Source organism: Numida meleagris, chromosome 11, assembly GCF_002078875.1.
Source record: "Numida meleagris isolate 19003 breed g44 Domestic line chromosome 11, NumMel1.0, whole genome shotgun sequence".
NCBI classification, from domain to species: domain Eukaryota; kingdom Metazoa; phylum Chordata; class Aves; order Galliformes; family Numididae; genus Numida; species Numida meleagris.
This window is the reverse complement of record NC_034419.1, coordinates 17,387,237-17,459,325: the sequence shown is the minus strand read 5'-3', so window position 1 is coordinate 17,459,325 and position 72,089 is coordinate 17,387,237. Positions and strand designations below refer to the sequence as shown.

The 72,089-nt window shown below is 40.7% G+C and overlaps 3 long non-coding RNA genes across 4 annotated transcripts; 2 read left to right on the top strand and 1 right to left on the bottom strand.

Moving 5' to 3' along the window:
* Positions 14,669-19,394, bottom strand: LOC110405058. 2 transcript variants are annotated; one of them, XR_002442656.1, is made up of 4 exons: positions 19,283-19,394; positions 19,097-19,159; positions 16,568-16,683; positions 14,669-15,186 (listed from the first exon to the last, which is right to left on the bottom strand). It is a non-coding gene; the product is annotated as an uncharacterized LOC110405058 (long non-coding RNA). The 2 variants fall into 2 exon arrangements; XR_002442657.1 differs by having other exon boundaries at positions 19,292-19,394.
* Positions 32,363-45,356, top strand: LOC110405002. Its single transcript, XR_002442641.1, has 5 exons — positions 32,363-32,513; positions 35,196-35,319; positions 36,902-37,146; positions 42,701-42,809; positions 45,013-45,356. It is a non-coding gene; the product is annotated as an uncharacterized LOC110405002 (long non-coding RNA).
* On the top strand, positions 47,243-54,218 carry LOC110405053. The gene is made up of 5 exons (XR_002442652.1): positions 47,243-47,533; positions 49,064-49,099; positions 51,234-51,310; positions 52,698-52,774; positions 53,570-54,218. It is a non-coding gene; the product is annotated as an uncharacterized LOC110405053 (long non-coding RNA).

Genomic DNA, 72,089 nt, shown 5'->3' with positions numbered 1-72,089 from the left:
TGTATGCTCATATTTTCCTCTAGGCTGTCTCTGGTCCCCATTGCAGTGAGAAAAGACTTGAGTGGGGTCATCCACTCTGGTCTCATTTCCCTCGTAGAAGCGTGTGGTTTGTAATGAAGTGCTTTGCTCAAGGAACCACCAAGCTGAAGAGGGAGGCAAATGGAAATCCAATCTTTAAGTTATGATTCCTTAAAGAGCAGTGGCTACAGAACGTGCAGTTTAGCTGAGGACGTGATATAGGCCGAATACTGCCTTTTTTTCCTGTGAAACAAAATTAACTACCAACTACCATCGTTTTAAGACTATAAAGCAGTGTAACCTATAAAACATTTACTGGGAGTCTAGCTCTTCTTTGGATATCTTAGTGAAAGGAATAAACATAAAACTGAAATCAGATGCTTTAGGATTTATGAAGTTGATACCATTTTTTTTCTAGCAACTGTTTTAACAGCCTATTAACATCTTCCCCACAGCAAATATATAACAAAATTGATATTACAGAATTGAGTTAGGATGGTTCCCATGAGTGTACTTAAATATACCGTAAACATCTAGCACTATTCATCTGTGTTATGGACTGTGCATATAAAGTACATCTCAATAAATTCTGCTAAAGCAAATTCTTCCAAGTTCTTCTTGCAGAATAAAAATTAAAGGTTTGATTTTGCAGAGGGTTGAGCACTCCTGCTAAATTCCCAGCTCTCACGTAAAAGGATGATTCTTGCTCAGTGCTTCCAGGGATGCTCACAAAAGACTAATATTCTTCCTTTCAAGTGAAAACAGCTGAAATCAGTTGTCAGTGCAGTAAAAGTCTTTTACAGATGATTTATGTCTTGTTAATTTCTTAAGTGTCAGACATGAGTGCAACTAATTCATTGCAAAAGTATAAAGGCCATTAAATGTTACTAATAAAAAGGAACTTGAGGGCTGTGCTGCCCAATGTGGCTTTAAGGTTTATCTGCATCCTGCAAGCCCTATTGTAATATCAGCATAGGCTTGCTGTAGCAGATTAGATTTTAATTGTGCATATTTTTCATGTCTCACACGTCAAAATTGAAGAAATACTTTTTAATTAAAGTAGCTGTTTGATAAGCCTGAACTTAGCAAATAGTGTCTCCTTTTAGTTCTTGCTTGGATTCTTTGTCGTGTTAAGGTTGGTGGGAGGAACAGCATGTAAAAAATAATGCAAAGCACTTGTTTGTTTCAGTGGACAAAGCAGCATCCATCTCAGCTGGCCTCTTTACCTTCTGTTTATTCTATGATGTTTTATGATCTAAAGAGAACAACCTGAGAACAGTAAGGTGCTTGGAATAAAATAGCAGTATTGCATCTGAAGTGGCGCAAATGAGCGTTTGCAGGTGACGATTTGTAGAAGAGATTTAGATTTGGCTTAGCTAACTTGGTAATTTCAAAAGAGAATGTTGATTTCTGTGCAGTTAAGACGGGGCTCCTTTTGAGCACATATGTTATACATCAGTTTCATTTTACAATTAGAAATGATCTGTGCCTAAAAATTTGAATATATGGATGTTTCTAAACAAAGTAGAAAAATTCCAGGTTCTTTTCTGGAAAGAAATTCTGAATGGAAATCTTTCCCAGCAGCCAAACAAATTCTGTTAATTTCAACTGTTTTTCTGCAATAAACTGTTTAATCTGAATATGGCCTTCCATTGAGTTACTTGCAGTTTATCTCTGATCCACTTAACATAACAATGTATTTTGAGACAAGATTAATTTGATTTGACAGAGTAAATTAGCAATCCAGTTGGCACTGAAGTCTATGAAGTACTCAATGAGGTGAACTCTTTTCTGAGTAGAATAAGTATAACTATTCTTGCAGTTTTGAACAGCAAGAGGAAGACACTACTATTTAAATAGAAATTGATTTACTCACTTAAGGCAAAGATTGGAGACAAAAAGTTCCGTATTCAAGAATAAACTGAGACTCATCCTGGGCTTTGAGGTGAAAATGCATGGTATTTAAAGTTTTGTGGCTTCAGGGAAGAGGTGGTATCAAACGCATGCAAATAGAGTAAGGTATATTGATGGCAAAAAAAGTGCATGAAATGTGGGAATGCTGGACTACCACTGCTTCAGGAGGTATCTCTCATCAGTTGCAACTTTTTGCTTTGTACAGTGTTCAGTTTTCTTTTAATGTTCAGCTAACTACCAAAATGTCAAGCCAATCAGAGAAGCGAAAGCTTCAAATTTTTGCCATCTCATTCTACTTGATTTTTAAGTAATTCTGGCATAGTGGTAGAGAAACTAGGCTGTCTTGGTGACAGTGAGAGTGGAATGGGTCTTCTTTGCATCCTTATGACTGTCCTTAAATTAAAACACATTAAGCAGTCAATGAATAATGAGCCTTGGCAAGTCAAGGGTACTATTGATGTACCAATGTTCAAGCACTCTCCTGCAAAATTATCAAGTCTTCACATTAGGCTTTACAAATTTAGTTTATGCAAGATGATCACTAAGGTTTGGGTTAAGTGTGGTACTTCGGGAAATTACTACCCTGGAGGGCCTTCATGAGAATACTCAGTATGAAAGAACTTGGAACCAGTCAGAACTAGCAAGATACTTGAAGTAGTTCAAGATATCGGTGTCATGAGTTTTTCTCCTTGCAGCTGATGCCTCAACTGCTTCTGTCCATTTGTCCTTGTACAAATATATATGCCACTGCATAAGAGTTGTGTTGTTTTTTAGAATGTTTAGACATATTATCCTGTCTGAATATCACTATGACACAAAATACCCAAAAGCGATGGCAGAAAAGTGGAGATGAGAGTTCAGATTTGCCTACTCTTATTGTTTGAGAACACCAGAGTGAATGACATATTAAGTGATAGTCACTATCTGTGATTGGGTTGAATCTCCTCTATCCAAAATACATGCTTTATTTTTGTAGTGATCATGTTCTACACACACTAGAGTTTCTGAATCTGTTGCACAGGGTTGATGCTTGTCAACCATTGCTACCTTATAGCTAACATGGAGTCAGCTTCAAAAGCACTGGAGTTTAACCTTTGCTTCTTCTTACGAATAACTTCTCCAAGGCCTGAGATGCTTCATTTAATAATACTGATTGGGACCAAAGTGGCATTAATATCACACTTCAACAGCATACACTGGTCATTTCATATTTCCCTTAATAATATTTTTGTAATTTCAGAACACAAGTTGGTAACCAAAAATAGATTGCTCTCAGGCAAACTAATCTGTTTGCAACATGTATTGCAATCTGTCTACCAGTGAAAGACAAGATGAATTGGAGCAGCTGGCTTTGAGTGTGGTCCTCATTTCACTCATGTTTCTGGCTCAGTGAGATTGTGAAATGAGGTTGTGTAACTGCCTCAAGGTCAGCAAATGACTTGCTCATGAAAGGTAACAAGGTAATGAAGGATTTGCTTGTTCCACCTTACGATACTTATTTACAGAAGGGGATGCTGAACTCGTCCTTGATGATTTGAGGCTGGAGGGGGAGATGGGGGGGGATTTAGAGTTGAGGAAGGCAAATGTCCAGAGGGATTATTCCTTCATAACCATTATTTCTGATAACCCTAATCTCTCACTCTCTCTCTCAAGATGAGACCTACAGCAGCTCTGTGGGGATTCAAGGTAATGCATTGACTTGTCCTCGTGCCAAAGACACTCAAGACAAAGCTGCTGCTTGAGCCACAGCCATATCACAACATAGTGTAGGAAGGACACAACTGTTGCAAGTATTTTACTTATATTTGAAGAACAAAGGACCTGATTGATTTTTTTAAATATATTTAGATATGAATATTTTACCTTTGAGTGTACCAGGCTTAGTGGGAAGAGTCAAAACATTCTCTTTCCACACAGAAATACTCTGAGTTCAGAAAACTGGGAAGAACTCGGTGATTCATTAGTTCTTAATTTCCTAAGAATATGTTAGATGTAACTGTATTGTAATCTATTTGCAGTGGCTTGTTTGTTTTCAGGTGCTACCACTCATTTTTCCTGGTGCTTGAGCACAGAAGTCTTTCAATATATAACGATTTTACAACTTTCAGGAATTCTCTATTTTGCAGGTAGTTCCATGGAAACACAAAAGTCTAAAAGCTGAATTCTCAGAATAGTTATACATCTAGATACAAAGATCTGTCAAGTGGAAGTTTCAAAGGAGTTTAGGTGCATAACACCAATGTGAAGCACCACAATGACATCTTAATCTGCATACATGCTTGCCTGTGTGTCTTTAATTTATTTAGTTCTTATTACTCACATGAAAGCAGTGATTCTAAAATGAGTTAATCAGGGGGTTGCTTTTGAAAGTCTTGAGTACCTTTCTGCATTTTAGTGCCACGGTGTCTTGGAAGATTAGGCTTTGATTACTTCCTTTGCATATACGTGACAGAATCAAGCTTGTTTTAACATGTAGGAGAAGTGTAACTTGAACTTCCATACAAAAACACATCTGAATGCGTGATGTGCTTTCTGTTAAAATCATGGTCCAGATTTTTTTTTCCAGGTTCTGAATTGTTTGAGATGAAAATAGCAGATGTACTAAGTATCAAGGCATATTAGTGTTTGTTACAGTTTCTGTATTGCAAACTAAGGGATTATTTATTGTTGATCTCTTGGAAAGATAACTGTTTTAGGAGCACGTTGATGTGACATTTCAAATATATTTATTAAATTCCTCTTAAATTCATAGTTGCTCTTGTTGGATTGTATGCTTTTACAGAAGAATAATTCTAATTCTTCAGAAGATCTACCACTGCTTTTGTGACAAAAGTCAGAACTTCACAGAACTTCAGCTTCTGTTGCTTTTAAGCAGATGCAGAATGTGCATCACGTTAATACTATTTCTACAGAAAAAGATGCAAGTCTTATATCTCTGGATTTCAGCCAGTGTTAAGCAAGCAGCCTGAATGACAAACATAGATGTCCACTTGGATCGTTTTCAGTGAATTTGTATCTGCTTCGCTTAGAATGTGACTTCATTTTCGTATGTGCTGATGTAAACAGAAGCTGTGACCCAAGCTCCCCTGAACAAGGGTTCGTCTGTTGCCTCTACCACTTCAGTCAGGGAGATGAGCGTGGACATGGCATTCCTTGGGCTGGGGATCATTTTGAAGACACTGACTTGAGTAACAGCTATGTGACCAGTAACAGCAACTAAACTTGGCTTTAAAAAGTCAATTCAAGACCAATGGATAATTTGTAGGTGTACCTGGAATGGCCGGAGAAAGCTTGTAATCACTCTTTAAAGGTATTTTCATACACATGCAAAATAAATACTGTAAGTGTAGCACGTGAGAACTGCAATACATATGCCTAAAAAGTCACAGTGATATTTTGCTCAGGCAGTGAGATAGGCTTACCTCATTAACCTGCCATAATCCCTTTGTGTCATTAATCACAATGTCTATCATTTTGTCAGGCCTCAGATTTTTGCAACAAGATAACTGTCCATCGTGTCCGTGATCTATAGGCAACTTACCCTTTTGAATGACAAAGATTGTTTTATCTTTGGTTTCTCATAAGACTTCAATTCCAGAAAGAGACTTGGGGCAGCATCCTCAGCGAGCCTAGTCCTCAGCACACCTCTTTGATATTTTGCCAGCTGTCAGTCACCTCTGGTGCTGATAGGCAAGCTTGTCCTTGCTGTGCCCTTCCCACACTTTGTGCTAGGGCTGGGAAGGGTGTGATGCTTGCGATAGTGGCCATGGTTGCAGCGATCTGCATGCAGAGCTACATCATGGCCAGCAAAGCAAGCTGAGCACTGACAGCTGCAGTGTGGCCTCTCTGATGGAGAGGGCTCCCTCTGGAAGCAAGCAACACAATAGCAAATGCATTGTCTGAACAGTGTATGGGCAGTAACGAGGAGTTTGGGATTGGTGTCCAAGACAGGCCAACAAGTCAGAGCTCCGGCTAGCGAAAATTAATGTATCTCAACTTGCAAGATTAGAGCTACTCTGGTTTATGTAAGCTGAGGATTTGGTAAGTAGTGAAAGCTGGGGGCTTGGGAGGAGCTGAAAAATACTCCCCTTCTTGCATCTGTTAGTGAAGAAATCACTAGAACAGGGAGTGAAGACATAATTGGCTTTTAATTCTTCAGATTTTTGTGTTGTTTTTGCTTGGTGCTTCTTTGGTGTTGTTCGGTCTTTTCTAATTATACCTTCCTCCTCCCCATTCTCTTGCAGCTCAGATAAAAAGACTTGGAGCACTTCTATAGAAAATTTGTTATAGCCCCTGTATCCCCAGTTGATTTTATGAAGAAGTGCGAGACTGAGCATGCATTCTCACATATTAATCGTTTTAGTTATGAATTAAGCTTTCCATCTAAACAACAAATCATGTTCAAGTCACATTTTGTGACTGAAATACAGAATCATTGTTACTGTTTGGAACATGCTTCCCCTTATCTGTTTCAAGAACGGAATTGATTACAAACCCTTGTGTTATCATGGCAGTAACTAGAAAAAATATGTGAAATGTTATTTACGTTTACCCAAGTGATTTGGGTGAATGGTTTTAACATTTTGATTCTGAACGTGTGTTCAGTTAGGTGGGAACCAACAAATCAAATCAGTTAATTTATCAGTTTTCTTTCTGTTCCTGCTCTGCTCTTATACCCTGCAGAATGCGTAAGAGGTTGGGATTTTGTATTGATAACTGTAGTCAGAAGCAGATCTGAGAGAATCTCAGTAAATGTGCTTTGTTTTCTTCTTTCTCTTGTAGATATTAATACCTAAAAAGAAGTGTGGTGTACTTGTTAGTTCCAGGTGTACCCAATTCGTTCTGAAAGCCATTGTAGAGTTGGGAAAGCATGCAGAGCTTCTGAATGTTCTTTTTCTCTGCGTCAGAGAGAAGTGCTGGCAAATACTGTAAGGATGTGTGGGAGGAGGTGGGCAATGCACCTGTCCAATGTTGACCTGGCAGCAGGGTCTGAGTGCTACCAGCTTCAAACTCAGTAATTAGTTCTTAATCTCTGAAACACCAAAACTTGGAAATACCTTCTTTTCTCTTTGCTGTGTTGGGGATGTTCTGTGTCATGGGGCCTGTTCAGAATCAGTGAATGAGTTGGGCTTTCTCTCTTGACTTCTAAACACAGAAATCAATGCCTTATTTTTATTTTTTAACCAAACTTAAAATAAAAGAAAATCTTAGTACAGTGTTTTTAGACAAAACAGCTTAGTAAATAACAAGCAACATAAACTTGCATTTCTCACTCAGTTATTATATTTTACTGTCAAAGTCCATAAAACTACTGGGGTTCGTAGCGGAGTTCCTAAACAGTTGCTACTTTTTTAGTTGGGGGGGAAGGTTTTTTCTTAAATAATCCACTAGGGAGGCATTTAACAAGAAAAATTAAAAGTTGTTCCATTTCACGTGTGGCTTGGAGATAGGCAGCTGAACTCCTCTGTGCTAAACAGAGCTGTCTAATTTAATTTATCTTTCATGGGGTTAAAAGAAATACTTATTTTTAGGCTGAAATGCCTAAATGCAAGGAGAACAGAAATCGGTAATCTGCAAAATGCATATGCAGTGGTTCTTATCTCTGCTATGGAGAATTGGCCAAATAAGCAGGTGGAAAATATAATTTCCTCAAGTAGATTTTGGGGAGTGGGGACAGCTCTCTGAGTATCCATAAAGGAAGGAGACGAGCAGTATTCCTGGAGTGGGTCCAAAGTTCCTGGATTGCTTTTTCTTTATACCCAATATGAAGGTGCTTTCTGGTGAAGAGCTCTCAGCTCTGCTCAAACCTATGTAATTAATCGCTTCCACCTTAGTGCACCAGTGTGGAGTTAAAGCACTGGGAAGGAAAGGCATTTAGAGGTGCCCTGATGGTGTGGGAAAAGGCAGGATGCTCAAACAGGCTTCTACAAACTCCCTGTGCTCTTACTGTGGGACAAAGGACAGTCAGGAACTCGTTTTCAAACTATTAAATGACAGCACCTAGCAGCACGTAATCCTGACAGTGGCTCTGTTATTTAATTTTACAGGGGTTAACTATGTCCTTCAAAGCATTCAGGATGATTTTCCCTCAGTCTATGTGTAGGCCCATACTTATTCAGCTCTGTTTTTAGGGCATTTACTGGATACTTGACAAAATACTTCAAATTTTGTATTTAAAAATGAGCAAAATAGAGCAGATAAAACTCTGGCAGGAGCGCCTCATGTTTTTCTGCCTAATGCATTATGGTTCTGGAGATTAATCTAAATATGGCAGATCTCAAGTAACTGTTATTTATATATGAATAAGTCTATTACTTTGCATTTCATAAGGTAAGGCCTCAAATCTAGGAGCGCTTAAGCATGTTTTCATGCAGTCCTGAACAGCAGAAAAGTTGAGAAATGATTCGTTCCTCTGGACCAAGGTCTAGGAATGAGATGCTCGAGGAAAGTGCAGGTAGCAGGGTGATGGTGGGGATGGGTCTGCAAGGCACCATCCAGGCAGAGGTCACCTGGGCACCGCAGTGGATGTGGTGTGCATGCCTCTTTGTCCAGTTTCTTTCTGCTGAGGAACTGAAATCTGATATAAAATATTAACACCAACAGTATTTCTGACGGGGAGCTCAGCTGCTCACACAAATCACAATTCTTGTGTTACATCCACTCCATTTAGCAAAGTTGCTGGATGTGTACTCCAGGAGCTTTATACTCCCTTGGAAGCTGAAAGCAAAATAAAGCCTCCTGAGGCAGCGATGAGCTTGGTTCCTCAGTTGGCTGTGGCCATATTGACAAATGCCTGTGAACTGTGGCAGAACTGGAAGCCTATGGCATGTCCCTCACTGCCTGTGGCTCCCCACATACATGCATTAGTTGTGGTTCCTCTTGTATGGTCTACGTTTTTCATGGTAAATAGATGTGATGTTCTTTGTGATTAAGGAGCTGCACGATGCCTATAAAATAATTGTGATACTTCTTTTGGCCCTAGGCTGCATCACATGTAGCTGGAATAGTAATAATGATGCTTTCAGGCTCAGAAATACTGCTTGTAAAACCTTTTGTGAAGCTTGCGACTGCCGTAGGGCAACTGCGTGATCAGCAGCATATAAATGTTATTCATTAAGAAAAATAATCATAATAATGATCATCAATATAATAAAAATTGGTCTGTTCCTCGCCTGTCTAAATACTGTGGTACCTGCAGACAACTCATCTTCAATAAGCTGGAGGTGGTACAATGGCTGGAGCTTTGTCTGGGCAACACAACTGATCAATAGTGTAAGCAGCAGCAATCACTTTCATTGACTTGAGCAGGCAATTTGTGTTCGTCTTGTAGTGCAGCTGCATGAGAACATGGCGAGCAGCAAGCAGATAAAAGTGGCAGCTCATCAATTGTTACTGGTAGTTGGGGCCAATTACTGGAATTAAAATAACCTTTTTTGGACTGCGGCAAGATTAGCTGTTGACCCTGTTGGCCTAATGCAGTTACTATTATACTTATTATCATCAGTCCCTTTTCCTGCCTTCCCTGGCTATTCTCTGTAAATGAAGGTACTCATACTTGTATGTATTATTTCTGCTGCAGCCGGATTGTGTGGATTAGAAAAGTGCCAAGATCTTTCTATTAACAGAGCTGGAGAATGCTAGTGTGTAAAGCAAGGGGGGATTCAATCCAATTTTTAGTGGATAAAAGAGAAAGGCCACTAAAACTATACTCATTGAATAGCTGCAGTGAATCTAAGTAATAGAAAGGCTTGAATGATCTCTGCATTACATGAGACTTGATTAATCTCTCATTATTCCTAATGGAGAAAAATTATATACGCTTTTCTCTCTGCCTAATGATGTGCAGGTAGCCACTGAATGACAAAATGTCTAAAACCCTCCAGAACTGGTGTTAATTCATAGATTGTCTAAAGGGGAAATGGATGCTGCTGAGACCCTCCTCAGGGAAGCAGGGCTCTGCCAGCCTGTGTTCAGAGCCCTGCCTCGCACCTGCTGTCTTCAGAATGATGTTGTGGAATGAATAGGGCCACCTAATAATGCCTAATGTCTGGAGTTTTTATTGTATTAACTGTTCATCGTTACTGTTTCTAAATTGTAAAAAAAAAAAAAAATTAGCCAAATTGTCGTGTGTGTGTCTATATATATTGTATAAATTAGATCTGGCACATGCTTGTAGTATGGTCATGATCACAGTAGCAAGCACAGCCAGAGCAATGCTAATCCTCAAACCTCTGAGCTGTCATAGTTATCTGTCGCGGTGGCATATTTGTTGTATAGTTCCAGTGAGGATGAAATATTTCAAATACTTTCCTGTAGAAAACACAAATGTGTAGTCTTGTGCCTGACTGGAAGCTTTACAAATGAACTGGAGATGATGCCTAACTTGTCAAATAGAACTCCTGTAACCACTGCATGCAAGGACTGTAGGACTGTTTCACTTGCTGATCTTGTTGCACTGAAACTGAGCTCATTCCAAGAGTCTGTTCTTCAAAGAATGAAGAGTGAACCTTACCACGATGTACTCTGAAATGTTCATTGCACCTTTCTCTTCCTTCAGAGGATTGTATGCTGCCTTTCTTAAGTTGCATTGCACAGTCTGTAACTAGAGGGCCAAGTGGCACTTTTCAGGTCTTAAGAGGTTTCATGATAACTTATCTTTGTACAAAGAAAAAAAAAATACGGGGAGAATAAACCCAAGTATCAAAAGGGTGCTTAGCTTCATTCTTACAGCAATATTTTTTATATTTTGTGTCTTTTTCCCTAAGTGAATTTATCTGATAACACAGGGCATTAACATTATTGTCAGAAGGGGACAGAAAAATAGTTAGACCAAACATCTTCTGGATTATCAGTTTTCTCTCGAGAGGGAATGATGCCAACTGAGAATGGAGCATATGTAGTGGAAATGAGAAACCACGAGCCATGCCTTTGCACCGACTGTGAAATGAACCACCACTGGGAAATCTGTGAATTCAAGTTCCAGCAATGCTGGAAGCATGAGTCTGGTCTGAAAACTCTTCCCCAAAGGGAGATCCTATTGAAACATCATGACATAATGTTGCAAGAGGAGTAAAATTGCTATGCAAACCACCAAGCTTAAGGGAATAACCAACTGCTGTGTCATTAAGCTTGACTGAAATGTCTAGTTAGCTCTTGGGGGATTGGAAGCAGAATGTCAGTGGCAGGAAATAGGAAATGTGTTTGTTTTCTTTCCCTCCAAGAATGTGTCTCAGCAGAGAGATGCTTTCACAGCAGGAGGGTAAAAACCTTTCAGGAAAAAAAGGTAATAGCAAACAATAGCTACTCTTTATAAACTTGCCTATAATTCTTGTTTTCTACCTGTTTAGATAAATAAAAATGAAGAGTAATAATAAAAACAACACAGTTGAACGTGGAAGCTGTAATTAATGTAAAAACTGGTACCACTGTGACTTCTGCAAGAGGGTCATGCACTTCTGCAGAATTTATCCTGAGGTATTATTTCTTCCATGTTTCTCTGAGAATAAGGAATTTGGCTCTTGGGGCCTGTATTAATGTACATCCTCTCTCTGAGGCAGATATGGGCTGGCATTACAGACTAAGATGCTATGCTTATGTAGACTGTTTGACAGAACAGTTATTGAAGGTGAATAAAGAAGATGAACTATTCAGAAAAAAGTACATGAGATTAAGAACACAAGGTCAAATCTCATGAAATAACTCAAGTCAGCTATAATAAAAATAAAAGGAAAGACATCGGGCATAAAAGTGATTTGAAGGGACAGGATGTTAAGAGGGGACTGGATGTGTGCGCTAAGCAGAAACCCAATAAACCCAATTACTCTGGTTATTACTTCCTTCACTACTGCTACAAGGGTAGTTCAGTTGCTCATTAGTCATTCCTTGCAGAATTATAATCTATCATCGCCTCATCTTTTCCTTACTCTTTTGAGAATATAGAAAGGAAAACAAATCTATAAGCTATCCCCTTCCCATATCCCCTAAAGACTATTAGAAAACTTCCTCATCCTTCAGAAAAGCAATCAATATTAAACATCTTTTACTTTGTCAATGATTGATACTTCCTCATTTCCCGTTACTCATAGAAAAAAGGACATTTGTGTTGTGTGTGTGTGTATTTTAAGAGATGATGGAGGCTGGGAATGGGTATCTGAAAAATTCATGAAAACTTCATGGCTGTTCCTTACCCAGCTTTGACAGTAGCCTCAAGGAAAGGGAACGCCCAAGAATGAAACTCAGTGACTCACAGAATTTTGAAGTTACTCTACCTGTAGAATTAGCTTTGTAACATCCAGGGTACTTTTAGTAGACTACTGGTTAAATAAGGAAACTTATTCAGAATTTTTTAAAATCAATATTTAAGGATCTCTTCATGTAGATCTAAACTGGTGGTCTGAGTGCTGGAATCAGTGGGATTTCCAGATGATGTCCATTCCGCCATAACAATCAACACCGCAGGTATGAAATAAATAGAAGCCCTTAAACTTTGTTAATCTGTGTTTGAAAGTCCTGTAACTGCTCTCTATCCATAGGTAGATACATATATAGATATCTAGATAGCTATCCACGTAGATCCATCTGTGATGCTTGGTGCGGTTCCTCTGTAATTTTAGGAGTTTTGCGACAGATGTTTCATTCAGAACGCGTCCAGAGTCAGCAGAATACTCCTCAGTGTTGTAAAGCGATTTCAAAGCCTTCAGCAAATGGTGAAAAATGCAATCATAATACATTATAGGAAGAGAACGGGACTGCAACAATATCTGAAATTCTCCCTATTGGAATAAAAATTCCCGGGAAGTTTCAGGAAGTAAGCTGTACCTTTTGCTCTTTGAAAGAAAGAAAAGACCTTTGTGTTGAACTCTGCTTTTCTGACTTGAGGGGAAAATCTCTTTCCATCTGAAGGTGGCAATAATAAAGATAATGAATTAGGATAAGCAGCCTGCTTTTATTGATCCACATCAAGAATGCTATTCAGTCCTTAGCAGCATTTTTCCTTCCACGCTGTTATTTTTTCTGACTATAATAAAGTTAAATCAGAAAGTGTAGAACATTGTGGTAGGGACATTCAATTAGTTCCACGGAGTGTCTGTGCAAGTTAATGCAACTTGACGAAAGCAGAACTTGAGTGCTCATCTCAGATTTGTGTTCAGTTTTGTTAATTCTTACAGATCCTAGCAGATGTCTGAAAAGACTAATTTAAAATTAAATGACATGAGGGAAAAAAAGTTTGCATCCACTTAAAATGGTTGAAGAAAAAATGAAACTATCTTTTTGTTTGCTCACTGTAGAGTATTTCTGTAATGCTCTAGCTTGGCTTCCTTGTGTCCCCTCTGCTCAATTCACCATAAAACATGCAGCCACTAGGCAGTATATTTTCATTGCAAAGATTGCTTTTAATTAAGCAACCATTCTAAGTTAAACATTTGAAGAACACGATGCTATCAAATAACCAGAGGAACTGAATAAAAGGAGTCACAGGCTACAGTGCTGGCCCTGCGCGGGCTTGATCGTGGCACTGGTTATTGGGTGCATCTGGTATTTTATGTTTGAAGGAAAATATCTGATATTGTTCCAACACTCGTGCTGCATCTTAAAAATCTATTTTTATGTGATGTATGATTGTCAAGAGCGGACTGTAACACACTAATGACAGCCCATATGCTTTCAAACGTACTACAAGGAAAATGTTGAAAGTTCCCTGTAGATGGGCCCAAACTTGCTGCCAGAAGGTTTGTGAAGGTTTAATACAACCTGAGTCTGGTCTCTTTAAAATACTGTTTGTGTGTTTTTCATCCAACAGTCAAAACTTCTGAATTGTTGAAATTTCCTTCCCTTTGTTATCTCTGGAGCATTCATCAAGCAGAATTAACAGAGAGGTTGGACTGAATGATCCCCAGAGGTCCCTTCCAACTTGTGCCATTCTGTGATTGCTCTGTGATCTCAATATATTGGAGGGAATATTAAAGGAATATCTGTAATACCTAAGGCTACAAACATAATATATGCAATTAAATCTTAGATAATAACTTCTTAAACTTGCCTTTAATTTAAAATGACTCTGAAATGGAAATGGAATTTTATCCAATATAGCACCATTTAACTTATTAAGAAAGTTCTGTTGCATTTCTTTACTATGATAGATGCACATCTGAGCTCTTGTTTTATACCATGCACACCAGCACGGTGCCATTTTCTCATTTCTTCATGGGCTGCTAAAGGGGTTAGGGATGCAGTGGGGCTCTGTTCCTCACATTAGCAGCTTCCTGTGCTAATGTAGAAGGGGCAGTGGCACTAAGCACTCACTGCTCTCAGCCCTTTGCTGTGCCTCTGGTTTGCTGCTTGTCTTGTCCAGAAAAGGGGAGATAACTGATGGCAGTATCCTATTCTCTGTGGAGCTCTGCTGGTGACTGGGGTCATCCCGCATAAAGGCACTGAAAGAAAACAGCAGCGTTGTCCTGGGAAGCACAAATCAATACAAAAGTTGTACTATTCAATATCGGTAGCTTTCTTGGAGACTTAGAGAAATGAAGCTCTAATTGCAACTAACTTCCAAGATATGTGAAAGGTCAGAACATGCATTTGTATTTTAAATAGGTTTGTTTCATTCTGGCTGATTCTGAGCCGTTGTGCTTGGGGCCGACTGAGGTGGCTGTGTTTGGTGTGTAGGAGCAAGCAGCAGCGTGGCTCAAACACCATGAGTTTAATAGGGTGAGCATACTTTCTGTAATAGAGAATAATGGAGCAGCTTAGATCTACTAATGCATTTGTTACTTTATCCAGCAGAGCATAGCATGCTCTGTGTGTGGCAACCAATTAGCCTTGGTTAATTTTAGCGTTTAATACAGATGGCATTTTCTTGGAAAGATAAAGTTATGCATCAACTCCGCAAACTTCTTGTCAGGCTTACAAAGAAATGGGCTTGTGGACCACGAGCAGCAGGCAAAGGCTGAATTCGGGGAGGATGAACGTGATGCTGATCAGAAAGGCAAAGTGCTCTTCTTTCAGATGGATTCTGCCACAACTGTCCACGAAATTGTCATCTTCAGTCTTGCGGGGCTGATGCTCCCAAGTTACCAGATATAATTTACTCCTGTCATGCTGCAGTGCCAGGCTCTGTGCATGGGACACACACGTGTGTCTGAGGAGAAATTTAGCTATTCAATTAGCCTTTTCATAATGCTTTGAAGTAATTTTCTATCACCAGTGGTGAGGGATGTAACACAATCTGGAAATCCCTCCTTGAGCTCAATGCATCTGAAACAATAATAAAATGGATGGGGGAACATCAACAGTGAAATACAGTTGATTGCAGTACATTTTAGGAGGAAACAAGAGCACTGCTGCTCCTACTCCTAGGAGAACCTGTAGTTATGCACTTAAGGGCTCCATCAGCTGGCTCCAGACAGGCCAGGAATAGGACTTTAAGTGTGAGTGGCTACATGGAAATATGGGGTCAATGTGCATTAAAAGAGGAGTTGTCAGCAGGGAGTGGGAGGTGGTGGTCCCCCTCTACTCGGCTCTTGTGAGGCCCCATCTGGAGTACTGTGTCCAGGCCTGGGGCCCCCAGCACAAGAAGGACGTGGAGCTCTTGGAACGAGTGCAGAGGAGGGCGACCAAGATGATCAGAGGGCTGGAGCACCTCTCCTATGAGGAAAGGTTGAGGGAACTGGGCTTGTTCAGTTTGGAGAAGAGAAGGCTCCGGGGAGATCTCATTGTGGCCTTCCAATACTTGAAGGAAGCGTATAAACAGGAGGGGGATCGATTGTTTGTGAGGGTGGATAGCGATAGGACAAGGGGGAATGGTTTTAAGCTGAGACAGGGGAGATTTAGGTTAGATATTGGAGGAAGTTTTTCACACAGAGGGTGGTGATGCACTGGAACCGGTTGCCCAGGGAGGCTGTGGATGCCCCGTCCCTGGAGGTGTTCAAGGCCAGACTGGACGTGGCTCTGGGCGGCCTGGTCTAGTGGTTGGCGACCCTGCACTTGCCAGGGGGGTTGAGACTCAATGATCTTTGAGGTCCTTTTCAACCCAAGTCATTCTATGATTCTAGGATTCTATGAATGTTCCTCCTGCCTGCTTTCCCTATACCCCCCCCTCCTCAAGGGGTAAGGCTTAGAAGCTGAAGTGGGCCCTGAAGTCCCCAATAAATATCAGTTTTTATGCTGTAGGACAACTCTTACCTATACGAGACAGATATATGACAGCAATAGTAATTATTTTTAATTTGCATTTCAGTAGTCAGGTTATTGCATGTATAAAACTTCAATTATAATTTTAAAAGGCTGTTTGGATGTGTTCCAGCATGCACATTACAATGTGCGCAGTAAAAGATGAAATATCCATTGCCCCCCAAACTATCAAACCTTCAGTGCTCTCAATAAGCAGTAGTAGATTAAGTTTGGTGCGGGTGGTATTTCAGTATCAGGTGTGGCTTACAGAAAAAAGGAGCACAGCCACCAGCAGGAGGAGATTTACACTTATCCAAAGCAGAGTTGTTTACTAGCAAGTTGACAGAAGGAGATGACTTTCTGGTGTGACCTCAGGATAGACTAAGTAGTTTTATTTATTCACCCAAGTCATTTATTACCAAGTGGTCTATTTCAGATATTATGGACACCCCCATTTATGGTTTACCTTTGTTAGAATTGGATTGTGGTTTCAGATGACCGGATAGGAGTAAGACCTTCTTCCTTGTAAAGCTGAGTGAATCTGTAAGCAGTTGCTATTTTCCAGCACGTGTTCCAATATACCTGATGGATAGCAGAACACAGGAAGGGTATTTGCCAGGGCAAATAGAAAGACACACGGATGTAGAGAGGTGGAACTGTCTTCCAGTGATTGTTCAGGCACTGAAGACTGGTACTCAATAAAAGAATGGGTTTTTTTGGTTGAAGCCCTTGTACCCCAGGGAGTAGTGTCACAAATTTTAACACTCAATATATCATTTCACAACCTGATAATAATAGTAAAAAAAGGTAGCTGCTGCTAATCAGAATCTCATTTTACATATTGCCATGTGTCTGTCGTGGTTTTCAGAAAACTTACGCTGCAGTTAAAAGAAAACCACACTTCAAGCATTCCTACACGGTTTCAAATACTGCTATTAATAAGCTTTTCGTGGAATAAATATTGGGCAATTTAACGCAATTAAGATTTTTTGTAAGATATCTTTGAGTAAGGATAGAGCTTCAACGTTAAAGGTCAAGAAATTTGAGATTGTGAAAGAAATAAGCAAACTTATAGAAGTTTGTTTTAAACCAAAGGCTGGAAAGAAGCTGTAAGCATAGACTTCCCATTTTTTGCCTCCAGCAGAAAACTGTACAAACGATGCATGAAGTAGCACGAGACGGAAGACGGACTGTCAAGTGTTGCTGTATTTCACTTTTAACAAAGTGCATAGAAATTGCTGTAGACAAAGGGCATAACATGTCGGTATCTGCAAAGTTACATATTCACTGAACCCAGTTCCCCTCCTTGCTCATACGGGAGCATCATCTCGTCCTTTAAGCCACCGCTGCACCGAGCTCCATCGCTTTCATCTCTTCCTCCATGTCCAGGGAGACCAGAGTTCTGCACACTGACTGTGGGAGGAGCCTGCTCACACCTGCAGTCTTTCAGTAGTTTTTCAGGAAGGAAAACTCCACTAATCATATCGTTCTTTAATAATTTCTTTGTTGCCTTGAAGCACGCGCTCCTTTCGCTATCAGCATCTCTGCAGGGGAAACGCTGCCAGCAGGTGTGTGTTCACTGTGTGTCTCTGACAGCTTTTGCCATAGCAGCCTTCTAGCTGCAAGAGCTCCCCCAGAGGGCTGCATCTCCCTCCGTGCCTTAATTCTGACAATTTAGGGGCTCTGGGGGCTGTCTCAGCTACTCATGGGTGTGAAAGGGAGAAAAGAAATATGTTTCTGCAATCTTAGACACGCTTGATTTCTGTTCCAGTAACTTGCAGACTGAGTAGAAACAGAAAATCCAGCCTTGCTTGATTGTTCTTTAATCTCAAACAGTAGAGTACGGATTATCTCAGTGAATCTTGTGATGTATAATCATATTTTGGAATGATTTTTGTTTAAAAGAGAGCTTAAGAACTGTCAAACTACCAAAATGTATGAAGTATAGGAAGGTAAATAACATCAACGTGGCAGTTTCATTTTTGTCTATGATTGCTAGCAAGTCCCACAAGGATCATATCCTGACATGAAACCCAGGTTGCTGTCTGCCCATTACAAGTTTGTACAGTTGTTTTGATCCTTATCTCTTAATCATGGCTGTTTTCAGTTGGGATTTCCCCCCTGTTGTAGAGAATGCTTTATTTTCCTTAACATTTTAAAATAGTCAGAAACTCAAAGAGAAAATCCACTAAGGGCAAGCACAAGTTTCGCTTAAAATTCAGTGTCGCATCTGTATCTACCACGTGCACTCCTACCCGAGTTAATCTCTTATAACTGCCAGCTCTAATCTTTGAGCTGGCTGTGTGATAGGTTCATCTGCAAAGCACATGCTAACTTAACCAGACACGGATCTGCAAGTTATACTGAAAGGCTTACAACTCTGTTATTGGCATCATCAGCACAAGTTTCCGGATCAGTGCCGATCCATGTAGACATTCATATATATATTTAAAAAACTTTCCAACATATCTGTATTTTCTAAATGAATTTTTGCGTAATGATAATGAAATATTTCTCCATCAGAAGATGTTTGTGTACTCAATTGCCTACAAGTTAAGAGTAATATGGCAATATGACTCATTCATCAACATTTACGTCTTCGTGTGTACAAATTTAGGCTTTTTTTCAGGCACCTATAAACTATCCATATGTACCTGGATGGGTACAAACTGTAGATGTCGCTTGAACTGCCTGAACCTCTAGCACCAAAATCACAAGCTTGGAAATTCCTCTTTTCAGCATTTAATGGGATTGTAGCAGATGGGAAACTTTTTCTAGTTGTGCTGTTTAAGACATCCCTGTGAGATGTACTTCTTTCGCTATACTGTTTTTTTTTCCTACAGATAATCAGCAAAATGGGCTTATAAAAACCCAAGCCACCATCACTTCTGTTTATAAATGTAGCAGCAAGTCTTAAAGTGAATGTAATCAGAGTTTTCACAGGTGTCTTTCCTGAAGGGCAATAATAATAGTCGATTTTGAGAAACTTTCGTACCTGGGAGCTTAAAACGTCCTTGCCGAAAACCTCCTCAGCTCTGCCACATGTTTTGCAGCACTTCTGCCAAAAGATAAGCATGAAAGAAAAAGATAGGAACACAAAGAGTTTTGCTCAGTACATTCAGAAATGCAGAGAATATTAGTTCATGTACATTTGTGGCCAAATCGAGCCCCTGCGGCTTACCCCACCTACCACCATACTGCAGCTCGTGGTCCTCAGCCCATGCTTGGGCTGTGCTGATAGCAGCAGGGAGCCTGGACCTTTTGAAGAAGGTTTCTTTATGCTGTGTTCTAAATCTTGCCCAAATTGCCACCTTCTGCTTAGGTTAATTGGGATCAGTTGAGATTTTTTTAGGGCCAGGGAGATAAGAAGGACCCGTTTCCTGTCTTCTCTCTCTTTAAAGGGTGCTCCTTCTCCAAACCACCAGAGGAGAAAATAAATGACACCCAGAGTGCTTTGAACATGCATGTGCTAGGGCTGATGCATTTGGCATGTATAATAATTGCCTTCTTTCCAGTTGCTATGAAGGAGCAAGCCAACAATATCCAGGTTTTTTTTCTAGGGAGTAGATTATCCACTGTTATTGTAATTTCAGAGGCAATCCAATTACTAATAAATACCCTCAACACAAAGCACAGCGATTTTGTGCTGGAGTGACTGCTCTCTCCTACCCCCGGGCTGAGTCACTGTGCTCTATGCTCTTCCAACAGTGAGGCCATTGGCAAGAAAGCTGTTTTTTGCTGGAATTAGACAAATGCAGGTGGTAATGGGAGTTAATTATATAACAGCATGAATGTTAGGTATCCTCAAGGATGTTGAGCGCTTTCCACTGATCCTAATCTGTTTGAGAACAAGCAGCACCTATGAAGAAACATCACCCATGGAAGTGGAAGTCTAGGGGAGCTCAGCACGCGGCCCTGTCCCAGAATTCCTTTTATGGTGTATTTGAACTTCAAAAGGAGGAGAGAAGTGCTCAAGTTAACAGCTCTACAAGGACCTACAAAGAGTGGTACTACAGAGGATACACAAACCTGTATGTCTACAGGAAAATAACCTTAAACGCGTACCAAAAGAAAGAAGAAATGATAACAAAAAATGGTAGCAAAGTTATATATATGTTAGAAAAATATCTGCTCCCTCCTTGTGTTGACTGTGACCTTCCTGTAGTGCTACTTCATAGAAGCTGAGTTTCTTTAGTGTCCTAGCCTTCAACATTCACTTCCCATAGTGTTTTACAGATACAAGAACTGCCTTGAAAATGACTGTATTTTAAGAATGTACAGTGCTCTGGAAAGTCAGTCTATTTTAGCAAGCGAATCTGCTTGAGTGTCAACAGGATCCTTTGTCGGCTCAGGGTTAACGTCTGCTGGAGGCAGCAGCTGAAGCAAGCTCTCCTTCAACAGCTTTAGGACATTTTGTTTCGCTCACAGTTCCTCCATCTGCCTGCACATCTTGGGCTGCCATCCTTGCTTCCTCCATGAAAGCACGTAGTGCTGGATGGGAGTTGATAAATCAAATTAATGTGGTGGGTTAGTGGATGCTCGGCTCGTGCACAGGACAGAAGTAGACCGTGGTTGGTCAGCTGTAGCACTGCAGCACACAGCTGGTAGCTTGTTGTGCCTGTCACCTGGCAACGTCGGGCTGGGGGGATGCTGATGTACTTTTTGTAGCATAATTGGCTGGTGTCTGCCTTGCCAACGCCTAATAATGAGGAAAAAGTTAAACTGTGTTTTTTCATATGGGAAAGGGTTGCTTCAATTCCCTTGGTCTCTAAATGAGCAATCAGGCATGTAAATTAGCTTTTCTTTTTAGGAAAAGAAACATTGGGGTGTAGAGATGAAAATTTACAATGAGGTGATTTTAAGTCTTTTGGAATAAAAAACGTACTCTTCTTTTCATGTGCCATTATGCTTAATGACAGTGCAATTAAAAGTTGAAATAATAGCACTGACATCTGGGTTACAGATCCCACAGCCACCCACAATGAGATGGGTGCTATTGCAGCAACTGTTGCTCCCAGCTCTGCTGTGCCAGCAGCACACCTGCTGATTACGGAGGGGTTCAGCCTATCGTTTATATTCCAAAGGTTGAGTGCTAAGGTATCGTAAAGGCCTGAGCCATTCCCATGTGGGGGAGGGGTTGAGAAAGGTCCTCAGCTTTCCTTGTGTGAAGAGCTCAGGGTGCTGGAGATGCAGAGTTGGGAGGTCTGTGCGGGAGGTGCCTCCGTGCATGGGACTGGGGCTGTCCTGAGCTGTTCAGGGAGGACTTCTCTCTTAGTGTGAGCTGATCTGCCCAGCCCCAGGCTGCTTGTGGCGTAGCTCATCTGTTCTACAGAGGAAAAGAGATTTGAGTGTTGAACGCCACGGGATCACGGTAAGTAACGCATGTGTAGGTGTGAGCAAATGTTACACGTTTCTGTCCGTGTTGGTAGGAAAGTAGAAGATATTTTATAGTGCTGGCCCTTGCCTGGAATCTCATCGCAATTCTTGGTGCGTTTTGCTTAGCTTTATAAATAGGGAGGCAAAGTGGCTGTTGAACCAGAAGGCAAAGTGGCTGTTGAACCACAGAGAAGCAGTCAAGCTTTGGGGTGATGGCTTTTCTAAAGCTATCCTCCTATTGGTGCCTACTTGTCATGCTGGGAGGAAGATGTGCTGCACCCAACCGGAGCATGAAGGTGCAGGTATTTCAGAGAGCTCTGTCTGTTCAAAGGAGCTGGATCTTCAGAAGCACTCAGTTCACGAGAGCTCACACTGTTGAAATCAACAGTGTTTTTTGCATTCACATGCTTGGATTTTGTGTCATAACCATCTGGGAGATGGAGCAAGCCCTTAATGGTATTAAATTTATTGCCGCAACTCAAAATGCATTAGTGATTCAAAGCACACGTAACTGTAGGGTGAGCGTTGTTGCAGATCAACTTTTACCTCTTCCAAGCTGTCATTTTTGAAGTGTGTGAAGTAAGGAGAGAGGTGGTCAGGACTTATAATCGCTGCCTATTGTCAATCTTATCATCTGGTACATCGCACTGCATCAAGTTACCTTAATGTGATATGGCTCATGTATGTATGTGTGCATTTAAGCACATTCTTACAGCAGACCTGAACCCATTAAGCAAGGGCAGGTAAGCACCCATGAAGAATACAGACCATAACCCACCTATCCAAATCGCTCAACACACACAAAACCCTTTGAAAATATCCTCACTTGTTAAGAACAGAGTACGTTTACATTTTCCTGTATGCTTTACCTTTTTTTTTTTAACACAACCTGAAATTTGTTTTCTGCTGGAAGGCTTCTACAGCCTGACTAAAGCAGCTGCTGGGAACAGAAACCATTTGAGCAGGGCTGTCCTTGCAGTCACTGGATTTTCTCCAATATCACAAGGCTCCTATTGCCATGGGGAAGACCCGGCTTCCTGAAGCTGCTTTCTTGTATTGCACTGAGGAAAGAGGAACTTTGTGTTGGTGTTTCTAGAAGTTTGAAACTGGGAGGTGCCCAGAATCTTATTGTTTAAAATGAACTTAGCTGGGGTAAAATAAACATTGGTTCACCACTGCTTAGTGGTGAAACACTCGGGACCCTAAAAAGTCAGATTGAGAAGTGGGGGTTATTCTCCTTGTATGTGAAGAGCCAAATGACATAGCAATAAATATTAAATGATCTTTCTAGGTAGAAGATCTGTATTCTGCAACTGTATTTCCTGTATTAAAGAAAGAGAAGTGAATTAGCGTTCCATGGAAATATTTTATGTATGCTTTCTTATTTCCAAACTTGATAAACAACAGAAATAAAATACTCAGACACGTAAAATTTCCTCTTCATGAATCCATCTTTTAATCTAATTTTGCAAGAATTTAATTATTTAAGAAAATGGAAAAAAAAAAATCCTTGAAATGAATGGCAGTTTTGGAATTAAAATGTGCCTTTTTTTTTTTTTTTTAATATCCTCTAAAAGAGTAGAAAACATGGCATGCCAGGAGAATCATAAGAAATTCATATTGCAGGGAGATGAAGACAGCCTCCATCAGGTGGGGGTCTGCTCTGGCCTCCCTGGATTGCTGCAGGCCACCTGCTGACCTCTGTGTGCTTAACCCTGCTTTAAATGCTGAAATGGAGTACAAAACAAACCCCACCGTGTGTAACAGAGAAAGCTACATAAATGGAAGGAGCTGGATTTTGCACTCCTCCCTGTACGTGGTCATGTTTCAAAGGACGTCGTGGTGTATATTGGTTTCGTGTGAATGTGCCAATGTTCATCCCTAATTTCAGGGAAGTCCTAGGAAATATTGCAGCATGGCTGAATGACAGCATCTGGCCCCGCCTTCACAGCACTTTGGCATTTGTGTTGCAGCTGGTGTTTTTGCAAACAGTTTTGCTCCCCTGTGCTTGAGGGGGTGATTTTAGTTGACTTGTTTGTGCTGTGTGAGCTGTGGGTACTAAAACCAGCTGTGCACAAATGGCCACGACAGGACATGGACATGTCACTGCTGCTTCTCTCTGGCAGCAGCCACAGCTTCACCTGTTGCACTAATTCTGTACGCTGGGGGTATACATGGAGAGTATTTGGGGGATTGTTTGCTGCAGGCATCCACAGAACAGGCTGTTTAACTCTGAGTGCAGCAGCCAGTCTGCTTGCAGGTAGCCTGGCAGGTGACTTTAGCACCTTTAGGTTGTGTGGGGTAGCTTGGAGGATTTCCTTGGCCTCAGCAGAGGCCTGGAGCTCAGCTGGCCCAATTATTTTCTGCAGGTGGCACATCTTCCAAGCTATCGTACAAGTGGGTGACTGCACACATCTGGCAGCCATTTCGGGACGGTTGGCAAGTTTCCCTTTCAGATGATGATGTTTGGCTTCATAGCCCCAGGTGAGGATGTGTGCAAGCTGCTGGGAAGCTGGCCTGGGACTGGTGGCATTGATTTGGGATTACTTGGGAAATGTTGATTGGTTTTGAACCACTGATCATCTGGAATCCATTTAATTCCTGCCGGAGAGAGGGAGAACAGAGTGCTCCAATTAGCTGATGCTCATTTTCAACCATGTCAGTTAATTAGTCCAAGACCGACCAGATGGGAAAAGATTGATCATAATGCTTTCAGAGGCCCAGGACTGGAGGCCACACAGCTCAAGCACTTGGGAATTAATTGTTTTTCCAGGAGGAGGAAGGCAGGCGGGGAAGGTGGACTCCCAGTTCTTTGTTCTCTTATGGGCAGGGTTAGGCGCTCATTAGGCTCAGTTTGCAGCACGCTAGCTGTAACCCAGCTGACTTTGCCACCTAGAAGTGTCTCTCATAAAAGAGACAGCTCTGTCTCTGTCTCATAATGGATGTGAGCAAGAAATGAATTCAGTCCTGCAGGTAGCGAGGTGTGTTTTTGCTGGAGAACTTGTGCCTTCCAGGCTGCTGCAGTGAACTCGGAGCCAGCAGGGGCAGGAGCAGGGAGCCAAGCCCTGCCTGGTGGGCTCATAAAGGGGAGCCAGCAGGGCTTTCTGAGGCACGTCTGTAAGAAAGGTGCTCACGGTGTGGTCAGCGCAGGGATGTGATTTGTGAGTTCAGACAGAGCCTTGGTTAAGGCGGGGAACTAACAGCCTTTTCTTTTCTATTCCAGCATAGCTTTCAGCTATCTTAGGGAGGGAGTTGTGGGTACACGATTGTGTTGTCCTGGACAGGGATCACATACAGATCAAAAGGTCTCACTTCGAAATGTCTGCTATTCAAACAGGAGCATCTGCCCCTGACAACACTGCTCATGTCTTGCCTGCTGTGACAGAGAGACTCATCACATTGTTTGCCCCATCCTTTAATTTTTAGAGAATTTTGTTTGCTATGAGCAGTTTCTGCCCTGCTTCTCCAGACACATCCCTGGGTCCTTCTGCCCAGGCTCTCTCAGGTTGCTCGCTTCCTCTGACGTTTCCTTTGTTGCTCTCTCGCATGCTACCTCACGCTAACACGTTAGAACAACAACATCTTTTAGCAGCACTAATTTTAATTAGTCTTTACCTTCCCTGGATCGCTATTTGCTCTTCAGCTTTGTGCAGATGCACGTTTCGCACTCTGTGGTTCCCCCCATTCCCTGTGTGTTAATGTAGCATCCACCCCAGCAGCTCGTGGGGTTTGTTTGCTGCTCAGGTCACCATCCACGTTTCCTCCTCAGCGTGTAGAATATTTTGATGTTGGCTGATGAAAATTACTGGCGATTCGTAAAGAACATTTTTAATGATGAGAGAAGGGAAAGATGAAGGTGGACACTTTCAAAGCTACTTCTGTGCCTTCAGTACTCAGAGCCCACTTCTTCAAAGGGAAATCTGCATCTGACTCCCATAGATGACTGTCGGGGAATCTTTCCTTCAAAACACACTAAGACCAGAAATGGAGAAAGTATTTTATAAGACAAATAAGGAAGAGGATGACACAGTGTAAGCAAGCTTGTTTTCTCTTGTTCTGCTGTACTTACAATGAGTAATTTGAGCACCAACTGGGAACAAAGTTGTACTAATTCTGCTCCAAAAGCCTGCAGATCCTCTCTCTGAATCTTTCACATTATTCTCCTCCTGTGCAGTGTCTTTGATAATTTCACAGTGTCCTGTGTTTAGCTGGTAGGGTCCATAAACCTTGACTAATTATTTTTTACATTCCACATCTTCTCATTACAGCATGTTTACCTGAAACCCCGTGCCATGCTGTTCACAGCAAGTTTGTGAAACGTATCAAACCATCAGCAGTTTTCCTTCTTGAATTTGTGGAAAATCTAAAACCTGGCAGTTCTTTCTCAGTTTGCTTTTTAACACCTGATACCTTGACTTTGCTTATGTGAGCTGCATCTTCGCCCACTTAATTAGCCTTTTGTTTGTATGCTGTATCTGACAAATTAATTGTAACCAAAGCATGTAGTAGAGCAGTGGTCATTTGCAGTTTTGTATGTGACCCGTGTGAACCCAGTGGTCAATGCAGGAGGTTCTGTTTCAGTGGGACAAAACCATGGAAGCATTTCAGATTTTCAGAGGGACCTCTGCCTGGAATGGATAAGAGAAAGGGCACTGCATGCTCTTTTCTGGCCTTGAAAAATCATGTCTTGTTCCACTCATGCACATTCAAAATATTTCAGTAATGAATATTCAGTTCCCTAATCCCAGCACTTCCCCCCCCTGCCGGTGCTCTCCCATTAGCTCCTCTTTGTGCCACAGCAAACATAAGCTACTTGTTCTCATTTTCATGACCTCTCCTTGCTTGATTCTCTCTCAATTCATTACTGGGATGTTGGCTTCATGGCCCAATAACACCAGGAGGCATTGCTCATCTATTCTACATCCAGGCTGCTGCATTCACCTCCAACTCTGCTGCTTTGCCACCGCTCCTGCAGAGAGCGGCAGCCCATCTTGGGGGGCAGTGCTGGGGATAACTATTAGAAAAAAAATACATTTTCTCCTATTCACATACATGTCTGCTAATACTCTGCGTGCAAAACTCCCTCCAGTTTTGCCTGCCTTTGTCTGGGCTTTGGTTGTATCTTTCTGCTGATGGGGAAACCCGTTCCCCCACAGCACAGGTCTGTCTCTGCTAACTGGCTCCCACCACATGCAGCTTGGTTGGTTTTATTCTTCCATTTACTCGTTTAATGAGCTGGGAAATCATTCCTGTGCTCTTCATGCAACCGGAGAAGAAAGTGATTCCTTTGTAATTAGCTAATGCATCTATTTACGTGTTTTTTTTTTAACGTGTTACCGTTAATCAATTAGCATTGTGGGAGTTAGTAAAGCTGCTCCATGGTGCTAAGCATTGTATATTGATATCAGCTTAAACCGCTGTTTCCCTCCACTCAGCCATTTATTGCAATGTTAGCCCGCCATGCTGCAACACGGTGATTACGGCGTGATTCATTGCAATATTTCCTAATGCCAAATTCCTGCTGATTTCAGAAGGATTTGGGAAGAAATGAGGTGAGGTTATAACTTACTTTCACGTGTGAATATCTACATGAGACCAGTTGGCCAGAAGGTGTGTGAGGAGGGCATAGCTTGAGACATTCCCTACGGATTAAAAAGAAAGCAGCAGTGGACCATACCTTATGCTCTATTGAATTATTTTCTTCATCAAGGTGAATAATGTTTTGAGGCTTTTAGCAATAAGGCAGTTTTGCTTTATTTCGGTTTGGATCATATTTTGCTGTTCTTTTCTTGCCTGGTGACGTCAAACATCCTGTTCTCTTCTTGCATTTCTTCCATGAAGAGCGGATGTGAAACCAGAACCTGAGATTGTAATTTTTCAGTCATTCACTGCTGCTCCTCTCAGCAGTATTCACCACTTCAATTATTATCCTTTCAAGAGTGAAGCCTGAAGAGGCACAACAGTGGTGGTAACAACAGCTGAAAGGCACAAATGCCTTCCTCTAGTGCTGGGCAAGAGACAGCGCTGGGTCAGCCCTGGGTTGGTCCTCCGCTCTTTATAGGAGGCAATGCAACCCTCATCCACGTGCAGGATAGACATACCATGGTCCAATGTGGAGCAAACTAAAAAGGCTTTTTGTTCTTCAGCATGGTTTTATTTCCTTGGGATTAACCATGCTGCATTTCTCTGTTCATGCCATACCTGACCAATGAATGTGGATCGAGTTGGTGCCTATGGAAGTGCTGTTTCTCCATGAGAAACTCAAAGACTCGCGAGGATCAGCACATACCCCTGCTCTTTAAGACACTGTGTTTTCTGAACCTACAGTTTTTTGGCAGGTTAATAGCTTCAGATATATTAATTGCCTTTTTAACTACTGATATACTATCAGAGGAAAGAATGTGCTTTGGGCTGGACTGGGGTGTACAGGAAGGTCATAAGATTTGTTAGAAAATACAATTCATACATCCTAATGCCTGAAACTTCATTATGCCAGAAACCCCCTCACTGATTTCAGCTGGATGACTTGGCTGGCTTGCATGAAGGCAGCTTTATCTTAAGCTGCATTGCCTGTACACTTTAATAGAGTTCAGAATAGAAAAGTCTGAAAGAAGACAAGGAATTAAACAGTCTCATTAAGCCTTCAACACTTGCAAATAGTGCTTTGGTACAGTTTGACTTCCCAGTGGTAACAACTCGGTATCGTTTTGGTCATTAAATTACGTACTAAACCTTTCACAAAGCTTTACTTTGCTATTTCTCCTTTTATCAACTGTTGTCACAGAAACTGGATGTAATGCTTTCTCATCATACTGTAGCCCTCCAACACTCAAATTAAGAAGTGGAAAGTGCAGTGGTTAGTTATGAACCTGGAAAAAATGTGTAGAACTTCCTTCTAACGCGCACACACAGTGATCTTTGGGGCATATGACGTACACAAACCGAATCGGTCATTAAATTTAGAGGGAGCTGAACCTTTTCAGCTTAGCTTAACAATCATTTTTGTTGGAGATAATCTATCATTTGAAAACCTTGTAGATGGAAATTAGTACACAATAGCCCGCCCACAGTCCAAAGCAGCTCTGTGGCTTTTATAAGTGCACTGAATAGGCTCCTCTGTGGAAATGAACGGGCTTTTAACCATTCCAGTGAGGAGAATCAATGGGTTTATCTTCACGACAGTGTCCACCCACCATTTTCTTTATTCAGACAATTAAACACCACGTTGCTGGGACCAAAGTGTAGAAAAAGGAATCAGCTCATGCTTCAGCAGCTCCTCATTAATAAGTGCAGCTGGAATTGGTCTGTGAGGACATGAGAGTGGTTGTTACTGCTGTACGGATGGTACACCATTGGTAAGGCTGGAGCATCCCAGCGAGGTGTGCCGTGCTGGGGGACGGGACCAAGCCACCGCTTCCCTCTGGGGACATGGTTAGTGCCAGCCCTGTTTGCATGGCCCTGGGTATGCTCAGCACACAGGAATCATGCTGCAGCACAGCTGTCGGGAAGGCGTGAGCCCATGAGGGACGTGCAAGGGGTGCAGCAGAGAGATGCCTCAGCAGGAGCCAGCGAAGCGTTCACTCTGGATGTACAGCCAGCTTCGTAACTGCTTTGAGAAAGTCACGACCCAGCTGTCTCAGTGTCAGATCTGAAAGAAGTAAGCACAGAAAATGTAACTGCCTGGTGTTTCCTTTCATATCTGAGACATACCTCTCGCATGGCCATTAAGTAGGCTGTGTGCGAGACAAGATAATTTCATCCAGGAATGACATGCACTTTCTTGGAGCATTTTGCTTTGCTGCAGCCCGTGTCTGTGTTCATCCCCTAATTCCAGAGGAGGGACCACGGCCACTGGCAGCAGCACCTCCTGCAGCTGCAGCTCTCTGCAGAACTTCCATTCCACGGGGAGAGGTGAGGGAAGGGCTTTGGAGCATCACCTGCTGCCTCCATGGAGGCATTTTAAGGGTTTTTATTCTGAGATCTACAGCAAGCAGAGAAGTAGTATACATAACAAGTAAAGAAATATTATATACTTGAAATTTTAATTAAGTTTTATTTATGATGTTATCGTCCACTTTGAAACATTGAGAACAGCTCTACCTTTAATGCAGGAAGAATTTCCTTTATCTACATATTTTACAATAAAAAAGGAAAAGGAATGTGGCTATTTTTACATTGTAAGTGCCTTTATGTCAAATATAAGCTAGATTTTATTTTTTAATGTGACTTAATTTAGCCTAGTTAGGAAACCAATAACCGTATTTCCTAATTCAGTTTATTAAAGTAATAAACACAGCTATTCCAGGAAATGAAAACATTTCTGAATATGAAATAGAGTTCTCTGCAGAAGATACTCAAGTGTGGATCCCCAGTGTTGAGCAGTAAAACTATATTTGGGTATAAAACAGGCTTCTATATATCCACGTGTCCTGGGCATCATGCAGTCTGACTGATGTCTGTGCACAATGCAGATTCTCAGCGCTTCTGAGAACTGGGTTTGTTTTATTTGGATGTTTGAGTTGGATTTAGATGTCTAATTTTAAGCAGAAAGATAATCACATGCTTGTACCTTGTTCTTGAATATGAAGATAGCTTCAGCTGCATTAAGGAGCCTGAAATGACAGGACTGGAATTGGTATTTAATAGTACACCAAACTGTAGTAACACTGAAGTACAGCACAGTTATTAAGAAATGCCATTAGTCAAAGGCAGCAGTGTTTGTTATTTACCACGGAATGCCTGAAGTTTCAATTTTAAAAAAGTGAAAGACACAAAAACGGATCCATTGCCATCAGAGGGACATGGGAGTGGCCGGGTTGGTTCTCGGCAGGCTCGTGTTGTTTTTATGTTGAAGATTTAGCTTCTTTTGTCTGTGGAGAAGTGCAGCCAGGTTTTGCCTTGTCTGGGGTCCCAATGCTGCGCTGCAGGAGGGCTCCAGGCCAGCCCAGGTGGTGGGTGCACTGCCTGACACAGGGGGAATTGCCCATGTACTCCATAAGAATCTTAGGTGAAGGACTGTAATTGAGCATGACCTTTTTGCTTGTTTAGAAACGTAGGAAGCTTTAACAAACTTTCTTGTACATCAACATATAGATAAAAGAGATGCATCTTAAAGCTGCAGAGATTTCAGGAGAGTATTTATGGATAAATAAAGGGTTTTGAGCAGTGATCCAAAATCAGCCAGTTCTTTGTTTCCACCTGTCTTTCCAGTATGCCAGTTTCCTTAGGCTATGAAGTTGCCCCTTCTCTGGTAGGCTCTTGTGAAAAAAATCAAGGATGTTAAATAGTAATAGCAGTGCCAGTGGTTTCTTATTTGTGCTCAGCAGAGACCCCGAGAGGTCACGCACCTCCAGTGCTGCAGGACAGAAGCTCCCTGGGCACCTGGGGACCCATCACTTCCACTGGGTACTAAGGACATTCTGATCTCTCTGGTTTTTCTGTGCGTTGGGTATCTCTATTGCCTCCTCTTGAGATTCTCTGAGAATGTTGGTTGGTTTCCCTTAAATAAGAGAAGAGGAAAAGGTGGTGAGGAGCTCTCTGTATGAGGCAGCCAATGGTGGGTAGCATCAGAAGCCTCTTCATCTGCACTGGGAAAAAAATATTCAGCAGAGCTAGGGCGTCTGCCAGGAGATACTGGTTATTTCCAGAGCCCGGTCAAAAACCAGTATGAATCTGGTGGCGATATTTAGAATTTCAGCAACTTTCTCTCACCCTCCAGGCAGAGCAGATCTGCTGAGTGTGCTTAGCAGGAGCGCTCAGAGCAAAATGGGAGCAGAGGCAGTCACGAGAAGCAGCCACTTGGAGAAATGCTTCTGAGATGGCTCCCATAAAAAATTATCACTTATCGGCAGCTGCTGAATGACACGGCACCGCTGCCAAAGCACCCATCTGGAGCACCTGCTCTCTGCAAAGTGCTGCTTTTGGCAGCGAGCTGGTGCTTGTCCCTGCGGCTCCTGGAGCAGCAGCTCCTGGTATCGATCCCTCGGTGTGGGGAAGGTGTGTGCTGCTTGCAGGGGCACTGCTTTGCCTTGGATTACACTAACCACAGAATATTGCCTGGCTCTGTCCGCAGTGGTCTGTGTGCGAGTTGTCTGTCTGCTGAGCTATGGCTTTTAACTCTGAAACTTTCCAGAACTGTACAGTAAGGTCACTCCTTGTTTGTATTTCACAGCGCTGTTTACTGCTGTTTATGTTCTAAGGAAAAAAAAAAAACAACATTAACACGCTGTAATACATTTGAATAAAAGTGTTTTATTTCCTGCTGGAATTTCACGCTGCTTGTGAATTTATGAGTTGGATTTCCAAGGGATAGTACTAAGCTCAAAGCAATTTTCAAAGGGGCAGGCAGAAAGTCATTAGCAACGCTTGGAAAATAAATTCTTCCTATTCTGCGTCAGTGAGATTTGCGATCCCCTTTACATATATTTTATTATGATTAGTCACTGGTTATCTTTTTGGTACTATTAAAGTAATCTGGAAAAAATATATTACATATTATGAGTACCACTTGTATTATACTAACCTGCTAAGTAGGAGCACAGGAGCACTGAAAGAGAAGTGGGAACAGATCTCCTGGGTTGGCATATCCTGTCTCCTGCTAGCACATCGCCTAATTCCTTTCATAAACAGAAGTAATCTGAACCTCTGTGTCCTGTTAGATTGGAAAGAAAAATGTTATTCTAGTATAGCTGGAGATGATTAAAGTAAGCCAATAATAAATGTAATTATAGTGAATTATAATAGATCACATGGAGATTTTATCCCTACTTATCTTGAGGTTTTGGGGAAGAGTTTGTTTTGTTCTGTTTAGCTATCATTTGCTTCCTTGAGTGTGTTTTGTTGAAGACATAGAAACAACTTTCATCGTTTTTTCTTCCATAGCCTCACAAGGAGCAAGGCCATGGCAGCAGAGTATCAGCGCGGGGTGTAGGTGCCCAGCATTGTGTGCCACCTGCTTCAGGCCCATTGCACGAAGCGTCAGCCGATTCTCCATCAGTCCCACTGGGAACTTGCAAAGCTACTGCAAAGTTTTCCATGTAAGTTTCACTTATTTTAGGCTATATGAAATTTAAAGTCTGTTTTACTTGAATATGAAGGCCTATTCAGCAGACCTATATCTAGTTCCATTGCTACAGCATCCCTGTCACATCTGAACAATAACTGAAGTACTTACCAGTGTTACTCTGCTCTCTTAAATGGAGTGCATCTGTCCTAGTGGCTTTGTTCATCCCAGGAGTGCCCTTCCTCAAACACACCTTGTGTGTGTCCCCTCACTGCACTTGGGTTGCCAACTTGAAGTACCCAAAGTAGGTGTCTCCTGGAAGATGAGCACGTTTGTGTGTTCCATCTGCACGCTGAGTGCACGGGTGATGGAAACAGCGTGGTCAGCAGGTAGTGAGCCACATGTCAGACAGGGCAAGGACACTGTGTCCACTTGCTCCAACAGCATCATCTTCAATTCTCATCTTACCATATAAATGAGTTCCTGATTTCTCCTGGAGCCTGAGAAATAGACTTCTCGCTACCGCACAGAGCAAATAAGATTTGCTGTTATGTATCTCAAGTATGGGATTTATTTTAGGATACAACAAGGATTTCATCTAAAAATATTTTCCACAATGTAGAGAGATGGAGAAAAAAAAAAAATTAATTCCTCATTGCCTCGCCTGCAGCATTTGTTTTCCTCCAGCAGAACCCAGTGGAATTTAACAGCACAGTGGCTGAAGAGCTCTTTCATATTATGGAGAGAGCAAAATAGCTCCTGTAGTGTTTTTTCCTGGCTTGTTTTAGCTGTTTCTCTCTTTCCGGTTGAAACTGCCTGAAGTGAGACTAATCAGCTATTCCTCCAGAGAGAAAGCAGGGCGACTGGAAATAAAAATAATAAATCATGGCATTTTACTATAAAGAAACAGTATCCGTCAAGGGAGTGACTTTTACAACATTATATTGCTATCTTCAACAAAAACAAACTAGTAGAATGAGAAGTTAATTCAAGTAGGATGTTTGTAGCAAATTTTCACATGAATACTGCCATGTCTATGCGCACATTTTCCACTTCAAATTGAAATCAGAAGTTCAGCTTTATCTTTCTTTTGTCCTGTTTTCTGAACCTTAATTAAGGGAGATTGTTTTTCTTATACAGAAGAGCACAATAAGTGGCTCAGCTTATTAACAAATGGGCATCTTTTGCTATGGATAATTAGAGATACCAGTCATGTTAATTCCCATTTTAGTTTGGTAAGTACCAAAGCCTACATTTCATTTTAGGACAAGTTTTTTTTATTTGGATTTCTCTAAACGCTGCTCGGATGATTGAATTCTCAATAATATGAATAATTTGGCTCCTCTTCCTGCTCTGCTATCAAAGTTTTAGATAAGTAATTTTCTTATGATTTACCCATATGACTTAAGCAAGAAAGCTACTGCCTTGAGCACCATTATTTCTCAGTCACTTGGTTCTAGGTCTTGGTATTCCCTAAGTCTGTGGATTCTGTATCACAGTGAAACCCAACGTCTAAATGCTGCAGCAACACTCAGCTTGGAATAGAAGGAGCACAGAGCTTCCTAAAGGCAACTGATGGTGTGAGGGACATGCAGTGCTGCACTGTGGGGTTGCACAAGCAGCACGAGGTCGTAAAACTGAAAGACTGGAGTACAGATGTTTGAAAGGTAACATGAATGCTAAATTCATTGCATCGCCGTGCAACGTATAGCATCATCTCGTGGCTTTTTGCAAACCAGATAAATTCTTCACAATCTGTCCCAAAATAGGAATAGCAGTAGGATTCAGTGAAGTTGCCAGCAAGGTTTCTTGAAGGAATATCAACACGTTTCTCTTGCAGGAAAATGTTTCTGTAAGAAATGTTTCTACGGCAAATTTCAACTTTCCACTGCTATTAAAAACAACAACAACAACAAAGTACATATATGTATATTTTTACATATCACTGTAGAAGAATCCACTTTTCTTTTTTCTCTTATGTCCCCAGAATAGCTTACCCTTAAAGCAGCCATTGTGGAATGATTCAAATCCAACTGCAGAAAGTATCAGGTGATTATGTTAACTGAAAATGTGAGTTGAATTAAAAAATTGTCATGCAACGTTAACTCCAGTTGTTGAATAGCGTTGTAAAAATAAGTTTCTAAACAGCAAAATGCTCAAACATATCAACACATGAATAATTCTGTTAGTTTCAGTAAGGAAACGAATTAGGGATCCCCAAGCCTACAGTTTAACAAGATGAAGCAGTAGCAATCATTACTGTGTTATCATTACTTCACTGGGTTACGAGTATTCCTCTGGTTACCCTCTGGAGGAGATGGGTGTAGGCACATTAGCCTAAAATGAGAGATACTGATCCACGCTGCTCCAAGAAGTGAGATTGGTTACCCATAGCTGCTAGGTGTGCTTGAGGCCACGAGTGTCTGAAAAAAAAAAACCCTCCTTGCTGAAGTTCCATCTCGAAAGAAGTCAAATGGAAGTCCAATTTCGCTTCTGTCACCTTCCTGTGGTGCTGGGATGCTCCGTCCTGGACGCTCCTTCCCTGCTGTGCCAAGCAGCCACCCGCTGAGCATCTCACAGCAGGACGGGTCCGTGCTGCGGTACGTGTCGCCTGGAGCCGTGCTCCTCTGCTACAATTATTCAGCTAGCGCTCTCCTGCGTGATGACACGCCTTCAAGTCAAACTCTAATGATGTGCGCGGTGTGTTTTGTTCCAGACTTTGTAGTACCCAGCTTCAGAGTTTGTCAGGACCAAAGCAGCTGTGCGAATGCATCGTCGTTCCTGATTAGGCACTTCTGATGTCGGAAGCACATTCAGACTCCTAATCTGAAGAAACTCAGGTAAAGCAAAGCGATGGAAGTTTGTTAATATATTTAAATGAAATGCAGGATAAATTTCCCAGCTGGAAAGAAGAATCAAACAACTTCTTTTTGATAGCATTATGAAAAATACTTTATGTTCCTTTTCCAGCAGCTACCTTTTAATTGCAAACAATTCAACACAGTTGTTCACATCAAAAACGATTTAGAATTGTTCTTGAATCTAATAAAATGAGTGAAAATGTTGCGTTTTTACTGCTAGAGCTCCAACTTTAAACTGTTTTAATCATTTGATTATTAACCTTGACATAAAAAGTGACAGGAGCTTTTAATTGCTTAATAGCTCAGAAGAGTCCTGGCTTTTGAATGGAGTTCATAAACGTGGCTTAAAATTGATATATGTTATCTTCAGACAAGTCGATGCCATATCCTTGAAGGATAAGGAAAAATAGCTTAAATGGGAGGATTCTCTGTGGAAATGAAATTTTGCCTAGGATTGTTTGTGTTATCACACCTCCAGATGTGTTGCTTTTTCCAGCTGATATATTCCAGAATGGTGCTTAATTATTTTGGCATTCTATTCTATCAGAGGACACAGGGCAGCCTTCTGCCATTTAGAAAAAAATGCATATATATGCATGTGTGTGTACATGTGTGTGTGCAGTCAGAACTCTAAGTCAAGAAGAAAGAACGTTTTTTTCTGAATTTGCATCTATATGCAGCTAAATTATGCATCCTCTGTATTTCGTTGTTTGTGGATGTTACTGCTGTCAGTCCCATGGAGCTGGCAGCACGCTCATCGGGGAGGCACTTCATTTTATGTGTCTCTCTCTTTGCTTTATGACACTAGTGATTTTATGCACGTACTCTTTGCAGCTTCTTCCCTTTGGCGCTTTCCACTGGTAAAATGGACCGCATTCCTTGTAGTCCAGCTGCTGCTTATACTGAATGCACAACATTCATCCCGTTTATCTCTTCTGCCTAAGTTCTAGAGAATACAACTTTCTGGGATGGCTTTTATTGTCCTCATGTTGATCATGTTGTTCTCTCCAGCCTTGCGCATTCATTTCACGTCTCATCTTTCAAGGCTCCTTCTGGTGTTGAACCAGTTGATGGTTGTAGGGTTTGAATAATAAATGTAATTTGTCAGTTCAGGTAAATAGCTCCATCTCTATTTTCTCATGTTGCTGTTCTTTTGCTCAGGCTAACGATCTTGATCTTTATAACTTTGTCAACAAATGGAGTGGCCAAACAGCCTCTCACTGTAATACATTTCTCCAAAGAGAGCTGTGCTTTGTGCGTGTTTGCTTCCCACTTGGTTCAATTTGTTACAGTGCACTCTCAGTCTTTTAAAGTTTCAGTGTCAGTTGCGGCACTATGACAAATAGTTCTGCTTCATCCCTTTTTTTTTAATACGTGATGTATCGAAAATGAGTCACAATGGTAAAGTACATACAGCCCTTTTATTTTCCTTTTGACATACTAGTAGTGGCCTGTTTTCTTTTTCACTGAAAACATCTTTAACCTTCATTTGCTAAAAACTTCTATTCCTTTTTGTAATTTACTGGGTTTGAGTCAATCTATATTTTCAATCTCTTTTTAGATACATATGCACACATATACACTTATTCCCATTCAGCTGTGTGTACACGCGGGGAATATCACCTTGTTGTGTCAGCAAGGTCCTGGACTTCTTCATCTGTCCAAGAAGAGAACAGCAAAGCTGAGCAAGGTCAGAGAACTGAACCGTCCAAGGAAGGTCCTTGCAGTTCTGCAGAGACACAGATGAAGCTGGACCAATGAGCAAGGCAGTCGCTCTGGAGATTCACATTGAAGACCCAGGAAGATGTAAGTCATAGGATGGGGACATTCGTGTCTCACATCACCGCTGGCTGTGTCTGTGTTGGTCTAGTAAAAAAGAATAAGTTGTAGAATTTGGTAGACAAATTCTTTGTTTCAAATTCTGTCGTTTCATTCTATTTTATCCTACCTAAGGGAGAAAAATTGTCAGCTTAGAGCTTGCAAATGAGTATGTGAAGTTATGGTGCTGCTTAATGGGGTGCCAGTAGAAAAAGCTGAGGCAGCCAATGGACATTTTAGAGAAGCAGGAACCTGAGGACAGTAGTGTTTGTTTTCCACCCCTAACAAAACACAAATGTGTTATTCTATGGGTTGTAAAGGTTGAATAATGCCACTTCCCCTCTCCAAAGTGTTCAGAAAACGAGCTTGTGGATGTCAGTGGATGTTTTGCCACTGCCTTCCATGATTGGGCCCCAGATAAATCGTGACTCATGGAGCCACTTGCATGGTAAATGTGAAAAATGAAAATGACCTATCCATTAACTTAATCATCATTCCATCCCTTCTCTAAGGCAAATAAAGTGCTAGATGGTGGCAGATGTTGTTGTAATTGAGGTCTTTTTTCTTATTTGAAGAGACCAATTTCTAAAGGTCATTGATGGAACTTGATGGAAATAAGCCTTTAAAGTGTGAATATTGATGGCTGAATAAAGTGAGTCTTCCAGGAGGAAGACTGCAAAAAACCATAACTATTTTTTAAAAAATTATGGGTCAAATGTTTCTTCCACTCAGGGCACTGTAAATCTGAAGTCATCTGAAGAAATCGTTGACTTCTGTGTAAATGAGGGCACAGCCTTCCTGAGTGGAATGAACTTAAGATTTTTATTCTCGTAGAGGAGAACAGAACAAAATTTACTATGATTTTGCCACAGCCTTGACAGAAGGGGAGAGAAGTGATTATGACTGTCAGACATCCTTTAAAAGTTCCTTTTTTCTCCCTTGGATGTGCCTTGCTTCAGTAACCCACGTTGTGCCTGGCAGCCACGTGCCCCTGCACGGGCACAGTTCAGAAGCACCTTTAGACACTATCTTTAATGTTCTTCTGGAAAAAGAATTAGGCAGAGGCAAGCTTTTGTTTTAATTTTGAGGAGAGATTGTGTCTTTAAAGGTATTGAAGAAGACGTATCCCAAAATAAGTGCATTGTCTGTCATTCCAATAGCATTTTTGTATAAGAGAAATTCTACCACGGAAATAATTGTAATCTGTAGCTATTATGCATTTATTTTATAGCTTCGTTGCTTCTATTAGGCATTTATAATATTTTGATCTATTTTATATACATATAATCGATAAGTATTTATGCAAATAGCATGTAGGTTTAAAAAGATAAAAACAGTATCTTAGCAAAATCTACAGATCTATAGGACAAATGTTTATGGCTGCTAGAAACTTTTGATAGATGTCATTTTTAATACTCTTCTGACAGTCTTAACTGTCATAGCACAAACAGCCCTACTAAAATTCATCTCCTCTGGACAGCTGCTCTGGTGTGATACTAAGCAGATAAAAGAAATCAAGAAGAAGATGCAGGATAGCCTGGAATACAGGAGTGAGATATAAAACATCACAAGTAACAGTTTCTCTTTCAGCCAAAAAAAAAAGAGGGGAGGTCAAACAAGTTCATGCTTCTGAGAATAACACATAGCTGAACAACGCAGCTCCTCTCCAGGCAAATGGAAGATAAACTTACAGATATCCTAGGAAAAAAAAGATGGATCGATGATGAGCTGCATGATAGCAAGCTCTAGTACCATGGAAATGGAAAGCAGAGCAATAGAGATGTTCTGAGTGGGAAAAACAGGGGGAAGCTGGCAGGAGAAGGGATTGTCACCACAACAAGGGGTGACAGCTGGAAGGATGCGAGCTGCAGCTTGGCCTGCCTGAGAAATGCAGAAGCAAAATTAGCTAGGCTGAGAGACATGCACCAAAGAACAAGATTGCATAGGACATGAAGTGTGTCAGGGATTAGAGATCATCCAGCAAGCAAAACAAATGCAGATGAAGTTTAAAAAAAAAAAAAAGCTAATAGAGTATTAAAGGTGTGCATGGCTTTCAAGGAGTTCCTATGGCAGAAAGAATGGAATTGGCTTTAACCAATTTACGGAAGTCCTCAAAGACAAACATAAGTAATGGTTGTTTTCAGTAACATTTACTACAGGACACTGCAGCCCGACTCTGGTTTGATTCCTAGAGGAGCTGCTTGTCTTTCAAGTAGCTGCAATCAACTCCCAAGCCTTTATATAATGCAGCAGTAAGTAGCAAAGACTACTTCTTTATTAGTGCTCCCGAGTCCCCCCATTACCATAATATCTACAATGCACCTAGCTTCCAATTCCACTTGTATTACTGCTATGCAAGAAGCTATGCAATACAAAAGCATTTGTGCTGGGTTTTTTGCAAGTTAAAAAGCTGCAAAGTAAAATCTTCCTTCATTTCTTGGGTAACAACCGCTTTGCAGAAATTCAGTTTTCCTAATCATAAATGCCATTTCAAAGGTAAATAGCCTCTTGTGTTAGATGACAAGAATAAGTACTGTTTACATAATTTATAGAATTAAGCAAAAATAATTTTACTAAATGATGTTTTGTAAGACTTCTACATCTACCTCCTGAAGGGTGGTGGCTTTTCAGCAGTCTGCACCCAGTGCAGACTTAGGTCTTTTTCCTTACAGTACTGTAAAAGCAAGATTCTGAAAAACAGGTAATGCCTTCCAGTAGCTGTAAGCAGTTCTGAATACAGGGCCATCAACAAATACTAAGGCACGTTAATGCAATCTGCCATGCTAACTTTTTATTATGAGATGTTTCATCCTAGCGAGGTGGGCACAGCGCAATTGCTGTGAGGATTGGAGGTCCCCATCTTGCTTTTAATTTTGTCTAGAATAATCCCTGAAATCATTCTCTCTAGCTTTAAAAATCTATTTGGTCAAATTTTCCCAAAGCTACATGGAAGATCATTTCATGAGGCTTTAAGTTTCTGTGTATTTTCTCAGTTGGGCGCCAGCCATTACTCTAAAATGAGGACGCCTATTTGGCTGTGCCTAAGGTTTTCATGGTTTCAGTTACCGTCTTCGGAATGAATACCCGCTGACAAAACTAACAGGCTCCTGCAAAAAGGTTCATAAATATCCCTCTTTACTACATCCATCAAGTTTTCACGCAGAATCTGTTCAATGAGCACTTTCAAAATCCCTCCATTTTTACAGTTCATAGGAAAGTTGATTCTTATTGTGAAAAGTGATCTTTTGCCCATTTAGGCGCACAAATTTCCTTATTTTGTAGCTGGAAGGTGTTTTTCAAGCTTGCCTGGAGTCCAAAGTATGGGAAAATCAAAACATAACAGAAAATTGGATTCAAGGGTAGATTTAGTAGTGTCATAATTTTAATCTGGTCGTAGCTTGAAACTCATCATTACTTAAAAAAATTAAAAAAATAAAAATAAAAAAGCATTATTTCATTTGCTCTTCCTGCCACTGGAAGGATTGCATTTTGCTCTTGATTTTGGCGTATGTAACGACCAAAACTTGAACAGAATTCGTGCAGTAGCACTACAGTTAGTAGAGGAGCAAGAAGCAGCAGCTGGCAAACATTTGTTAATTTATTAGGACATTACTAAAACAGTTTTTTAGGCACCTGTAAGTATTGGCAATATGGTTTTTCTACAATTCTGAATATATCTGTTTGAATTCAGACCCTTTAGTGAACGCATATGACTTGGTGTAGAAGTGCCTGGATTATAACTCGAATGGTATCTGCAGTTTGAACAGAATTTGTATCGTCTCCAAAGCCCGTGAAGCATGACTTGTCTTTATTATTATTATCAGCCTTTATTGCTGGACATTTTCCACTGACACGTTTATATAAATGCAAATACAAAAATGTGAAGTGTTTAACCTTCTATTCAAGGCCCATGATTCACTTAGTGTGTGCAAAAATCCAGAGAGTTGTCCATTATGTCCTCAACTCTTCCAAATTTCCCTTCCTGTCCTTCACACCTAAGCCATCTGTTTGTCATTTCTTGGCACTCTCCATACCTCTTTCACAAACAAACCATCTGCTCAATGCCTTTAAACTTCTATTTACCATACATACTCTTTTATCTATTTTACAATTCTTTGCATATGTCAAAATTTTAATTACATAGTCACAGATTAGGATGGCGTCAGCTTAGGGGCTTTTTCTAACAACAGTGTCTGTGATGGGCTAGAAGGCATTTAAAATGTGTTGCATTGCTCGCTGATATATGATATTTATGAAAAGTGCAACAAATTTTGAAGTGAAGAAGCAGATGATGCATGAAGGCAATAATTGTTCCAAGACACCCCCAAGTGATTGATGTCTACATAATTCCATAAATGCTATTGCTTTATTAAAATACAATAACAATATTAATTTATATGAAAATTCAGTTTGGCTAACAACTAATGCATTTAAATTTCATATAATCTAGTGCAGTCCGAACTCCTGTTAGATTGGAAAGAAAGAGAAGCTTCTTACTAAAAATTTACTACCTCAGGTCTTAGAAACTGTAAGAAGATGTGAGAGATTTTTATAAATGCTATAAATATGATTAAGATATCTTGAAGAAAGAGAGCAAAACTGATTTTCCTAAATGCAAAACAGCTAAGAAAATTAAAAAGTAACAGTCACAGTGCAAGTACTGTACGTACATAGTGCATACAGACACACAGCATTTGTTCATTACATTCAGATGGGGTTCATTCAGCCAGAGGAAACACTTTTCATCCAAACTGCTGCAGAGTGCTACCTGCTCTTTCAGGATGAGTTTGCTTTGTTATACCAGTTTAGGACAATGCATGGTTTGTGTGATGATCAGGACGAGATGAAGTTTTAGAAGAGAAAAAAGTGGCAGATCTCTTGCCACATGATCTGCAATATAAAAGAAAGATAAATTAATGAGTATTAACAGAGTGAGATTCCCTTTTGCTGGACTTTTCAAGGGCTTTGCCTGAATCTATCCTGTCTGCCCCCTAAGTTGTGAGGATTGATCAACTTGCCTGTAAACAAGAAGCATATAGAGCACTGCAAAGTACACTAGTAGGGAAATGTTTGGGGAAAAAAAACAGACAACCATCTTGAGATAGATGAACAGGTTTAACACTAGTAGGAGAGTAAGGGCTCACACTGAAGCATGTGTGAGATGAGTCTGGCTGCACTGGGGCTTATCCCAGTTGAAGGGGTGACTGGAGAGTCACCCTGGCTCGCTTACAGTGACTGCAATTGGCTTTTTACATGACCAAGATATGCCACAGAGACCTCTGCTTTCCCATCTGTTTGCAGGGAGGACTAAGAGCTACATAGACATCCTATAGCGTAGATCCTAATCAAAACAACATTGATTAAGTACAGAAACACTTCCCTGTATCTAAATGAAAAACCTTTGAAATGGCCTAATTTACTGTAAGTACAATCCTAGGAAACAGTTGTTGAAATTCAGCTGCTTATGGCAACTACATCTCTAACTGAGCACAGAACCACTCCAAACCACTTGACAGTAAATTGATCTGTGAATGTATTGCAGGTGGCTTCTCCAGGGCAGACATGCATACAAGCATGTCTGAAAACCAATAGAAGACCAGAGGGATCATAAAGATGACTTTTCCAACGGCGTTACAGACGCAATACTGGAGGTAGGTCAGTACCCAAATAAACCCAATTCAGTCTTAAATCATCCCATCCTTAGGACTCCATGGCCGCTTGGCAGATATACACATGCCCCCATAGAGCATTTTGTATATCACTTCCTTCAGGACAGCTGGGAGATGGGATCCTGTAGAGAATGTCAATGACAACTAAATCCTGACAGAGCAATTGCATCTCTTACCTTTTGTTTTATCCTGTGGCACTTCACTATGCTCAAAAGGCATTGTGTGGTACCAAACACTCCAGTATTTCTGAGAGCAGGGGTGGCTTTTGTTGTGTGAGATAAATCACGCATTTTGATACTTCCTTGCCTCTTAGTTCTGTGCGCTAAGTGATGTGTTCCTTTGTGAGATTTTATTAGCTTGACTAGAGCGAGCAGCTGTCCTAAGTCTGAAATTACACACAGTGTTGGAATGATACCAAAAGAGCTATTCTAAGCATGCAAATGGGGGAGACAATCCCACCTTCTTTTTTAATTGATTAAGGTAAATAACTAAAGCCTGGAAGAGCTCTAAAGGAGCCACTATACTTCATATCTGAATTATCCCCCTTGCCTTTTAATTATGCCTCTCTTTTTAATAATGTAGCTTTTGATATCATAGATATAACTTGGTAGAAATTTGAATATCTCCATCTAATACTGTTGTATGCATACCCACAATGACGGGCTCTTTACAGAAATTAAAGAATCTCAGTTCCTCATTATACTTTTAAAAATTCTTTAAAAGATTGGCTGTCATGATCCCTCAATTTACCATCTGATGTTCTGCTTCCTAACCAGGGCTGCACAAATTAATGGTAACGGATTTCAGTCATCTTCAGGCAATGCAATTTCTCTCATCCACCTATTCAAACAGTAGGGATTATACTCATAAAGCAGATCGATCAATACTACCTGACTTAATACCCTATTTTCCGTTGCTTTCAAATCCTCAAATTTAATCGTGCAGCCTGAAGATTCAGCTGCTTTGTTTTGGAGAAATTTCAATTTAAAAAAAAAAAAAGAAAAAAAAGCCATTCATTTTGGAAATGGAATTAAGGAGAAAAGATATTCTTTACATAAAAGTTCTTATAAATTTTCAGCTGAAATGCTTTAATGTTTCTTTGACTTAAATGAGTGGCTTGAAATGCCTTTTTATGTTCCTCAGAAGTTGATAAAGGATACTAGACAACAAAATGTATTTCTTTCAATATGGAATTGTCTAAGTTACAGATCTGAATAGAGAAAACTCATTAGATAATAACTCTTTCTGGGATGTCTACATTGGTTAAATCAATGCTTTCTGTACTGTTCCTGTACCAGTGAAACAAGAGTTTAGAATCGATTGATCTATATTTTCTCACCAAATATGACATAAAAATATGAACTTCTCTGATATATCTGTTCTTTTCTTATTGCATATATACAATGGATTCATACATATTTTACGAAAACCTTTCACCGAAACCTCTTGCAATCCTATAAAAATGCCTTCTTGTTGTGATTTTTGAGACACAGGAAGATTGATATTTGGAAAGATGATGGACTTCAAAAATAACTTCGGGTTTTCTGACCTGGCTTACTACTGCACACTGCTGTAAAATCAGGGTGGGTGGGAAGTACATCAGATGAATGTCTCAGAGACATTTGAAGTCCAGCTGTTTGATTAGCTGCCAAAAATTGTTGGAAGAACAATTCCCAGGTCCAAACAGGGACCCAACCAGCCAAGCCTGGTCAGGGATGGTGTCAGCCTCCTCAGCCTAAAAACAAAGGATAAATCTGTGCTCTAAAAGTGGCTGTTTCTTGCTTTCTGATGGTTCCTATAATAATTAAATCATTTTCTTGCTTTCCAGCACTCTGTCATCAGAGGGAGGCGCTTGCATCATTTGTTATTAATGTTTTTTCCATCCATTCTAGTTGCTACAGTAGCTGCATCATTAAGAGGTTTGAAGTATGAACAATTAGATCGTGATTTTCTTTAAGCATGCACAAGACATCACAAAAATCCAGCTGTGTGAACAAAGTAAAGAATCATCTTTGAGAGCAAATGCTGTTTGCAATCTTAAAATTTGCAGACTAAAAATTAAATGACTATTTTTATCCTCCCTTTTCTGCCAGACACTAACTAAATTTGTCACAGTAAGCATGCTTAGGATTAAAATTTTATTGATTTTTTTTTTTAAGGCAAACTTAAAATATGGTACATAAAGTTTTCATAGGTGCATTAGACTGTGGAAGACTTCCTGGCCCAGATTCCAGCTCCCGCCACCTCCAGTTCTGCTGCTGAGAGCTCCCAACCTCGGTCCCAGTGACAGGTTTAGATCCACTGTGGCTACCTTGCTCGTGGTCTGGGCCACCAAACTCAGGTACGTAGGGGTTCTTAAAGGATGGAAAAGTGTGAGAGGGAGGCTGGGAGAAACCTCTATGGGAAGGAAGTCACCCAATGGTAGGCACCACCCACTGGTTAGTGGGGATGGTCGTCAGCCTGGGAGCAGGTTATAGTCTTGACAGGAATGGGTTAATTGAGTGTTTGATGTTAAAGGCTTCTGTTGGTGTATTTTGTGCTGCAGTATCACTTTTATTCCTATGTTTGATAGGATAACTTAAGGTCTTTTTTTTTTTTTTTTTAATTTCCATTGGATTTGTCTTTCCTTTCTGTGGATTGTCTTCTATTCCCTTCTTAGCATGCCCCATATACAAACTGGGATTTTTAAGGTAAGAGGAAAACCAGGAAGATTTTAAGAACTACTGTTTTCTAGGTCCCTTGATAAGGTACTTTCCAAGGAGGTTACCCACCAACTTTCTGTGAGATTCTAATCTTGTTCTCTTGAATTGAAGAGAGTCCAGTTGTCTTCAGTAGACTAGACAATATCGAACACAAATTTTTAACTAGTTTGTCAAATGTCTCATTGCTGTTCGCTATCTGAGATGTTCCATGGGTTACCATGAAAGGCCTGGACACCTAGTTTTGTATTACAAATTCAACAGAATTATGGTATTTTTGTGTACTTTCAAGAACATAGAGAAGTAATTGAGTTTGCACCGTCACATTTGGCTGTGACTAAAAAAGATTAAGCAAAATGGAGTCTTGTATTGTGTGCACACAATACAAGTCCCTGAAAACTTCTATATGTCAGTGCAATTAATTCTGTGGGATCTATAACTGTAACTGCTAAGAGTTGCAACTGTACAACAGTAGTAAGAGGAAAAGTAATTAGTTTATGATGTCATTTCTTAGAGATAAGAGTGAGACATTTTAATGCACTCCAGAAAGATACACCAACCTACAGCAGCTGGTGAGACATCAGCTCCACCTACAGCAAAGGCTGCTCTATAGCTCTCATAGAAACACATTGAATAGATCCAAAACATTGGCACTTGTGGTAGTTCCTCTAGCTCAGGAAGGTTACCTAACTACAAGGAGGTACAAACAGGCAGCGGATTAAAGAGGCCTGCAGGGAGCTACTGAGTCCTGTGCAACTTCATACGGAGGAATTTTTAAGAACAGAGGCAAATAACTATTAGAAGGTACGTTATTATGTAAAGTATGAAAACAAAATTGATGCGTCTTCTTCCTGAAGGAATCAGGATTTTTCATATTTCTGTTGTGAAATGAAAACAAGGCGTGCAGTCTGTCCAGCAGCATCCTGAGCCTCAGATACCTTAATCTCTCAAGCGCTGAGTGCGATCTGTGGTGCCAGCTATGCTGGGGAGGGTAAGAAATTTCCCATAAAAGATTTCCAATGTCAATTAAAAATTCTGCATTTGCTTCTTAGTTTATCTGAAACTGAAGAAGGCGGCTCTCTCTTGCAGTCAAAACATGTCATATGCATATTCTCACACAGAAAGCTGTGGAGGTTCTAAAGCCTATCTTAGAGTGTTTGATTTCCTGGCTGCCTTATTTGTTTACAACAATGCTCTTAAAATTGTCTCTACCATCTGTGTGGTTTCTAGTTGTTTGAATGAGAATGAGATATTAAAATGCCATCCAGATGTCTCGTTGCATATCAGCATTAACATATTATGCAAATTGTCACTAGGATAGGTTTTTTTTCTTCTTAAACAAAACAATATTTTTCGATGGAATGGAGAGAAATAAATCTGTGAAGGATGACAAGGGAAAAAATGCGCTGAGCATATTCAGCTGAACTTTTCAATCATTTTTTATGAAAGGGTTAGGTACAAAGTGTCCTTAGTTTTTTTTTTTTTACTATAAATCTGTAGAAGAACTATTGGGTGAAAACACAATAATAAACCAACGAAGTACCACTAAACCCAAATATCTCATAAAATGAGTGCAACAAAGTGAAATACAAAATTTGCCTTTGTGTATTTATTTCACAAAAGCAGGACTTTGTGAAGAATGATAACAAATATCTGCTGGCTACTAAGCATCCAATTTAAAGAAACCTTTGGCTCTTATTCTGCAGATATTTACATGTGGAGACAAGTCCACAGAATCAACAGTGCAAGGCCGGACCTATGTACTCATTGTTCTCAGAAATAAGAAGTGTTGTCTGGAAATTAAAACGGGTGTCTGAGGTTATACTTTTTTCTTGCATCTTGATTCTTACAGTTAAGAACAAACATGATGTTGTTGCCTGTGTTTTCCTTAGAACCACAGAATGGCTTGGGTTGGAAGGGACCTCAGTGATCATCCAGTTCCACCCCGTGCCGTGGGCAGGTTTGACAGCTTATTTGGGCACCTTTATGGGCACAGAGCTGTGGATGGTTAGTCTATAATTCCTCATCATTTTTTAAACAAATTGCCTTTTTATTGTTCTTTTTGGTTCTTATTGTTTTTATTTTGTCTGCTACCAGTGGCATATAATCTTCTTAAAGAGAGTGTATCGTGTGTATGCTGGGGACTTAATCCACTGAGAGATGGAGAAGAAAAGATTGAATTTGAGCTGCTACTGCTGTGCAAGGACAGCAGTCCCAGTATGCAGCAGATCAATGATAACACAAAAATTGGTTATTGATAAATACGTTGAGAGTCCTGAGCACTAAATGCTATATACATTATAGCAGAATGTATGCACTGTATGCACTATCCCACCCTGAGGGTGAGGAAGAGACTTGTAATGATCATTTTCAAATGTCAATCTAATGTCAAAAGAGTGTTAAGAAAAGAAAGAAAGAAACGTAACTGTATATTTTAGTTCCTTCATTCATTAAGGCAGGAATCCCAGCCTGGTTGGAAAAGCTATTGCTGTTCAGAGGATAGCTAACTACTCAGGGAATAAATCTGTTTGCAGATTATTAACTGCAAAGTAAAAGCCTATTTGCTGTGTATGAACAATAGCTGCTTTTTATACTGGTGTGTTTGGACTTTCTGCAGCTAGAAATACAAACATCTGTAAACAATCCATGCATACATCTTCATTCAGAGTTCCTGAGAGTTACGAACTAATGCCAGGAGGATAATTAATCAGCCACCATTTTTTAAAGCTGCTTTTTGCTTGTCATGCAGGGAGTTTTAGTGATGCTTCTTAAAGCAACAAGGTTTTGTCTGTTGCGCTGCAGGAGCTGAAAAACATGAGCTCGTTCCTGGTTTCCAGGCGTATGCCTGGAAGTTTTAATTCATGCTCTCGCCAAGTGGAAAGAATGAATGACACTTATGATATATTGTCATCACTCTTCCACTTTTCTATTCCTGTCCCACCTGCTGGTCAGCCTGAGTTTATGTGGGCATGAGCACTGGCTGTCCTCTCAAACACATATGTGAGAGTGTTTTAGCGTGAAGTATTTTGACACTTCCAAGAATGGCTAATTATGCACATGAGAGGTCTATTTCAAGGCTTTACGCAGAACGTATTGATCTTCCATTGACTCTCGTTGCCCTTAATAGACTGGTGGGCAGTCGGGCTCTTTCTGCCTCATTTGATCTCTGCTACTTACCAGAAAGGCAATTTCTTTTCAGGTGGGGATCTAGACACATTTTCATTCTGTGTCTTCTCACATTACCTCGATGGTTGTTGTTTTTCCCTCTGTTTGAACCTCCTACACAGAGTGCTTCGAGGGAAATAACAGAATTGCATTGATGGAAATAAAAGATTTGATGTAATCCTGAGACATGTTTTAGTTAAACACAGGCAATTTGTTTGAGAGCAGCTCGATATTGGGATGAAAGTATATGGCCTTTGTATACATGAGATGGTATCATCTATCCTAAAAAGCTACAGAACTGTTAATTAGGGCAGATCAAGTGATAACATTAATTTTACTGGCATGCTAAGAAATAATTAATTTTTATTTCAGCCTCTGCCCTTCACGATGACTTTCCTCAAGTACTTGGTAAGTGAGCTTCAGTTGCACAAACTACTCTTAACACAGTCATTTTAACTATAAAAATTTTTTTTGAAGTAACTTCTTACGTGCTTTTCAATTAGCATATGCTGAGGTAATATGAGTCTTTCTTAATTTACAGTATGACTTGGTTTTTGTAACTATTATTTGCGGATACAATATCTGTTACTGTGTTCTCGAGCACCAATAGTCTTTGAAAGAAATACTTTTCTATCTATTCAGAAACATTTCACAGAGCAAAAGTGCTGAAATTAGATTAATGCATTATTAATGATGGGTGATTTGCTCAGCCCCATGAACAATAACGGAACGTTTTTAACCCATTCAGTCAAAGCCCTGTGAAGGGAGGTGAAAGCTCATTGTGTTTCTCATCATCGTGGCATTGCGAAAGAATGTCTTAATTAGTTCTGAGGCCTTAACTTCACAATTTGTCGCATGCCAGCTGTCAATGAAGAGCTGGACCTGGATGGATGAGGAAGCCACCGTAGTATGCCATCGAGCTCAGGAGGGATGTGGGCTGTAAAACTGCATTTCTCTTCTGAAGTGCAGCTGGGCGCTGATGCAGCTGTGCTCTGTGAGGGGCCTTGATGGGATCAGAGTCCCTGGACCAGGCTGACCTGTCTGAACCTCTCTCCTTTCTTAGCCGTAACGCCTATGTTCGCTGCTTCAGGTTTTGCACAGCATGGCTTCTTACACAGCATTCTTCTTCCCCCTTTAGCTGTCTTTTATATAGTTCTAATAAAGATAGTGCAACTAGAGAAGAAATGCAGTGCAGAATGGAAAATGAATTCACGTTTTTTATACACCTCAATGGATAATTAATGGCATATCTTCCTGCCTGCATGCAAGGCTTCAGAACTGATTAGCTGGCAGCTTTCACTGCTGTCCCACTGTATAAGAAAGTATGGCTATAAAAGAGAATTCAGCTTCACAGCGTTGTATACACTTAAATTTCATTGATAGTAACAACGTGAACAAGAAAATGTGAGGTATGGGGAAAAAAAGTATAAGAAAATAATTCTTCAAACCTAAAAATAAACAAGAACATAGAACAACCACCTACCAACCAACATAAGAAATGTCTAAACCGAGGTTGCAAGAGAAAACACTTCAATCCCACAAGAAGCAATTAGAAGATCTTGTGGAAATAGTGCATCAAGAAGATGAGTCTCCAGAGGAACAAAGTGCTTTTTCCTTATATATTTTTTTTTTATTATTGTTCACATGGAACTCATCTGACTGTATATTCTCTCCACAGCATTTGAATGTTGCTTTCCCCTTTCTGGATGATTATCTGTCCTCTGCTGTAAGGAGGCATGAATAAGCAAAAGTTTTCAAGGCTGCTGAAAAGGATGAAGTCCTGTTTTATTTCTCTGTGTAGAACACAAAGCCTGTAGAGGGAAATAGCAAAATATTGTTCTTCTCCAGCATGCTTTGGAAAGTGCTTGGTTTGTTTACTCATATCCCACCTGAAACAACTCGCAGATTTATTTAAATAAATAGGCTTGCACTGCGCAGCAGGTTTTTATGTGTGTGGAGCAGGGTGAAGAGAGTAATGGAAATTCTCCCTCTTGCAGAGTGGATTAGTTCATGCTTAGGCAATTTTTACCCCCTCCCCCCCCGACCTGGTGTTACTGCTTACCCCACAAAGTTGGTTTGAGCTGAAAGAGTCTGGGTCTTCCTCATCCAGGACACTTAGTCCTTGGTTTTAGGCACTCCATAATCCTGTAGACCACACGTTATTTAAAATGTGTCATTGTAATTCTCTAGTCACAGTCACTTGGAAGCTGAAAAGACCTTCATATGTTGAATCTGTTACTTGCTTAGAAATTGCTGCTCTTTCTCAGGGGTAACTGAAGGCACGATACAATCTGGTTTAATAGGTTTTATGATCAATCAACGCAAAGGCACATACCTGTCCTATTAATAATGCCAATGTGATAGGATTATTGAGCTATGCGTAGCTTCTACACAAGTATTCACTACTAATACATTCATGAAAGCTGAGAAAAATCTTAATTAGCTTTGATGCTCCTGGATTGCAGAGTAAAGGATAGTTTTACCAAAGCCTGATTGAATTGATTGTTGTGACCTCATGCTGTGCACTGTGTTTCCACAACAGAATTGATCTTTTTCCCAGATGAAGACATACACTGTTCTGAACCACATTTGAGGGTGTTCCCAACTAAGCTTGGTTAGGTGAGTAAATAATGGAAGTGGCCTGCTCGAGAGTTTTACTCTCTCTTTTTATGTATGGGATCATATTCTGAAAGTGACTATGTTAAGTTTGGTGTTACTACTTTTAGAGCCAAAACAAAAGTAAAATAAAAGGTTCTCCATGCTCACTGAGCACTGGGGAGCTACAGGCAGTCTACCAAAGAGGGGTTATACTCCAGTATTCCTGGAATGCTACTTCCTAAGGTGATGTTCCTCTTCTGTCAATCTTGTTTATCGTGAAACCTTCAGTGTTATTTCACTGCAAATATAGAGGGATAGATAGGTTCTTCAAGGTGTGACCTGAGTAAGTGCCACACAGAGATGAGTGTTCTGAAGTTATGCAAGTGTTTTGATTGAGGAAAATTTCCGTATCCTTCCATTTTTTTTCCCCAGCACCACATGGCTTATTGTCACTGTAATATTATTTCGCTGACTTCAGAAAGTGCCTTTTCATTTGTAGCACTTCACTAACAGTGTCAGTTGTCCATTAACCATTATCTCTTCTAATTTTCTTTGGGCTAATTGTAAGAAGCGTAAGAAAAAATTGTTAGGATACTGGAGCACTGAGGGATAAAAGAAGAAAAAGAGCAGGTCAAGATTGCATTGGGTCATTGCAACTTAGAGCAATATTTCTTTCAAGAACCTTGAAGGTCTAAAAGTCAATTTTTAAAAATAAGGCAGAAGAAAACCTGCTAATATCTATTAAAAAATCAATAGAAATATCTAGTTTGACATGAACTTTTATAGAAATTTCTAGGGAAAATGCTTTCTTTATGATATGACAGGCATCTTTATTACATAGGTTAAATGAGGCAGCAAAGGGAAAAATATTGCTAGCATATTGGAACAGCAAGAGTACTGAAGAGCAGATATCTATAAGCACAAAGATAAGAAAGTAAAAAAAAAAAAAACAAAAAAAACCCCAAACAACCAAACAAAAAAAACCCAAACCCTATTGGAATTGATGCTTACAGTGCAAAGCTGATGTTTGGAGAAAGGAGCATTCTTGGTGATCAAAAGGCGTCATTTATCTGCCTAATGTTTCCGAGAACTTTGAAAGAAATAGAAATAACAGTTGTGAAATTATTACAGGTTGCGAGTAAAGCAGTTTTGCTTTAGTCTGCTTTACCTTGACTAACCACAGCAGGAGATTCCTTGTAACCTTAGCTGATTATGAATACAAATCATCAGGTTTATATACACATGGTTAAAAATTCATTTTTGATAGCAGTGAATGGGGGCGGTGAAAAATTGTAAATCAAAATATGTACTTGAACAATGTCCTGTTGTGTCATGATGAAAAGGTAGAAACGTGTGAATGACAGTTGTGGGAATTAATTTTTTTTTCTTTTTATTTCCTATCTTTCAGAATTTAAACTAATAGGTGGGTGTTCCATGAGAAGACAGACGACAATTGGAACTGTATCAGGCGCATGTAGCAAACAAGTAAGATATAGGCATCTTTATAAATCAAATCTACAGCTAGAGCACAGACGGATTAACAGGTGGTGAAACAACAGATGACATATACAACACTAATGGTGAAGAAATATGGCCAGGTTGAATAGTTTGGACGAGCTTTAATTCAACATAAAGCACTTTTGGAAATAGACGGCTTTTAAAATACTTCAGGAATGATTCTGCTCTGCCCACATTGCCTGTTGGCCCGTGGGACTAGAAATTAATCCAGAACTATTGTTGGGGTAATGAACGCTGAGGCTGAGCAGTTGCTCGTATTCACTTTGCACCAATTTGAAATGATTCTCCTGATCGACTTCTCAGGCTGTGGCTCAAGTCAGTGACCACTGAGGGTCAGTTACAGTTGTCCTGACCACTCCACTCAGTATTTCCAGTTCTTGATGCCGCTAGAGGAGAAGTTACACTGATGAGAATGCTACACTATTGCAAAGCCAAGGATTCATTGTCTTGCAGAGGTTCTCACTGCCTAGGTGGGGATGGGGGGATGAGGCCAAAAACAAATGTTAGCCTTGGAGTAAATTAAAGGCAAGTAAACAGAGCAGCAGAAATATCAGTCATAATAATGAAGGTGGAAGTAGATAGATTTTCCAGATTGGTAACCTTCATCAAACAAATGCAGGGTGAGATCATTTGAACACAGCCTGGAAGAATTACGGAATGAAAAATAAGTTGAGTAAATCAACAAGCGTGTCAAGTGATACTCTGCAGTGAAGATGGAAGTTTCTTTTTTAATCTACTGAAAGGCACATTCTATTCTCACAGGGATGAAGCTATAAGGACTCATTGCCAAGAAATGTTCCTGGATACACACCTTCACCTCCTCTCGCAGAGAACTATTGATGGGCTTGCGTGGCTGACATAGTTATGAAGAAACTTTTTGTACAAGGTATGAGTGTATGTGCATGTGCACTGTTGCATTTAGTGCTAAAATAATTGCCTGAGGTGCAAAACAGGCAAAATCAGAAATGCAAGGAATGGAATAAATGAGACTGCCAAGTCAGGTCTGTACCCTTTTTACCCTTCTAGATAGTCAGGATTCTCCTTCTGTGAGAAACCCACTTGCCTGCTCCCTGGGCTGTTAGCAGGAAGGATTGATTTGAGGCCTTTACCTGTGCAGTTCCAGCTGGGACATTCAGATGGTGCAGGCAGTACATGAATGGTTGTTGAAAATAATAATATTCCATCACTAATGGTACCACGTAATAGTAGGAAGAAAGAAGGCTTATGATTTATATTATGTGTCATGCCAGTGTAAAGGAGAAAGATCTACTGAAGCATCCACTTGTTTCTCCTGGGAACATTGCTGTCAGCTCAAGATTGTGCCCCAAGGTGTGTTTTGACCAAGGGAAAATAAAATAGTCACACAGACAGGTGGGTAACTCCAATCCCAATAATGACAGCGGCATGGCCATTCCAGACAGGCTTTTAATCTTGCTGGGTTTGTATATCTATATCTACCTCACGTGCTCGAATTTTGCCCTTTAGGTTATGAAGCCTGTTCTGACTTGCACACAATTTAAATTTTCAATTTAGATATCACTAATATTTTTTAAATATTGTTTATCTGCTGCCTAGATTCTTGACATCTGAGTCTTCCAAAATATCTGCACCATCTGTCACAGTCTAAGAATTACCATTCCAATTATCACCAATAAAGGGATGAAGTCATTTATTACAAAATTTATGCATAGCACCAGTCACCCATTCACCCAATATACAATTGAATGCCCCACTGGGGGATTTTGGATGACTGGTGAGTCAAAGTTTGGGTTAATCATATGCAGAGAGGGCTAGGAAGAGTGTATTGGAATTGTGTGGATAGTTTGAAAGGGTGGATATGAATGACCATATGCGAGATAGAGCAAGGATGGGCTTTTAATTGGTGGTGGCAAAATGAGGTTGTTTTGAAGCATAGTGTGGGATGAGGGAGATGATAGGTGTTTATTCCAAACAGTGGATTACACAATAGCTAGATTTAGTTAGCATTTTCCAAGAGTTCAGGCACAAGGAATGCTTTAGTGCTCCAGGGTAAGTGTGGTTATGGGGGACTACAGGTTAAAGCACGCACACTGGGAAAGGAAAGCAGCTGCTTTTCAAGCCCTACTCCAGTAGTTTATGAAGACTTTACGGCCACTGAATTTATACAAGCTGAACAGCTTGAGAAGAAACACTGAGAAGTCTTTACTGCTGCATAACTGGTGGCCAAGTCCAGGGAGGACATTCAGAGGCAGGAACCCAGCCCTTCCCAAAGCAGATAACAGGGCTCAGCCTCAATCTGCCTCTTCCCAGCTCAGCAATGCAATTCATGGCCTTCTGGGTGGGAAAGACACAAGGGACTGTGTCCTGCATGAAATCCAGACCATAACATCCATCACATTGAGTCCTTCAGGAATGACAGCTGGGAAACGCCATCAGCTGTGATGTAGGCTCATCTGCTCAGCCAACACAACAGCCAATAACTCCGGGGTTTGGAGGCATGTGAGATGAGGCTTTGAGGACATTCCTTTAGGCATTTGATCCAAAATCACAGCTACAGAGTTTGGAATACTCTAGTGAGTCTAGCACATAACATTTAAACAGTGTAAAACCTTTGTCCTGATGCAAACATCGTATGATGAAAAAAAGTATAATAAAAACTGCTTTTAGAACATGTAACTGGGTTAATGCTGTTATTATCTAAGTAAGGCTAAAAACTATAGACAGATGTTTTCCACGATTTGCTAATTGTTAATTAATTTCCAAGATAACAAAGTAAACCCACTGTATCACTCAGATTTAATGATTTCGTGCTGGAAATGTTCAGAATTGCCCTTTTTTGAAATACCTAGCTCACCAGCAAATTCACCATCAGTCTTTTAGTATCTTCTCCACTGAAGGTTACTCTGAAATTTGCACCTTTTCCTTTCAGATCTTTATACAGAAGATGACCACTGACAGTATGAGCAACTTTTAGTTTCCCTTGAGCTTTGAGTTCATGATGCTTTTTGGACGTTATAAGCCCTCAAGTACTGTAACAAAGTGAATGTTCAGCTCCAGAAATTTTGAACCCAGGCAAAGTGAACTTGCTGATTAACTCTGTGAATGAAATTCGTAGTTTAGCGGAGGCTCTGATGACAGCAAATGAAAATGTCTTAAACTGTAGTAAAACCTGCAGGAAATACAAGGCACCTGCTGAGAAATCAACTTTCTCTTTAGCTATTACGTTTAATCTTTTTGACTCTTGTCTAGTTCTTCTAGGGTAGTAGGAACGTAGGTATGGATTTTACAGTGCTGTCATCACCAGTGAAATGTTCATATTAATCTAGATTTGTATGCTATATGGCTGCTGGCAATGAGGACAGTTAACATTCCAGTATCAATTTCCCTTCAAGGATACTGAAGAGCGTTGGAAACATTAAGCTTTGAGGCTGGTAATTTACTAATGAGAACACTGATTCAAAGAGAAATTAGAACCTTAATCTCTCACCCACTGAAGCCAATAGAAATCATTTTGTGATTTCCTTGGGCAGACTCTGTGTAGCTTGTAAAAGGTCACAGAAGAAATCACAGAAAAATTAGACTGAAGTCCAATAACTTTTTGCTTGCCCAGTAGGAGAGTAGCTGCCCCTTGTGCTGCACCTGTATCCTTTATATCTGAATCCCTTTTCCTTAATGCTATTGAGAAATCAGCCTCAATTTGCTAGGATCCCATTTCCGTGTCACCACCAGCTGTGTGCTGTAGCAGAGGAGATGTGAAACAACTGATAGCTTTGGAACACTATTATTTTTCACTCAGGCTAAGCACCACAGGTCTCCTCCCTGGCACCCTGCAATGGAGGCTGATGCTCAAAGCTGATTTTGGAAGCAAAGATCTCTTGGGCAAGTTTCCTACAGAGCCATAAAGCCGATCCCACCAAACTGAAGAACCAAAGCCTTGCCACTGTGTTTACACACTCACAATTACATTAAGTCCTTTAGTACAACTCAAGGCCATGCCCGATTTCATAGAAATGAAATCTCCAAATTCTTTGAAGCAGTTAAACTTTTAACAAAAAGCTGTACTGTGCTGCTGAGACCTTTCATTGAACTAAAGCACCCGGTTTTCAGAGTGACACAGTGACATTGAGGAAATCACAATTAAGTTCTTCAAACGTGTTATTTTATAGGTAGTATTCTCCAAGGCCTGATCCAAAGCGCTCTGTACTCAGTAGGAACCATTCCACCTCAGGGCTCACTCAGTGTTTTCCAACATCCTCTGACTCTGGTAATATTTCAAGCAGTTTATTACAGACTTTCATAATGCAATATGCATTGCTTGTGTGGCTAGAAACCTTTATATCAACAGTCTAGATAAATGCCAGTACTGCTATCATAATACACTTCAGCAGAGTTAAGAAATATAGTGATGTGTTTACAAATTTGATCCATTCAGGGCCCAGGGCTGTAGTAACTTATATATAGGAGCATTTATGCACAAAACCGCTGGAGCATACGTGTGATTATTTATCAAGATGCTCTGTGTATTGTGTTGGTATTATGCATTAGCACCTACTGGATCTAACAGGAATAAACATTTCATGAAAGAACACAAAGGACACCGGAAAGGTATATCACAAACGTATTTTTATAATGAACCCACAAAGTATTTATGCTGTACTTTCCACATAAAGTGTGTGTGAGCTAGCCAAGTACAGCCCTCCCAAAACTGGGTAAGCGGTACAGTTTTATAACGATGATATAACTGAAAGAGCCTTCATTGACTTTAAGTACAAACCTTATGTTTTCTAATGTTCCTTCAACTTACTTACCGCATAAAGGTCATTCCACAGCACAATAGAAGGAATAGATGTATATCTACGATACGCACAACAGATTTAAGCATTTGTACTCATCTGGGTTTAGCAAACTACGGTGTGCAGTGAGTGGCAAATGTGTTATTCTGTTGCTCCATATAAAGTATTATTTTGGATGTTTGAAATAATGCATATAGTTAAAGGTTATGGGGGAATAACGTTAAAGAAATTCACTGTTTCTTGGCCTGATGGTAGTATGGATGATAAAAAGGAGATGGTTATTACAGCCTTGAAGCATTACAGTTATTTTGCTATGATAATAGTCCTCAAATTTGGTTATAGCCTCAATGTGTTACCTGAAAGTTAAAATCCAGTTCACAGGTCTGTGATCACTTAGTGCCTAGAATGTAATTTCTAAAAGATAGTGAGTGGTGATCTTGAGGATAAATCCTGGTTTCCTTAAACTTTTTTTTTTTTTTTTTTTCTTAAGAGGAGGTTTATTTTCCAGAGAATGAATCAATCCAGGATTGTCATTTCTAGATGGAAATCTGCCAAGATGAATCTCTCTCCCTCTTCATACTGTTATCGCTCTTTGTTATCAAGTTATTATGGACTACAGGTAGCAAGTGTTTTTGGCCTTACAAGCAATACACCAAAGCTGTCAAGTGACCGAGAGCTTCCAACCAGACTCTGCATGATTTGAGAGGCCCAGTGGATTGTTTTGGTTCTACTTGTGAGATATTTTGAAATATTACAGCATCCATTACCACAGTATTAGCACTTCACTGTCCTTAATGCTGTTTAATCCATCAGTTTTAGATCCCAAACCAAGGACTCGCTGCCAGTAGTCACCACTACCAATGCAATGCAGACTGTCAGATTGCAACCTTGGCCGTAACAAGGTCACGTAATAAAGCACGTGTCAGAGGAAAGACTGTAATAATAATTATTTTCATTGTGTATAATAAATAACAATATAATAAAGCTTAGTTGTAAGCAGTAGAAGAGCTGTGAAAGTCAAGGCAGTACTTTTGTGTTTCTCATTCTCTCTCTGTGTACAGAAATAAAATTAAAAAAAAAAAAAAAAAAAAAGAATGAGAAGAATGTTCCAGCAAAAGCAGAGCTGGTTCCAGACAAGCTGGGAAAGAAATGAGATGGTGTCTCATCTATGACAATGTAGAATAGAAATTTAATATTTGTTCTGCAGTTTGTGTTCTGTGTTACCGTAGGGGACGGGGAAATGTTGGATTAAAAAAGGATTCCTGTTCCCAGGGTGTATCATGCGTTCCAGATTTCCCTTTGTAGCTCAGGGTACTCAAAGTCATTTCTTCCACCAAAATCTGTCTGAGATCTGTCTTTCTGGAGCTTCGCACATGCAATTGGAAATCAAACATTCAAGGGAAATACTGCAGTTAAGTATTAAACCTGACAGTTTTATATGTCTAGTACAATAATTGATTCCATGTTATGCTAACCTACTCTGCAGGTTAAAGAAGTGAGGGACAGCTCCGTCTCACAGAGTAGTCCCTGAATTATTATTTTTAAGGTATTTAAAAGCACCAAGGCATTTTACATTTCTGTTTTCTTTTATAAGCACTTACGTGGTTGAAGGATAGAATATAGGGAGCACTTGCGCAGACTAAAGGAGAAATTCAGCCCTGAAGTTTCCTCTGGAAAAAAAAAAAAAAAAGCATAGTAAAAAAAAATAGTAAAATATTAAAATTATTTTATTGGAGGGAGAGCTTATATGTCCATTCTTTCTCTCTTTGTGCTGCTCTGTTTATTGCCTGCTCGTGGGCTGTCGGAGGGGCTCCTTCCCACCTCTTCCAGCTGGGGAGTGCCTGCTGGTGGCACAGGCTGAGCAATTTCTGGCATTTCAGAGTTTAAAAACAAAGCAAATGAATGCTCTTTTGAACACCCTCCTTCCAAAAATACATCAGTACGATGTCAGTGAAGACAAATTGCAGATTCCCCTGCTCTCTTCGTGATGGGAAGTTTCCAAGCTCCTTCCCCAGCAGCGAGGTGGTAGAGCCTGCAGATCAGGTGGTCTCTCAGAACTGCCCTCTGTCCACCCAGGTGTTTCTGTTTCACCTAAATGTGTTGCACCTGCAAAAGGCTGCTTCTGCAGGCAGCTGTTTGGGGCACCCAGTTAAAACAGGAGCACCCGGCTTCACTCACCATCCATATATGCTGTGCCAAGTGGAAAACCATTAACTCCAGGATTAATGCATGAGATAACATCTTTTTATCTACTGTTACCAGTAATTGCCGTGACCCGGTGCCTGTTGAAGTAACAGAATTTCTACTTCAATAAGGACCAAATCAGGCTGTCCATGGTCAGAGACCACTTCCTTTTACAGGTAGTTTTCAGTGTGTATTTATGGTGAGAAATGAGTGCCGCTTGCTTTTTGCACATTAGAGGTGCTGGGCTGAAGAAAATGGGTATAACTTTTCTTTTAATTCTATAATCTTATTACTCTGGCTCCAATAAAAACTGATAATGAAATCTGAGGATATTGAGAACTTGGATTTTTTCCATTAAGTTTAACTTGATATTTTTTTCAAGCAATGTGGTACTTACTAGAGTCCAACTCTTTTTAAGACTATCCGGGGAAACATAAACCCTTGCAGCGAGCCATTTTCTGTCAAAATTACATCTGACCTGCATATTTTTGCAATTCTCCGATGCATTATACAGTCAGATCAGGTTGTTCCTTGACCAGTTGTTCACCCCTATGAATTGCATTAGCATTTAACCTGTCAGTTTAAATTACAAAGGTAACAAAGGTTTAGGAAGGTTACAATAGATCCAATCTTATACAGAAGTGTGGAAGAATAATCTTAAATCATCCTTCAATGCAAGTGTTATTTTTTCTCCTGACATACATATACTCACCTTCTAGAAACATCACTGTAACTGCGAGCAGCTTTTTATGGTGGAGGAGTACATGAGATCAGCAAAGCATGTGAAATAAGAGAAGTGCCAGCAATAAGACAAACACGTAGATTTTATTTGATCTTAGATTGCATCACCTTTCCTCATTTTCTCTTCTGTTCTTCATCCTTTTCTAGTGTTAAATTTCCTCTTCTTCTCTCTCCCGGGACTTTATTCCTCATTGTGCCTGATTACTAATTTAGGCCCTATTCTGTAGTCCCATCAGCACCTCGTCAGGGGCTGGAGTCCATCAAATCCTGCTAAATCTTGATCCTTTAAACCTGAAGATACCGTGGCTCTGAGAACCCAGCATTTCTTTGAACTGTGGTCGTCCTCTGCTGCACGCTTACAGCCCCACTGCGTCGGTTTGACTTTGTGTGTCTTCACTACTGTAGGTATTCCTGTAGGGTTGTTCCAAGGCATAAGGAAGATGTGCAGAATGCCACCCTCCAGCCTCACGATGCCCCCAGAGCATCAGGAGAGCAGAGCAGGAAACCACAGGGTGCACCTATGAACAATAATGTTGGGAATGCAACTATAGGTTGCCTGAATACAAAATATGATCTAATTCCCACTGCAACCACTGCCAAGCTCTCTGTACCCCTCCCAAGATCAACACAGGCACTCCATAGCCTTTCACAAGGCTAAACCAGCATATGTTGAGCCCCAAATGCCACTGACTCGAGCAACAGAAAGAGAAAAGCAACCAACTACAAACGCAAAATCCTAATTCTGTTAACCTATAAATGCCATGATATTTCCTTCATATTTTGCTCCCTTTCTTACTAACACTGAAACAAATAGCTTCTGCCAATAATATTCATATGCACAAAGTTCACATCAAAGTCGCTCTCTTTTGTCTGCATGGAAAATACATCATTAAGATAATAACGAAGCAAATACCAAAAGTGAAGCCAGATTGTGGCTGTTGCCGAGTGCGTGCTCTTAGTTGCATATTTCTTCTAATATCTGTAGATATTGAAAACATTATAAAAAGATACTCTGTCCAGTGTGTCCAGAATGCATGCTAAAAATGCTCTAAAAATAGCAATGCCTGCCTGTGTATTAAGTTTAGCAACAGGTAAATGCTAAATACGACGTGGTTGGAAAAATAGTTTGTGTATATATCTTTGTCTGCTTGCACAAATACCAACTTTACCACATGCTGCATTAGCTGTGCCATGATGAATGCTGTTGAATAAGCAGAAGAGAGGAGGTGGCTGCGTTTGGGCAGTGCTGGAGTCAGGATGTGTGGGTCCCACCACCCCCAGCTGCCCCATGGCTGCCCCATCCCAGCATGGCATCTGAGAGCTGTAACCATCCAGAAACAGATATATGCGAATGCATAACTGATTTAAGAGCATCATGAAAATCTATTAAGTATCCAGATAGAAAATAGAACTCAGTGCCTCCGTGCCAGTCAGCATGAATTTCCAATGAGTCATTAGAGCCATACAGGCATTAAAAAGACAGTCTTCACCGTGAGAAGAACGACTCAGACCTTGCTGATGTCATCTGCAGTACTGAGTAAAGACAGGTGGACTGCTCTACTGATCCATGCCAGGTTTTATTAAAGAGCGCATTGGGAACTGTCAGACTTCTGAAGACTGCCAATAATATCAGTGCACTCAGAGGGCTCTCAGGGCCTTGTCCCAGCTCTGTTCTCAATGCCTATGGGATAATGTTAAGGAAATACACAAAAGGTGATTTCCATTTTCAGTGCAATGTTCACCTCTCTGCTAACACAACTGTAGGCACTGAAGCAGAGCTTGGATTTCGGTAGTTTTTGGCCCCAGCACACCTGCTGTTTGTATCTTAAGCCTCCCTTACCTGGTTGTTCCTCCAGAGGGGGTTTCTCCACCAGGCTCATCCTTCACTGAAGTCCCTTGTGAGTGCAGTGTTGGGGATCAGGCTGCAGCTGCGGAGCTGATGGACTCAGCACACAGATACCAGAACAGATTTCCAGGTGCTAAATACTCCAAGAAAAAAAAAAAAAAGCTGGTTTCATCTGAGAGTCCTGCTTTATAATTCCACCCCCTATGCAATGGATTTCTTCAGTGGATACATCTGAGAAATATCTTTTTCATTTTTCAACACTTTTTTCTTCTGGAAGAGCAGAACATTAAAACTATTGAAAGGGAACTGGCTCCAGATTTATTTTTTGTTGCTTCACTGTTATTTCCTCTTTCCCAAAATAAGCAGTCTTCATCGGAAAAACAGAAAATCCACTGCCCTCAAGTGTTCTCAGGGACACAGTGGGGACATAAAGTTCAGTCGAGGAGACAAAAATATGAACAAAGAACAGAAAGCCACAGCCCTTCATTCAGCTGCAGTGTTCATGTCCCTGCAGCTACGCTCAAGCAGCCAAACCTGAAGTTGATTAAACTTTGGTCCTAATCCATGTCTTCCCCCCCGAAAAAATGAAAGTTAAATAACAGACTTTTCCGTGGGTTCATGTATTGAATTTTCTGGAGCAGAGACCCTGTGCTGCTCTGCTCTATGTGGACCGGCAGCCCCAGAGTGAGGGTGAGAGCACTGCTCTGTCTCCCAGCCCTTATTCCTGTAATACCTAATGAAATACACCTGTCCTCTCTGTTGGACAATTGATGTGGTTAGTGCTTTTCTTTTCATCACTTACGTACGTCTGCTTCTCACTGCTGGGCAATACAAAGCTCTCAATACCCAGTCCTCCATTTAGTGATCCCCAAATGCTGTCGCTTTTCTCTCTGGTTCGGTGCTGGCATTTGCTGTGCTGCTGTTTAAAAACACAGAGAAGATATCTGTGGGGAAATGATGAATACAGCAAATTGCATTATCTGAGCGTCCAACTGCCATGATGGTCCCCAAAGCATGGAACGAAATTTTATCTGGAAAACGGGAACAGCAAAACCATTCTACCCCCAGTGTGAGTGGAGAGCCATGAAGGACTTCTGAAGGTACGAGGGACACAAATCCACGTGTGGAAATCTGAGAAAGCAGAGTGAGAGGAAAAAACCATTGTGAAGACAAATTCATTTGAGCAAACACAAAAAGATTTGCTCGCACTAACGGGTTTCTGATTGCATTTTTTTTTAGACAAAAATAAGCAACGTTCGGAGCAGCCAAAACGTTTTTGAAATTCAGCACCAGTTCTGAAGGAAACGTTTTGAGAAATTAATTTGCAGCTCCAGAATTAGTGTTACAAATGATTTTTAAAAATTTACAAAAGTGTTACGTAGCCATGGCTGTCATAGTTCCTATTCCAGATGCGTTCTCCATATAAATGAAATTGGGTCATGTATTCAATACGGCACACATGCTCTATTTATGGTTTGCAATCAAGCCGTGGAATTCAGTGCCACTCTCTATCATGAAGTCAGACTCCGAGGCTAAATGACTTCATATCCTTAAATTTTGTCCCCACCATATATTCCTGCTTCGGAGAGTGAATGCCTGAGCTGAAGGCTTCTATGTAATTTGTTTGGAGTGCTGACCTTCCTTTGAGGTATTACCACTGTTTGTCACTCTTCTGTTCACGATAGTGGATGAGACTTACCAGTCCTTGTTGCCTGTGCTGTCAGATTGCTTAACTTAAATATTTAAGCTGGAAAATGACTTTGTGTTTTTACTGATATCTGGAGTAATTCAGGGATAGGATCTTTGTAGTACCTGGGAGCTCCCTGGGACTCCTGGCACAGTCCTGCTGCGTTAATGCGTAGCAGGAGAATGCCACCTGGGTTCACTACATTGAATCTGATTAAAAACAGGAACACAAAGAGGTGAAGAGGTGCAGACCCAACTGCACTTCCCTAAAGTTCCTGTGCCCAGGCCCAGAAAGGCAGGAGGCAGTGATTCCAAACACCTACTGATAGATTACTTTCATTTTTGGAAAATTTACCTGAGCTAATTACCCGTTGTATTTGCTGTTTAAAGCGGTAGCTACTTTGTTTTTTTAAATACGACCTTTCCATTTATTGGGTCAAGGATATCATCTGACCATGGAGGTGAAAGTGAAATAATTCCTGACACTTTACATTTTATTTCTTGTAGGTGACAGCTCTGGCCCTCAGCTAAGAACTATTATGATTCTCACATTTTGCTAAAGAAAATGCATAATCACATCTTTTCCTCAAACTGCAAGGATATATATTTTAGTCTCTTCTTAGGCATCTGTTTCTTTCCTTCAACAAATACAGTGTGCTGCTCAGCCTAACCTAAATGCAGTCGCCCTGCTAAAAACATAATCTTTAGAACAATTACACTCACAAGAGTCTCAGGCAGTTTTCCTGCAGAGTACAGCAGTTATCAGTATAGGAAAGTACAGGCAAGGAAAAACAATAGCTCAATTACTCCATCTATTATTAACATTGTGGCTCTACTGAGAAATTTAATGACAGGATCACAATGAGAGGCTGACATACGTGTCACAATAATATTGTCATAGCAGGTGCGTGTACCAAATGTAACTTCTGAGCAATCTCTGCTACACAAAGTGAGGGTACTCCTGTTGGAGCACCTCTGCCATTAGCTAAGCGTGTCTAATGCAGATGTACTTATTCAGGATGGAGAAGAGACAAGTTCGGAGAAGTGGCTTCTGCTTCTGAACCCCCTCTGTCTGTTGATGTCTCCCATGCCAAGATCTGTCGGGGCTGTCTATCGACAGCCATCTAGCTGCAGATTTTGTGTTTAGATACCACAAGGCACTGTGTAAGTTTTAAAGGCACATAAATATCTCGTTGCGCTTACAGAACATCACCCTGAAAACTATTCCCCTTGGTCCGTCAGACCTAGGGCTCTCAGGTACTTGATGGCATTGATTTCTGTGTAATGCATTGTCACCTCAGAGAGCAGATGCTTTGCTCTCCTGTGAAAGGTAAATTACAAAGGAGCGAAGAAAAAACAGAGGAAAACTTGTGAGAAGGGGTGGAGAAGGTGAGGCAATAACTTCAGCAAAGGTGAAGCTGTTCTGTTGAATCTGGTTCTCCCAGGCAGAACTGAAGTAGATAAAACACACGGTGGCATCTTAATGCTTAGATTTTCTTTCTTCCCTTTATCATAAAGTGAGGGAAAATATTTCCTCACCTGTCTTAGATCTACCCCTCAGACAGCAGATCTGTAAAGCTATGTCAAAAAAGAAGAATGTTCCCAAAGCAACAGAAACTCTTGAAGTTTGCTTGATAAATTATTTCTTCATTTCTATATTCAAACAAAGCACATGTATTTTCATGCGCCGTTGAGCAGAGAAATACTGTGAATTTCTGTAGAAAGCTGCTATCTTTTACTTGAAGAAGTCATTTGCTGGGCTTTTCAAAGCACAGTAAAACACTCTGCTATCCTTCCTGCACCCTACTGAGTGTAAGTGCAAATAAATCTTTTTAATGTTATTAATTGGATAGTTTCAGATTTTACTTAAAGTAATTCAAGTGTTTTCTCTGTGTTTTTCAAACTAACGTGACGGGAACCTGATATTACTGTAATGTCAGTCTCAAGGAAAGCCATCGTTAGACATGCACTGATATCAGTAAATTGCAAAAATGTGCAGTTCAGAGGACTGAGACAAAGAGGAAATGCTCTGCAGAGCAAAGCAGGACCACAGGAGGGCCGGTGTGAGCTCGTACCTGGGTCCAAAGAGCCCTTGGGACTCTGGGATGGAGGCTGGTAGGTCAAGAAACAGGTAAGTTTGATAATTAAATGAGACTGAGCAGACACATTCATTATTACATTACAGATTTAACTGAATTCCTAAATGATGTCGTGGCATCCAGATGTGTGACTGGAATCACACGAGATGCTGGCCAGAAGTGAAGAGTGGAGGAGGGAGCCTTTTGGGTTACGTGGGCTTGCTCATGCCCTGGGAGCTCAACTGAACATCAACCACAAGATGGAGGGAGAAGGAGGAAAAGTGACTGTTAATGGCTTCTAGATGGAGATGCAGATTTTTTTCCCTAGTTTCTCAACCAAGCAGAGGTTGAGGGGTTTCTGGAGGCTGGCAGCACAGTGGGGAAGTTCCCAGCACAGATGGAACTAAAATTGCATTCAGGATGCAAGGGTGTAAATCTCACGTTTTCAGTCACCACCTCCCCACCACCAACTTCTGTCAGCTCAGTCAAATTAATTGGTTTCAACTTTCTTTTTTTTAAACTATAAATTCATTAAAATTTTGAAAAATTGCCATGGCAAGAAAAAACACAGTCTTCAGTTAACAGTGTCAACCTGCTGTTGCACTGGCTTTTTTTTCTTCCTAATTGGATATGTTGAATCAAGTTCTGCTTAGCAAACTCTTTTTATTTTGGCAAATCAGCTTTTTTTTTTTTTTCTCTTCCAGTGGTAAAAAATTGTCAAGAAATTCCCAACCATCTTGTATTATTTCCCAGATGTGGCGGTAGCTTAATGAAGTCATAGCTGATTTCAGACTACATTCTGGCATATTTTAGGGCTTCCTGAGGTATCAAGGGACAATCAGTCACCATGCACGCTCAACAAACTAGGAGATGATATTGCAGGAATCGATGTAGCTCTGTAAGGATTTGGAAGGTGTGCCTATGTTGGAGAAAGCAGTGAATAAAAGTACAACTCTATTGGAATTTAATGTAACCATCCAACGAGTGAGGACTTGTACTTGTGTGCTCATATAAATAACTTAGCCAAAGGAAAGGGAAAATTGTGAGCTTATTAACTATCGATTAATGTACAAAACGTAAGGCCAACATTATAAAGTGATCCTCAGCTATATGCTAATTCTGCAACCATAAAGGCTCTTTCTGATTGGAAGTGGATAATGTCTGTTTCTCCATTCTATCTAGAAAAATCAATCCGGGGACATCATAGAGTAAATCAATATTTTCCCACTACATTACCTGTCTTTCTCACGTATACCAAGCCCCATTCCTTGTACAGGCAAATTTGTGTTTCCAAAGCTAACGGAGGGTGTCACTGTACTGTGCTTATGCAGAAAGCATTAAGAATAATGTTGTGTCAATATTGCACTAACACTAATAGCAGCAACATTTTTAAGGACTCTTGGACAACTCACTATTAGCATTTCAACATTATGAAAATAGACAAAGCCATTGCTTTATCTGCAATAAAGTCAATGGAATTGCTGGAGATATAGCGAGAGTATTACACACATAATTACCACCGTGGTAATTTATTCAATAAAGCTCCCGTTTAATTACAGGAACCTATTACATTGAGTGATGTGTTTAGCGTGATTTATATCTCAGATGTAAATATTCTGAGAGAGAGCCATGATGGAAGGAGCTCCTGGCTCCTCTCTGTGTTTCACTTGGGGTGCTGATACAGGGAGGCACAGCAGCGGGTTCCACTGGGCGGTCAGCGTGCCCACAGGAGGTGGCTCAAGGACTGCAGCCTACAGCCAGCCTGCTGTGATCAGCCCTGGCTGGCAAGTGGGAGAAGCCACCACTCAAAGTGGTGATCATTCTGGAAACACTGCCAGCTGTTGGGAACATGACTGATGCAGTGACACAGAGGACCTGGGACGGGAAGGGGCAGAGCCAGCAGGGTGAAGCCTGAGAAAGCCCATCGGCCCTATTGAATACTCTGGCCAGACATCTCTTTTTGTCATATAAACGTGGGGACCAGCTCCTTGCTCCAGCTAGCGCTTGATTAGGGAAACAGCAACCATTATTTGCTGATAATGCTTCCCTGCTACTTGGGACTGTTGCCCTCCACCACCAGAAGCAGACATAAGCCAGCAGTGATCTGTGACATACAATCTATGATACATCCCTTTTCAACATTTTGCTCACCAACAAACACTGAGAAAGCTGAAATGGTAATTTTTTTTTTTCCCTTAAGCCAGTCCACTTTGTGCCTGCATCAACAGACCGTGTATCTGAAATAATAAAGTAGGAATGTATACTGATGTACATTAAGTTAGGAATACAGAGAATTTTTGCTCATGGTGTGGAAAATTAAATATTGTTTCCTACCAGCATGACATTGCAGTGTGCTCACAGCTGCCTGCGCTCTCGCCGCCCTCATTCCTCTCTGCCCGTGCCCTTGGGGCATCCGAAGGCCGTGGTGACTGCAGCAAGCTTCTCAACCACAGAGCTTTAAAAGAGAAAGATATTTAGCATTGTAATAAGTCTCTGTCTCTGAGCTGAACCTGCACTGTTTTAGTACCGAAAAATGTGCCGAATCACCCCGTTGCTTAATTCTTATCCTCTACAGGGCTCAGAAAAGAGAAGAAACATCAGAATGAAAACATTGCTGTTTGAACACAGCACACTTTTCAGCACCCATCCCTCAGAAGATGCTCACTTCTGTTATCACAAATTTAAACAGCAAAAACCTCAAACCCATTCAAACCCAACCATGTCAAACCTGACAGGAAATGACGATGCTCATAAAAGCCTCAGCTTTCTGCAGAGACATCTTGCTCGTGGAAGGTGTTACCAATTGATAACACAGGTAATATTCAGCATTCTGCATCTATGCTGATACTCAAAGCTGCTGTCAGAGCTGCTCTTTATTGACATTGGCACGAATACTTTGCTCCTTAGGTAAAGATGTTATTGTCAGAAGCAGCTGAAAACGTTCCATAAGATATTTCTCAGTTTAACTATGTAAAAGTCTATCTTTAGAGACTCTCTTCACAACAGCCATTTGGGAATTTACCTGAAGTCTCACTTAAAGTCTTCAAAGAGCATTTGAACTTGAAAATAAAACCGGGTCTGTGTCACTACAGCCACGGGCAAGCAGCTGATGTCCCGTGTACTGACCTGGTGAGGGGCTGTACCAGCCCAGAGGAGTCCTGTTCCCTTCAAACCATCACTGCTACACCATGGAAGATTAATGATGTCCAGGTAGATACTGCTTAGTCACTGAGTGCCACAACATGTGCTGATTCTGCTTTATCACTGTGCATTTGTATTTTCAGTCCTTCTCCTCGATGAGCTTTTAATGATGAGGAAGCTACTCAACAATCGATGCTGAAGAGGTTGAAATAAGAAAGCCACTCCGGCCACGTAAAAACCCTTGCAAAACTCCAGGGATGCTTCACTGCAGCATGACAAAAGTTAGAAGCAGTGCCGTGGAGCGATGGGGATCTGCGGAGGAACAAAGTAAGAATTTCTGTGCCCATTGCTGTGTTCTCCTTCAACACTGAAAACAATGCTGGAAATGAATAAACCATTTTGATGCTGACATTGTTTAACCTCGCTTTAACGTCACACTTAAGGCAAGTCACTGGAGACCAAATGTACTGAAAGATCTAAACAGTTTGCATCCAGTGGAATCAAAAGCTACAGGTGCTGGCTCAGGACCTCATGGCTCGGTCCTGCTGTGGTCTCACCCCTCCGGTGACCAGAGCTCAGTGCCATTTCACCCCATTGCCATCCCCATGACATTCCACCCCACCCAGCTCTTACTTCCAACCTAATTTGACTGAGGTGGAGAAACCTCACGCTCTCTGGAGATCGATTCTCCTCAAACAAGCACACAAATGAATATTTTACAAGCCATATAAATGAATCACTTTCCATTTTTCTTTTTTTCACATCTGCTGCATGAAGGAGATGCGGGTACCAACCTGTGGTGGCCAGGTCCCATGCCAGGGGTCAGCAGGCACAGCTCCCAGCATTCCAGCCTCTGCCCATCCGTCCTCTTCCTTGGGCTCCCTCCTAGGTTCCAAAGATAGCATTTGATACTATTCAGGTTCGCATGTACTTTTTGACATCGTTTTAACTCCTGCTCAGCTGTAACAATTGATTATTAAAAATATGTAATTGCTCATTTGTCCCAGAAAACACATTTGTGAGGTCCTGTGCGTCAGTGGTCTGCAGTGACCTCTCTGTTAGTAACAAACAGTGGTGCACCGAAACTACTGATGTGAGCAGGAAGAAAACTCCACGTGTGGTTACACCCTTTAGCACTTAGTGGTCAGTAGCTAATATGGCATGCCTTGAATGCGGCTATGGGGAATTAACACTTGACACATCAGCATCCCACTGCAATAACCCTATGCTTCTGACTTCAAAGTCGATAGGAGAGTAATGTTGAGATCAAAGACTTGCAGCACAATTACGGGTTTTGAAGTCTGCAGGCCATAGAAATGGGAGGCATTTTCCTTCCTTCGCTCTTGTAGTTTTGTGAACTCCCAAGATCTCTGAGTCACTGTTCCAACTTTTGATGCAAACTAATATTTGATGCACCAGGATCTGGAGACGCAAAGAAATTCCAGACTAATCTGTGCCGACAGCAGAGGCTCTCTTTAACTTCCTATTGATTGCTCAGATAGAGTGTAAGGTTTTCCTCTAGAAAAAAAAAACAGAAAAATCTCCCTCTTAACACCTTAACCAAGGAATTCCTCCAGTCCGACTTCCTTTTACAACCGAGACACCAGTAGTAAGTCAGACACTCAGAATCACACAATTTCCAGATGTGCTGTGACAGATTCACAGTTGTCCATTTTTCTGGTACATATGTTTATCAAATCCCTTTATCCTTCTGTATGTGAGCAATCTCTTCCTCCTGCTCATCTGCTTGCTTTTATCAATATTGGTTGCCTTGCTTCCTTTGCCGAACGTTATCTTTGTCCACGATGCTCCACGATGGATCGTTTCAAATAGACGTAATCAATTGTGTTCATTGTGAAATTCAGTATTTTTGTGGGAAAGTGTTTTTTTAACTTCTTCCTGGGCAGCCGCTTGCAACTGGGACATGAAAAGCAAAAGGAACGCGCTGTCCCTTTTACTGCCCTTGAATGGAAGTGCAGATGCTGGTTTAAGGTTCATCTATGATATGATCTAGATTTATACAAGAAATAATTGCTCAATTATCATGACAACATGCCTGTGCTCAATATTCCGAATGAGCTATAAAACCTCAATAGGAAACAATTAACTCAGGCCTTGCAATCCATATCAGACAGTGCTGCGAGTAAAACCTGGACACTTTGCATTGCACCCCGAGCACCTGCAAAAGCTGGAGAGCTGCAGAAAGCAGCACGGGGATCATCCACCGTGGAGGAACCCACTGCACTGCGGACAGTAGGGAAGTGCTGATGCTGCCAGCCCCCCTACACGGGGATTCCTGAAAGTCGCACTGCATTACTGCTTAGGTGTTCAGCTCCAAAACTCAATTGATGATCTTTGGATGTAGCAGTGCACCGCGTTAACCCCATTTGTCCACAAGACGCTCCTGGGCAGTTAACGTGTTTATAAATCCTGTGTCTATCTGGGGGGCTACGGCCGGGTGACATCCTCTTTCTGCACGACGCCGTCCTTGTAAAACAGGCTTAATATAGCTATAAACCTGTTTATTTGTGTTACGGTTCTTCCATCACTCTCTTACTGCTTCTGTTTTCTTTTTGAAAGCACTTGATTGTACCATTCTGTGTCTGTTCTCAGCATCATAAAATGAAATTCACCTCATTGATCAAACGATGACCTCTATCCGGTGCCTCTTAGATTAGAGATAACAGCAGGCTGCTGTCTAACCGAGAAATAATTCCTTCGGCTCCTTCAGCTCTCTTTATTATGATTGCTTCCTAAAATATCACTTAAAACTTGGATGGAAACAAATGTGAATGCCTTCTCTCGATGTTTGCGTTTTGACTCACCAGCACACA